The 72,089-nt window shown below is 37.8% G+C and overlaps 3 protein-coding genes and 1 non-coding gene across 10 annotated transcripts; 1 reads left to right on the top strand and 3 right to left on the bottom strand.

Moving 5' to 3' along the window:
- Window positions 1-10,426: 10,426 nt before the first annotated feature.
- RBMXL2 (RBMX like 2) lies at window positions 10,427-12,219 on the bottom strand. Its single transcript, XM_019727894.2, has one exon. It carries the CDS (start codon window positions 11,759-11,761, stop codon window positions 10,580-10,582), a length of 1,182 nt encoding a protein of 393 aa, XP_019583453.2. The 5' UTR covers window positions 11,762-12,219; the 3' UTR covers window positions 10,427-10,579.
- Window positions 12,220-20,160: 7,941 nt separating this feature from the next.
- Window positions 20,161-42,945, bottom strand: NLRP14 (NLR family pyrin domain containing 14). Its single transcript, XM_074335932.1, has 11 exons — window positions 42,654-42,945; window positions 41,768-41,839; window positions 38,107-39,694; window positions 35,249-35,419; window positions 32,431-32,598; window positions 29,015-29,185; window positions 28,417-28,587; window positions 26,755-26,925; window positions 24,611-24,781; window positions 21,174-21,344; window positions 20,161-20,483 (listed from the first exon to the last, which is right to left on the bottom strand). Exons 1-11 carry the CDS (start codon window positions 42,943-42,945, stop codon window positions 20,348-20,350), a joined length of 3,282 nt encoding a protein of 1,093 aa, XP_074192033.1. The 3' UTR covers window positions 20,161-20,347.
- Window positions 42,946-52,409: 9,464 nt separating this feature from the next.
- Window positions 52,410-52,537, bottom strand: LOC141572573 (small nucleolar RNA SNORA32). Its single transcript, XR_012497897.1, has one exon. It is a non-coding gene; the product is annotated as a small nucleolar RNA SNORA32 (small nucleolar RNA).
- A 3,788-nt stretch (window positions 52,538-56,325) lies between these two features.
- On the top strand, window positions 56,326-69,049 carry ZNF214 (zinc finger protein 214). Of its 7 annotated transcripts, none has more exons than XM_074335917.1 (5): window positions 56,373-56,500; window positions 57,037-57,141; window positions 57,598-57,686; window positions 61,572-61,733; window positions 62,826-69,049. In XM_074335917.1, exons 4-5 carry the CDS (start codon window positions 61,607-61,609, stop codon window positions 64,520-64,522), a joined length of 1,824 nt encoding a protein of 607 aa, XP_074192018.1. In that variant the 5' UTR covers window positions 56,373-56,500; window positions 57,037-57,141; window positions 57,598-57,686; window positions 61,572-61,606; the 3' UTR covers window positions 64,523-69,049. The 7 variants fall into 7 exon arrangements, with proteins under 7 accessions (XP_019583674.2, XP_074192018.1, XP_074192019.1 ...); XM_074335918.1 differs by having other exon boundaries at window positions 57,037-57,153; XM_074335920.1 differs by lacking the exon at window positions 57,037-57,141 and adding an exon at window positions 56,977-57,036 and having other exon boundaries at window positions 56,406-56,500.
- The last annotated feature ends 3,040 nt before the right edge of the window (window positions 69,050-72,089 follow it).

Here is a 72,089-nt window from a genome sequence, read left to right as displayed (position 1 = left end):
TATGAAGGTAGCGTGTGCCTCAAAATTCCAACAATGCTGCTCTTGACTCTGGATTTGATACCAAAAATCAATACAAGGTTTTTAAAAAATATATATTATCAATTCCAATTCAAGATTCATTGTGTGATTTCTTAGTTCAAAACAGCTGTTATGATTGAGGGATAAGCTGATAATTATAAAGACGCTGATGATAAAAGTAATTAAGAATACTCAGTAGCTTACAGAATGCCACTAGTTTATCTTTATATTTTTTCTGTGGAGGAAGAGTGAAGTGTGAGTTATAAAAAGATATTACTAACACATTGGGTGAAACTAGGAATTGAGTGGATCCTTATCTTTGTTAAGTAACGTATATACCAATTTTTAACATATTTTTCCTTCTCATTAAATATTTTCTATAATTCTGAAATATAAATATTTATTAAATAGGGAATAGAACATTCCCCATTTTTTCCTAGAACTTCAAGGTGAGAACTGAGCCACCTCGATTGACATCATAGAGACCTGGGTTCTTATGCTATGGCCTGCTTGGCACAGGTGACTTTTTTTCAGGCAGTATAAACTAGGAAGTAAATCCTTGGGCTCTACAGGCCACTTAATTGGATTAAAATTATTACTTTACCAAATTTCTATTGCTGTAACCTTAGGCAAACTACTTACCTGCTCTAGACCTCAGTTTCCTCATCTGTAATATGGGTATAAAAGGCATCTATTTCATAACATCATTGTAAAGACTAAATGAGGTGAATTATTTCAATGCCTGCTCAGGAGAATCACTCAGAAATGTCAGTTATTTCTGTTACTATCCTTAAAGCCAGAAAGGACACTTAGAGATCATCCACGTCAAAATTATCTCAACCTCTATCAACCTCTTATTTATAAATTTGAAGAATATTAGGCTAAGCAGACTAAATGTTTATATAATTTTCACTAATGTTCTGATATTTATCCTAAGTATATAAGACCTCTTTTTCAACTGTATAGTTTCTTTAGAGCAATTAAGTTCCAATATGAATTTAGACTTTAAATTTATTTAAAAATATAGCTGTAATCTATACATTACTTAACAAAGTCCCTATTCTCATCTAATTTTTTAGTATCTTCTTAAAACTCGTATTTCATGTTTCCTCCATGTGATAAACATACATGGAGGGTATTCCCTTTATTAGGTTACATTAAGTGGCAAAGGTGATGGGATGTCACCTCCATGATTATGGAGATGCTACCCAGATGTTATATAAGACTAACGTTCTGTTCTGTTTGGTTGTTGTAAGAGTCTGTATTAGCAGACTGGACACTCTCTCTTGTAGGCTTGGAAGAAATAAGCTGCCATGTTATGAAAGGGCCTGTGAGAACGTCACATGGCAAGGAATTGAGGGGCGGCCACTGGTAGTTGAGAGCAGTCCCTTGCTGACAGCCAGCAAGGAAATGGGCTGTCAGTTTTATAGTTATCTGACAGCCCGGGGACCTCAGTTTTATAGTTATCTATCATATGAATATGAATTCTACCAAGAGAATATTTGGGTATAAATACATATGACAAATTACTAAATTTATTTAGTTAGATGGAAACAAAGTTTTAGTCTTTATGTAATCAAATTAATCAATATATAACTTTTTATACCTCTGCTGCTGGGCCTAGAAAAATCTTTCCCAACTCAAGATTATATATAAACCCACCTATATCTTCTAAGTTTTTGCAGTTTCTATTTTTTACATTTAAAATGTTAATCCACAAGAAGATGAAGAGTTCTGTGGATGGATGGTGATGATGGTAGCACAACAGTGTGAACTGTACACCTGAAAATGGTTAAGATGGTAAATTTTATGTGTATTTCACCACAATTTAAAACTAAAAAAAAAAACCTTACCTAAAAATAAAGTTTATCCATCTGGAACTTCTTTTAAAATAAGTATACATATACATATGTACACATACATACACACACATGTGTGTGGGCGAAGTTTTTAAAAGTATTTAGCTAACTGAATCAGCATTACTTATTGAATTATCCATCTTTTCCTACCAATTTGAATACTTATACACACTTGGATATACTTCTAGTCTTTCCAACTGTACACAATGCTCAGTATCTGATTATATGAAGATTTTCAGTTGCCTCTATTTCATTTCCATCATATCCAGAAAGAATGGCACAAGCACTACCCAGCCATAAATTGCGCACGCCCTGAGCCAAAATTCTAGGTGGCAGGTAGAAGGAAGGAAACATGAAGTCAAAATCCGTAAGCTTTTGGTGCCATCTAGTGGACATTTTCATGGGTAGACCTTTATTCTGAGTAAGGAAACACTCCTCCCCCAGCTTCTTAATTCACTCTGGCAACTATAAATATAAAAAATTTAAGCCTTACCATGTTGTCACGTGGGGTGTCATGCAAGGTCTCTGGTCCCACTCCCTGCATAAGAACGCAGGATATGGCGAGGCCAAAAAGGAACACCCATGGAGCCATAGGTAGGGGAGTCATACCACTATATTCTCCCTGGCAGCTGAGTTGGAGACACAGGAAGCAGGAGCCACAGTATCCCCAACTGGCCGTCCACATGTCTCTGCCAACCAACCTAACTTGCTAACTGCAATCCGCCTCTCTGCAATCTGCAATCCACACTCGGCCATGCCACGCCACGCCACGCCACATCGCCACACCACCACGACACCACACCTTGCTAGCTTAGCCACGACAGTTATATTAGTGGCTAATGGCTAACCGGTAACAGCTGATGGCCAACCGTCACAGCTGATGACCATCTACTACCCGAGCCAGCACCTTTTTATGTGAGGCCGAGAGCCTGGAAACTGCTCTCTGGGGCTTTCTCTGGGGTCCACTTTTAAGATGCCAAGGAGCCAAGGATATAACCGTCAAGTGCAGCTCAGATCACCACACCTGTCTTTCAAAGTTTCAATGACTACTAGTTGGAAATCAAATAAAGTACATGTAAATTAGCAGAGAGGGAAATAAAATCAACAAAGATAAGGACAATCCTAAAATTAACTACAAATAGAAACAAAGGACCTATCTGTACTTAAAATGGGCAACATACACACACCAAAAAGGAGCTTCCTTGATTCAGGGAAAACCTTGAAATTCACATCCTCTGGAAAGACTTCCTCTGATCAGAATTCATTCATTTGTTCCCTTAGCACACTGCCCATGCCCATCTCATAGCATTTATCTCTCCCTGTTTTGCATTTTAGGCAGTTTGATGCAGAACTATCTGTCACCCACACTAGACTGTGAGTGCCTTGAGGATAAAGATAGCATCTGGTTCATCTCAGATTCAAATTGCCTTGACACCTTAAGAAGAGTGACTTTCTCTGTGAAGGTAACTCAGAGACCTCAAAGGAGGTATCAATGCACATGCAGTTCATCCCAGGACATTAATCCAGACAATCCATTTCTGTTTCCCAGTGTCTACAATTTACCTATTCATTTTTCCCTATTAGTCTGACCTTAATCTGATCTCGTAATTTCTGTCTTTCTTATTTATTGATTCACATTTTGGTGTTCCTCATTTCTGTGCTCCTGGTAATCAACCTCAAGGTATACTTTCCTAAATTAGTATGTTAGTGATTAACCTGTGTTCCTTCACCCTTAGCTATATAAATTTCCAGCAAAAACTATATTGTCAAAAAAGAACAGCAATAGAAAACCACAGCCTCTGTTTACAGAGCTATGTGCTACATGCTTTAATATATTGTGGTAATTAATTTTCACAGCAAGCTAGTTCTTACTCATCCTTCACATCTTAATTCAATCATCACTTTCTCAAGGATGCATTCTCTGACGTCATAAACTATACCAAAACTTTATTAATACAGAATCTCATAGTACTACGCATCTCTTTCATGCTTATGATAGTTAAATTGTTACATTTTTAACCAAAATTTAGCTTCCCTTTTGAACACCTATCCCTTTGAGGATTAATAATGTATTAATTAATACTTTTGTTCTCCAAGGTGTCTCCGTTGCTCATCTAAGAGATAAGAATTAACTTGTCCAAAACTAATCGCCAGCAGAGTTGCTTCCAAGTAAAAGATTGGCCTTACACAAAGCTCTGTGGAAACTGGCTAAGGCCCAGTTTTTAAGGCAATCAATCAGCTGCACAACTTGGACCACTGTTGCTCCTACAGCTATGATGTTAGAAAAGGGCTAATGCTTCCCCACATCATGAATGCTGACGCAGCTAATCCTGCCTCTAGTTTGCTATTCCATACAGCTTCAACTGCAAGACTTTGCCCCAGCCCCCACAACATCTGAGAAGTGGTGTTACTCACACTGACATCTTTGCTGCCCCCCATCCCCCAGTATCCCCTACCCCACCCCCATCCCTGCTATTTATATTCTACTGTCTCTGACTTCTCTGGTTCTTGACAGCAGGGCTGGCCAAAAAACTCCACCAGGAGTATTAGTGTCCCGTTTTGAATACGTGAGGTAAGGCAGATAGATTTCATTATCAAGGCCTTAACTTCTTCAAATCCCAACCATGAGCACTGAGTGACAAGAGGGTTAGAGCTAAGGTTCTGCCAGGACATACTGCTATTACACCCTAACCCCTAAGAATTCCAGGATAGGGCTGGCACTTCCTGTATTATGCAACTCAAAGCCCCAGAGCCCAAAAGTAGTAAGTTCTCTTCCAAAGCTGATACCCAATGCTGCATCTCTGCATTCCCCTAGAATGCATGTACCAAGCCACCAACTGCTGCTGCTCTGCCTCTGTGACTCCTTCTTAATGAACGTGAATTCAGCAGCTAAGTATGTGTGCTGCTTTGTTGTTTGCCTGTTGGCATGGTATGATATTAGCACGGGGCTTGACATATAGAGGGTACTCCACAAATATCTGCTCAACATTGAATATAATGAACAGATGGACAAACAACCTCATGAGGTAAGCATCCTTGTGTGTATTTTATAAGTAAGAGAAGCAAAGCAGAGAGTGATCAAGTAACCTGATCAAGATCACATGGTTAGTAAATGGCAGATATAGGATCTGAATTCAGATCTACCCGATTCCATACTATTTATTCTAGATCACTGCACTCTCAGGGACTTCCCTAGGTGTGTCAGGCCCTAGATAAATTGTGAATAACAGTAACAATAGTAATAGCCACACTCTTTAAAATCCAGGCACCATACTAAATGTTTTATTTATGGGGTAAAGTGAAGTCTGAGGCTATTATGCCAGTGAGTAATAATTCTAAACCCTACATGATTTGAAGGATTCCAAGCCTTAATAATAACATCTATCTACCTCACTTTAGACCGGTTAGGAATGGGACACTGTAGAAAGATTGGACCTGCTGGTGGAAAGATTGGGTCACCCTAGCTGTCAAGAAGTAGAGAAGACAAAGGCAGCAGACTACAAATGGGGTCTGTAAAGAGTCAAGTATGTCTCTAAGATTTCAAACTGGAAGAATATTGCTTGAATAAATACAATAAAATGCACAAGATGAACTTTTCTGAAGACTTTTAGTACATAAGCAATTGTACTGTTCATTGGAAAAGATAAATTCCAAAGGGAAGTCTGGGCCTCCTCTGTGTGTGTAATGCTGTGGTACCATTTGACAAACCCACTGCATTCCAGGCACTGTGCTGGACGCTTTATAGGCCTTATCTTATTTTAAACTTTCAAAAATTTCATGAGATGATTTCACCACTTGCACAAGGAAAAACAAAAAACAAAAAACTGAAGGTCAAAAATTTTAAGAAAATTGCCTAAGCCACCTAAATAACAGAATGAAGACTGTTATTTGACCAAAAGATTACCTTTCTAGATTACATATGACTAAAGATTACATACGACCAAAAGATTACCTTTCTAGGGGTGGCCGGTTAGCTCAGTTGGTTAGAGCACAGTGCTCTTTACAACAAGGTTGCCAGTTCGATCCCCACATGGGCCACTGTGAGCTGCGCCCTCCAGAACTAGATTGAAACAACTACTTGACTTGGAGCTGATGGGTCCTGGAAAACACACTTAAAATAAATAAAAAGTTTTTTGTTTTTTTGTTTTTAAAGATTACCTTTCTACTATAACAAGCAGCCTATAAACGTGGGGAAGCCTATTTTTTCCTCAATATTTTTTTCCTAAAAATTTCCTGATACTCAGGTTTTCATTCTCCTTGAGCATTTTAATATAATGAAATACATTTGACAGGGTCATCATTGCTCTGTAGTCCCTCTAGAGTTATTTTTTACACTTAATACTCATGCTCATGTCACCCTCGAAATATTCAGACTCACAATCATTTTTAAAGAGTTCTTCAATGTGCTCCAGTATAAGAGAAATTAGCTTCAGAAGGAAAGTCACCACAAACAGAACATACAGATTCTGAAAGGAATTCCCCAACCACTGGATTCCATGTATGCTCAGCAAAAGCAACAGTCTGAATCTGCTTGGTGAGTTCCAGAGTATGCCCAAAAGAGGAGGACATAGTAACTGTCCCCAAAAAGGACATTTCTGTGGAGGAAGAGACTGAAAGTCACATCACCTTTAAGATAAAGGCTAAAAGGGAGGCACATGGACCCCACATAATCTACAGGTTGAGAAATGAGAGGCCCCAGGTAGGAGGAATTTAGGCAGAAAAGCCTTCCCATCTTACCTGGCCCAAGGCAAGGGAAGAAGGGGAGCTAAAGGAACAGGGGGAATGAAGTCTACCCCCAGCACTCTAAGGGAGCCCAGGACCCACAGAGGATTCAGGTTGCAGTCACAGATGGAAGCTCAGGCTTCACCTGGTGGGGAAATATTTAGTAATGCTGTCTGCTGCCACATGGACAGTTTGGATGCTCCTGGAACGCTGTTTTGGACAGAAGGAATGTAGAGATGGGATCTCAAGAGTAGGATGATTAGGCAAGCTCAAATTGAGAACATTAAGAGTTTTTTGGTTATGAGATGCACACTTCTTAAATTTTACCCAGTGGATAACTCCTGCAAAATACCTGATTTGCTTGCTCTTTCTCCTCCTTTCCCCCCTCATTATTATGAAAGCAAGTATAAACAAGAGCTCTCAAATCACTAGATCGCTTGCATATTTTCCTATGAAGATAGCTTTATTAATATTCAGTAAAAAAAAATATTGGGGCTGTTACACACGTACGAGAAACCCACAGCCTTTGTATGCTATGATCTCGAACTCATCTAAGCTCTGAGTCTTTATTTCCAAATGTTTACACCTCACCTTTTTAAATAAAGTTATTAATAGTTTCAGTATTCAGATTATTCCAGAAATAGCTATTCTGTAAATTGGAAAGTTTTTCATCACTATCGTGCTTCAAAAAGACTGTCAAAGGGAAAAGGTGCACTTTCCTCTAAGATTTGTTCTCAGATATGCAATTTCTAGCCTTGAGGTTATGGTGAGCTAGCTATGAGCAGTGTAGGATAGGAAGGTTCTGGAAACTGAGTCAAATAGAATAAGGCATCACCCATATTGATGCGAGAACAAAGCTGGGAGAATCATTGGAAAGATAAGAGTGCTGCAACTGAAAGTTTCAGAATAATAGATAACATTTTTTAAGAAGCCATTATATGCTGGTGCTGTGCTAAGCTCTATTTTTCATATTAAACTTTGTATTATGAAGGATTCTGAAATTATAGAACGACATGCTGATGTACAGACCACAGAAATTTAAGATTTAACATTGTTATTTTTGCTTACAACCCATCTTTTAGGACATGAAACATTCCAGATTCAGCTAAGGCCCACTACTCATCCTCTCCTTTCTCCTTACACTAAATATCCTTTTTGTGTACCACTCAAAACACATTTTTATCCTTTTGTTAATTATACCTACATTTATGCAATTTGCCTTTTCCCCCAAATATTTCAATATTTACCTATGCTGATGCATGTGGGTCTGGTTGACTTCTACATTGAACTTCGTAACAATAAGCCTCAGTTGATCCACTCCAGGTAGACTCTTGTTTTTTTAAACATTCAAATTGTGCTGTAAGGCCCAATCTTGAGCATATCTCCTGTGTACACATGCAAATTTCTCTGGGTCCTCTCCTTCAAGTGAAATTTTTGGGTCATAAGGCATGCATCCTCCCACATTACTAGGCATTGCCAGAGAATTATTTCCAAAGTGATTGTGTCAATTTATACATCAGAAAGGTATGAGTCTTTTGCTCATTTTTTTCTTTTTTATTTCTAAGCATTGGAAGTTGATTTCAATGCAAATAAATTCTCCCAATCTATGGTTTGATATATCACTATGTTAACAGTGTCTTTTATCATAAAAAATACCTTAATAATAATGCGGAAAATTGTATCATTTTTCTTCTAGGCTTATGCTTTTTATGTCTTAAAAAGGAATTCTCTACCCCAGTATGGTACGTATCTTCTTTATTTTCTTGTATTTAAACTTTTTTCACGTTTGTATCTTCACACCATCTAGGATGTATTTTTGTGTATGCTGTTAGGAAATTTCATTTTATCTTTTTGCAAAGAAATAGCCATTTTTTAAAGTCCATGCTTTCACCAATGACTTTTAAAGCTATCTGTCATATATCATGTTTTCATATACAAGTGGGCCTGTTTCTAGGCTTACTGTTTTAGTCCATTGGTCTACCTATCCTTGGTTTTGTTGATAACATACAGCTTAAACTACTAGAACTTCATAGTAAATCTTGATTATTTGGTAGGGTGAGTCCTTTCTAATCAGTTTTTCAGAATTGTTGTGGCTCTTCTTACTGTGTACTCCATCATGTAACTTTTAGGATTAGCTAAAGCTCCCATAAGTGCTTTTTATTTTTAATTTTTAAACCTGTTTCTTAATTTGTTGATAATGTTTTTTTTATTTCGTGGTTGAATAGCCAAATCTTTTATTTAGTATTCCATCGTTGATCAACACAAATAAGTGGTATTATTAGGAAAGCTAGGAGGGGAGCTGTGTGGGGGAAAAATCATGTTGTAATTTCATTTGAAGTAGTACTGATTTTCCAAGTTAATTTGATGAGGTGGAGAACAATTATAAAAAGTCTTCCCAACCATTTCATGATATGACTCTCCATTTATTTAGTCTTCTTTTATGTCCTTTAATAAAGATTAACAATTTATCCATATAGGTCTTACCCATTTTTGCTAGATTAATTCCAGGAATCTTTTTTTGAGCTATTTCTATTGGTCTTCTGGGCCACTATGCAGCCTCTTGTAACTTCACTATTTTGTTGAAAAACCATGTTGTTAGAGTTGTATATGTGAGTGGGTTACATATTTTTGCTGTTGTGAAGGTGTTCCTCCAGCAATTATTACACTGAACATGGATCCTAGTATTTTAAACTGATCCTTCCTTCCCTGGTCACTAGAGTCCTTTGATTGTACAATTACCTTCTCTCAGATACCCATAAATTCCACAGGTCCTGAATGGAAAAAGTGTTTCTTGCCCTGTGCTTGGGGAAAAGAGACTGTTACACCCCTCCTGAGGCACCCTGGAGGAAACCTCTCTGATTCTTGTCTGCTCAAACCCTTTCCCCAACTTAAGACTATGGAACATTCAACCCATCTTCTTGCTTTTTGTGGACAGAAGACCAGGGTCCCTCATATCAGGTAGAGATTCTCAGATGCTGAACCGCCAAGCTCTCTCAGGGATTCTCAATCTTCTGAAACCTGATACCAGGCTGATCACATTCAAATCCTCCACACCTAGGGGAAGAAACCCAGTTCTCTCCACTGGAGCCAGCAGCTGCCTCTAGAGCCAAGGGCCAAGTAGTTTGGAATTAGGAATAGAAGCCATTATAGTCCCCAAATCCACCACTGGTATTTTTCTACCTGTTTCTTAATAATTTGGTGGTGGTCAAAATAAATGCCATTAGACGTTTTATGGGGTGTTGTTTTGTTTTTGAAGCTTTGTTGTTGATTGGCTAAATCTTTAATTTAGTATTCCATGCCTGCTCAACGCATTATGAATGGTATTTTGGGGAGCAAGGGGACAAGAGATTGTGCAGAAGCCCAAAGAAAAAGTAAAAACGCAAAATATGGCCAGCATTATCCATTTGCTTTTTTGATTTACGAAGTGAATAGAACTTTCTTTAAACACACATCTGATTTAAGTGTTTTTTGTTGTTGCTTGTCTTTGTTTTTTAATACTGGGAACACTGAAATTCAGTTCGAAAGACCCTTGGTATCTTTAGAGTAGCATACACCAATCCCTCCCACTCTCCCCTGCAAAATCTAGTTGGTTTGAATGGACAGAATGATCCATTTTTTATTTTAGTTGAGCAAATATTTGAAAAAGATCTTAGGACTGTTTGCCTCATTTATCAGGAAAATTGAGAAGGGAGGAAGCCTTTAGGAGAATTTCTACTCGGAAATATAAGAAGACTAGTACGCAGATTCGTCTTTTAACATGAGCTTGTTGAAAGAAACGTTAACAATTCCAAAACGAAATTAAACGAGTTTTAACTTTTTCCTCCCAAAAGCACCAAAATTATGGAGAGGAAGTTAACAGGAAATTCTCAAAAGGTAAAATCAACTCTTCCTTGTACTAGTCCTTAGGTAGTTACCACAGAACTGGTTCTTCTTTATGATAGTTTCTTTGAAGACGGATTTTGGTCATAAGCCGGCTGTACTTAATATCTGCTTCGGCCTCGGCCTCTCTCCGAGCGGCTTCCTAAGCGGCTTCCGCTTCTGGGAACCCTGCGGACCGACCGGCTGTAAGAATCGCGCGGCGGAGGGCACTCCCTTTCCATGGACGGGGGTCCCCCACGATTGGCTCTGTCGACCTGGTCACGGCCCCTCGAGTAGCGATCGCTCCGACCACTGCTGTAACTATCGCGCCCGCCGCCGTAGGCGTCGGGCGAGCAGCCCCGGTACTCGTCGTAGCGGCCTCCGCCGCCGTAGGATGGTTGGGGCCCCCGTCCGGAGGCGGTGCTGCGCGGGTCTCCGTAGCTCTCGAAGGGGTCTCGGTAGGAGCCTCCGCCCGGATGATCCACGTAGTCACGGTCGCGACCCCCGTAGCCGTCTCGGTCGCCGTAGCCTCTCGATGGACAGTCGTCACGGGCACTGGAGTGGCCGTAATCCCGGTAGGTGTATTCTCGGGGCGATGGAGCGAAATCCCGAGGGTCGCGGGAGCTCGGGTAGTCTCGGCTCGAGTAGCTGTCCCTGGGCGAGTAGGCCTCTTCCCAGGGGCCCAGGTAGGGATCCCGGCGCGGAGGTGGCGGCTCCCGTCGCGGCGGGCCCGGGTAGCCATCTCGCCCACGCGCGGCCGGAACCCGCCCATGCATTCCACCGCCACCACTGTGAGTGGGGACCGACGACGTGGCCCTCTTGGGGGGCGGGCCCGCCCTGTGTGGCGGCGGCCCGCGCTTCATGGGCATCGGGGCCCTGGAGGACCGCGGATCGAAATAACCCCCGTAGCCGCCATCGGAAGTCCCACCCCGGGAGGGGGATCGACGCGGGCCTCGGCCGCCCCCGCGGTTCCCGCGCAGGCCCCTCAGGCGACCGCGGCTACGCGACAGCGGCAGCGGGCCCCGCCGGCCGCTCTCAAAGGCCGGCTTGGTGGCCTGGGCCACCTTGATGGCCTTACCATCTAGGGACTTGCCGTTCATGTCTCTGGCGGCTGCCTTGGCGTCAGCGGGGTTTTCGAAGGTAATGAACGCGAAGCCTCTAGACTTGCTGGTTTCTCGATCTTTCATCAGGAGCACCTCGGTGATGGGGCCATATTTGCCAAACTCGGCGTCGAGGGCTTTCTCGTTGGTATCGAGGCTGAGCCCGCCAATGAAGAGCTTTCCCGGGCGATCCGCTTCGACCATTTCGGCGGGTCGAGTGATCAGTAGCGGTGGGAGGCGAAGAGGCAACGACCGTCTTGGCCTTGAGTCCACCGCCTGAGGGCCGCTTCTACCGGTCGGCAGGTCGGACGGCGCGTCGGCGCGGAGTCGGAGAACCGCAGTTGCCGCCCCCTGGTGCGCAGGCGGAACGCTCCGGTTTGTACCGCTTGGGTCTGGTTCCCGCCGCCTGGCTGGGCTCTAGTTGTGATTGGTTGGTTGGGCCAGGAAGGCAGTCCCATCCGGGAAGATTGGCAGTTTGGTAACTTTCCAGTCTCTAAACTTAAAAAGACTTATTAACCTGCCTTAAGGTCTTTAATTCACTCCTGAAACCTCTGTTGAGAAATGAAAAGATGCTAGGTTAAAAAAATATTGTTTTTCCCCTATATTACTCCTGATGAGAATCATAATGTATTAAATCCAAGTGACCAAAACCATTTTTAAGAAAAAAAAAAAAAAAGCATTGAAAAATGAAGTATTGAATAACTATAATTGAAAAAAAATTTAAACGAAAAATGAAATAGTGATAACAATTTGAAAGTTTATACATAAAATGTTATTTGCTCTTTCGCACTTGCCAAAGGGGAAGACTTGGTAAGTGGGGGGTTAGTTGGAATAAGGAGGGAGCCGTTCTTTGGATGCACCATTTTCTTCAGTTTTTCGATCTTCAAAGGGCTCAGAGTTAGCATTGAAACGGCCCTTTCAAATAAAGGTATTGCACAGAAAGTCACCTTACAACTAACAGCAAAACGTGAGAGCATTTGGACACTCAGGGAAGTAGCACCTGAGCAAACATTAACTGAAGCCTTCCCCTCTTCCTCTTGAAACAGGAGGTACTCTTTAAGTATTTGGGGCTCATGTACAACAATTAACACAATTCAAATTTGTTCCTTACAATAGTCTCTGAATGAAACACAAGTGTGAAGAATAACTTGGTGAACGTATCTTTGCTAGAGACAGCAATGTCTAAAAACTTTAAAATAATATATTGAGTGTGGTTTGGACTGGGTTTTTTTTTTTTTTTTTTTTTTTGAAGTAGTATAATTTTTGCAAAGGTTTCTAAGATGAAAATTTAACTGAATAATCATGTCTATATGTGTGTATGTACACGTATATATATATGTGTTACACTGGTTTACTGTAATAGCTATATAATATTGAGGCAGTGAAAGCAGACGTTTTTGTGTTTCTGACTTCAATGGGGACACTTCTAAGGTTTTAAGATTTTTTACCATGCATGAATGGCAGTTAAATATATCACATCAGTTCACGTGATGAACTGCGGTTAAGACGTTTATTAAGTCATTATATTTCTAAGTTAAACCTATCTGTGTGAGATGCATTCACTTTTTAATATATTGATTTTTATTTGCTCATACTTCACAAAAATTTTACATTTCTGAGCATAAAAGGTACTGGCCTATAATTTTCTTTCTCATACTGAGCTGGGGAGATTTTTGCTTTGTGACCTAATGTGTGTGCATGTGTGCATGTGTGTTTAATGTTCCATATATACTTGAGAAGTATATTCTCCAAATGTTGGCATAGAATTCTTTCCTTCTATTGTAATATTCAAATCTTCCCTACCCTATTTTTTATTTGATAGGATTGTCAAAAACTGAGAATTGATTTGAAATTTCCCCCAGTTCTGGATTTGTCAATTTCTTTATCTTTGTCCACTTTTACTGCATGTAATTTAATATTATGTTGTAGATACTGTTTAATAAACAGAAATTTGGAGCTCTAGTTGACTTTATTGATTCATGAATCAGGCAGCATTTCATCTAGCAATTACATGCACACTCTGAGGGGTTGTACAAACTGAAGGTTTTTACAGAACGAAAGGTGGGGCAAGGGGGCTATTAGCAAAAGAAAAAAGAAAGGATTGTTTTTAGGTCAGACCCATCTTTAGTAAAAGGTATGAAGCATGGAGATGCATTTTTATGAAGGAAAAAACAAAATGTGTTTTCGGGATAAGGAAAGATATAAAAGACATGAGGGAGTTGGTAAACGAAGAAAAAAAAGTAATTTTGTCCTAAAGTAAAATGATTGTTTCAAAATAAAAAAGGAAAAGATAGGACAAAAGCTGAAAGGCATATGAAAGTTGCAGAAGTTTTATGGGTGAGGCATCTTAAGAATTTTATATATGGTCAAGCTAAGATTTCAATGGAAAACAAGTCAATTTCATTATTTTTACGTGTATGTATGTGAACTCTCATCAGATTTTTAACCATGGACATTTTAAAGTCTTTATCATTTACACTTACTGTTTTACTCTGATGTTTTGGCAAAACAAGACAAAAAAAAGTTCTTATAAACGTATTTCATCTTCAAAGATGTTTTTTAAAAAAACGCTGACAAGTACTCTAAAATGCCGGTTTCTCATCATTTTAAAAACATAACACTAACCTGGGTAAAAATGAACAGAACTCTAAGGAAGACGGCTAACAAAAAGATCAAGATCAACAAAAATGAACAACATGGGACTAAACGAACTGGTAAGAATGGTTATAATTTTTATGACTTTATATAAAATGTTACTGTATTTGATCTTTGTTTTCCAGATACATTTTTTTTCTCCTAAGCTACCTATGACCTGTAGTTATTTGGTAAATTATACCTTTGTAAGCAAAATTAAAACATTTACTTTCCCTTTCTACATGATCCCTCCAAAATTTCAGGTACTCTTAACTAATCCATATATGACCAAATTTAAAGGTGTTTTAACTCTTGAATTCATGTTTCCCATTTAAAGAACTCTATTGCACCTAACTGGACTGGTCAACCAACATAAGATTTAAAATTTAAAACTACTAGAAAGTGAAGCAGACGACATCTATTGTGGACTACTGAACCAAGATTCCAGACCAGGCCATTATTGTATAATCTACACCTTCATTTTCCCATTTTTCCTTACTTCAGTTCCTTCCTATCTCACAAATAATATGAGAGGCCAAGCACTCACTATATTATTGTTTCCTTTTCCCCCTAAATTTCTGACTGGAAAGATAATTCCACATTGGGCATCATCTTTAAACCTACTTCACAGATCAGAATATGCAACTGGTTGCAGAGATAGGCTAGGATGTTGAATGCCTGGTGATGTCAACCCCAGTAAAGGTACCAGATTTGGAAGAATACTTTTTCCTTGGGCAGGTATTACAATGACTGCCACAGCAATAACCAACCAGAAAAATCTTTAAATTCCCTTGCACACTCAGAAAAATCTTTAAATTCCTGTTGTTATATTAGACAACAGAACTGTGACCATATCCTAACTGAACAAGGTGGGGTTTGCTGTGTTGATAATCTCTCTTATTATACTTGGATAAAACACCTCTGGTGAAACGAAGATGAAACTAGATAAAATCCAGGCACAAGCCAAATGATTAGTTACTGACACCTCGTTATTCTTTAGTATCTTTAGTTGACAAGTATTGCCTCCTGGTTCAGCTCTATTCTTCAAATTGGACTTGGCATTTTGTTTTGTTATTATGTATGGAAGTTTTTGCTGTTACAAAACTTTGTTTTGCATAGCTTAATATTAAAAAGACACCACTCTGATAATGGTTGCTCACTGTTTTGAGATAATAAAGCCTATGAGACTTGTTATGAAAAACCTCAAGAAACTACAGAAGATATTTGCTCTTGAACTGTAAAGCCTTCCTCTGTTCTGGTGCTCTTGTTGCTCAAATGTGCCCTAAGGTTCCTAAGGGGGAAAAACAAAGCAAAACCCTTTTCCTTCTATGGGGGACATACCACAAATGAACCTTCCTGGTGATGAGGGACCGACAATATCATGACGTTCCCCCAAATGATTCTTTGAATAACTAATCAATGTTGCTTTCTGATAAATGACTAATGATGCTTTCAAGGAAAGAACTTGATCAAAAAGAAAAAAATACGAAAATATAAATGGGGCCACTTTAAAAATGGAGTCTGAGCTGCCATCCCAGAAGAACTGCTTTGCATGTCTTACTCCTCAAACCTTTGTAATGTTAAAACAGGGCAAAATAACCTTTGGACTGAGCCTAAAGCAGTATTATGTCCCAGAGAACTGTCTACAAAAATAACAAGAAAGCAGATATTGGGGCAGCCAGTTGGCTTAGTTGGTTAGAGCACAGCACTCATAACACCAAGGTCGCCGGTTTGATTCCCACATGGGCCAGTGAGCTGCGCCATCTACAACTGTATTGAGAATGATGACTTCACTTGGAGCTGATGGGTCCTGGAAAAACAGGACCCATTGGGGAGCTATGTTTTATAGTTCCCCAATAAAAAACATCAAAAAAAAAAAAAAAAAAAAAAAAAGGAAAGCAGATATTATGACTACTGGGCTGAAAATTAAAAACATTGTTTAGAATTAGCATCACCACTTTAGTTTATTTGCACCGACAGAAATGCTTTCCTTCTATTGATATAATTGTCCCCCTTCCTTTTCTCATCAAAACCCGTTGCCTTTGCCTCCTAAATTGGAACACCATTTGGGCTTCTATCCAAATAGTGCTTCCCAAATAGATATTGCTTCAATCTCAGATAAATGCTGGTTGCCTCTCACTTTGGCCTTTTATTTTTAGGTTAACACTTTTATGATGGATATATAAACCCTTATTCCTCAAATACCTGCATCTCACTGGTTCCCTTACTACTGAATTGATGACAATGTTTGACAAGTGTTCACTCTGCATATGTATTAGAGCCATGATTTAAAATCCTTGAAAATTATATTTTACTGCATCACGGGATCCAGAATGGTCCAATTATCTTTGGAAGACATTTTCAACCAAAGCAGGGGACCAGAAGACATCTTTTCTCCTTGGTTGCTAAGCTGAAAGCATGCAAGTTCAAAGCTGCCTGTGACATATTTCTACCCTGTTTACCCCAAATAGCCTCAAAATATCTAAAGTAAAAATTTAAAGACTTACAGGAAAAAACAGAAAATTTCTCTATCATATTAGAAGATTTAAAGAAAATGTTCTCAATAATTGATAAACAGCAAATATTAGAAGATTTGAACTGCATAATTTAAAAGCTTGATTTGAGATATATATGTATTTATGCACTTTTATGGAAAAATGCATATTTTTTCAAGCACACATTAGGAAATTGATTATATAGTAGGACATAAAGTCTATTTAAATCAATTTCAAAATATATTTTCATATTGAACACATTATCTGATCATAACTCAGTGAGGTTAAAAATCAATAACAAGAAGGTTAACTTTAAAAATGCCTAAGTTTGTAAACTGACAAGCATGCTTCTATGTCACACATGGGTCACAGGAGAAAAATACTCCAGTGTAAATCAGAAAATATTTGTACATGAATGCAAATGAAAATATTCCACATTCACACATAGGAATTCAGCTAAAATGTATACAGAGGAAAACTTGTAGCCTCAATACTTATGATAAAAGAGAGAAAAGGCTGGTATGTTAATTTAAGAAGTTAGCATACCAACAGAACACATTCAAATATAACAGAAATCCAATGATTTACAAAATTATTTTGAAAAACAGATAAAATGTAAAGAATCAACAAAGCTAAAATTTTTGACCACTCTATTTCATTCCTTGACTATCCTATTTGACTCCTTAACTACACTATTTAAAAATGCAAACACTTCCTATCCCAGGGTCTGTGTTTATGATGAGGGGAGTGATTTGCTTGATGCACAAAATTTAAGGGGATGCCAAAACAAACCAACAAAACCCTCAGTAATCAAGATAAATAATATTTTAGTGGAATATTTCTCAAAATCAAAATTAATGCAAAAATATCCATAACAAATATCACCAATTTAAATAAAGATAGTAACTAACTCTGAGCTGGCACAACCCTGAGAATAGGTGCCTCAGTTGCCTCACCCTAATCCTGGCCCATGGATTATCTGATAGCAGTGATACCAGGCATGGTTTCAAATTTTAAATGGCAATGATGCTAGTATGTTGTTGTTAATTTAGGGTAAATATTCCTTATCATGTTATGGAAGTAACTGACAAAAAAACCTAAATTTTATTAAATCCTTTTTCAGTATATATTAAGGTGATTATTTGGTCTTTATCAACTAACTGATGCCATAAATTTTAACAATATTCCTCCTAATACTTGTCCTCTCTTGCATTTCTGTTATAAATCATAATACTCATGGTATATTTTAATTGAGTGCTGGAATTCATTTTCAAATGTTTATATTTGGTCTTTGCATACACATTCATAAGTGACATTCAACTATATATTTTTCTACAGTGCTATCTCTGTGTGGTTTATTATCAAAGATTTTTTAGCTTCATAAAATGAAATGGGAAAATTATCTTCCTTTGTTATGCTTGGAAGTTGTTTAAAAAACACAAGAATTTTCCTTTATCTGAAAGTTCGGTACAGATCACCTTGATAAGCATTTATCAACAACCTGGAGTTTTACTTGGGCAGCTTGGAAATCCTGTCGTCTTGTGAAAGATGCTCATTGCCATGTGAAAGGAATGCCACTTCTCTGATGCATACAGTAGTCTCCCCATACTCAAAGTATCAAATTCCAAGGTTTCAGTTACCCAAGGTCAATCATGGTCCAAAAATATTACATAGAAAAATTCCAGAAATAAACAATTCGTAAGTCTTAAATTGTGCTGTTCTGAGTGATGAAATCTCACACCATCCTGCTCCATCCTGCCCTGAACATGAATGATCCATTTGTCCACGCTTTGTCCATGCTGTATACACTCTCCACTTTTAGTCACTTAATAGCCCTTTCTTATCAGGTCAACTGTTGTGGTATCACAGAGCTTATGTTCAAGTAACTTATTTTACTTAATAATGGCCCCAAAGGGCAAGTGATGTTGGCAATTCAGTTATGCCAAAGAGAAGCCATAAAGTACTTCCTTTAAGTGAAAAGGTATGTACGCATAAGAAAAAAATATAATATATATAGGGTTCAGTACTATCTGCAGTTTCAAGCATCCACTGGGGGATTTAGAAAGTATCCTTCGTATATAAGGGGGGACTACTGTACTTCCTTTTCTGAGTTTGTTCTGACAGCCTGAGGTAGCTTTCTTTAGCCTGTAGGACTATTATCACTGGGAATCAACCTCAGTAACGACTTCTTTTCCAAGTATTGTCTATGACAAATGTCAGCCATATTCTTGTTCTGTGTAGATATCAGCTCCAGTAACATTACCTATAAATTTTGACGATTACCGTCTGCCCCCTTCTAACTGCCACGGTCCACTCTTGTCTCTATCCCTGCCATATTGACTCAGGAGCTACTACTATACCAGCTAAGAGGCTTTATCATCTCCTTCAGAAAGGAAGAAAAAAATGATAGCATTTGCAGTAGACAAAAGAAGGCCACATATTTTTTGACACTACTCTCATCAAGAAGTGACTGCCCTTGAACCTGGGCTGGCCTGTACTGTTTTGACCAATGGAGTAAAACAGAAGCTACTTTGCCAATTCTGGGACTAGTTTTTACAAGAACTGGCAACTTCCACTTGGCCTCTTCAAACTCTGAACTCTCATCAAAGAACTTTATCTTCTCTGTTGGAGAGACCACATGGAGAGGCTGAGATTAGAGGGAGGAGGGACCCAACCCAAACCAGCCTTCCAGCCATCCTCTCCAAGGCACCAGGCATGTGACTAAAGTCATCTTGGGGCTTCCAGAGCAACCTGGCTGTCAGCTGAATACCACCAAGGGACTCCAGATGATGTCATGTGGAACATAAGAAATGCTTAGATGAGCCTTTTCTGAATTTTAATCTACCAAGTCATGACATATAACAAAGTGGTTGTTTTAAGCCACTAAGTTTTGGGATGGTGTGTTACATAGCAATAAATAATGAAAACGTTCTTTTACAGAAAATTTTACTGTGCGATGTTTCTGTCAAACAGAGGAACCTGTTTTTAGCTCTAACCCTAATAATCTTTGTATCTCCTTATATCTTCACAGTAGACTATAGAAAATAGTTCACTGCAGAAGTAGACTCCCATTTCTATTAAGACTAGTGATTCTAAAATATTAATGTACCAAAGAATAGCCTGGGAAATAATTTAAAATGCCAGTTCCTAAGACCTTCACCCAGATATTCTGATTCATTAAGTCTAGTATGGGGTTCAGGAATCTGCATTTTAAGTAACACCTAAGTGATTTTGACCCTGGGGATCTAAGAATACACACGGAAAAGTATTCAATAAAATGAACCAGAGATGGTGAGGCTGTGAACTAAGCCATGGCAGTGGGAATGAGGGAAAGGAAACAAGACGCTTTAACACAATCTTCCCTGGCCCCACCCTCTGGTCTCATTTCTAGGCTCCTCACATCTGGATTCTTAAGTTCTGCATCCAATTAAAATCACGGTGCAATTTTCACAGAGTTTTGTGTTTTTCATTTTATTTTAGCCTCTCAACTCCTGTGGGAAGTAGAACAAACATTTTACAGAGAAATGATTAACCTATATCTAACAGATATCAAATGCAATATATCTGGGCAAAGAGTATCTAAGCTAAGAGCCCCAGATCACTCTAAGGTCTTTACTTTACTTTTTTTTTTTTTTTTTTAAAGAATATCAAGTTCTTCAAATCAGAAACACTGCCACCAGGAACCATCTTCTTCATTATAATAATTACAATCTTGCTTAATGACTAGGTGAGGATTGCTAACTTGCACAGCTTCCAGCAGCTTCTGGGCTTCCGCATCAAATGCCTCTTTGCACAACCTGAGAAAACAAGGGAACATCTCTTCTTGTACTCAATTTTCCCACAGTACTTTACTTTCTCTGGAGAATTTATTTCAGAAAGAAAAAAACTGTTCTGTTAAAGTAGGGAGAGAATATTAACATGGCTGGGAGTAGGAAAGGAACCTGAGGGATACAGTAAGGGAGATACCATAGTTGAAGGAAAATGGAATATAGAAGAGAAAGAGAGAAACATTAAAAATTACAAGAATCCTCCAAGAGCGTTTTTCTAGTCAAGCGAAACAGTACTACTAATGATACTGATGAAAATAGCTAACACATTGTTTATGTTAGGTACTGTTTTAAAGATTGCCTATACTGATGAAAGTGATCGATTCTTACAATAAACCTGTGTAGATATTATCATTTCATCCATTTTACAGATAACGAAACAAACGCAAGAGACTGGGGACTAGCACAAGTTCAAATATCTAGTAAGTGACAAGGCTGGAAATGAAACTCAGGTAGGCTGGCTCTCGAGTTTGTGGCTCTTAACCACTATTCTGTATTACATCTCTTGAAATTCCGTGTTCTATGGGAGGAAAAAAAAAAGGCCTGGAAAATATCCAAGGGTCCACAATCAGGTTGCTCCTGAGGACTGCAATAAACCAGTGTCTCCCCCGATTCCTCATTCCAGAAAACTTTTCTTCTAAGAAGCCAATGAAGACTTACCCTAGAACTTGTAGTTTACATTCAGGAGACATCAAACCTTCACATAACTTCGTAATTCCTTCACAACCTAAGGTATTCTGTGTCAGGTTTATTTTTATCAATCTTTGGTTGCTGCTAAGAGTAGAGGAGAGATCCTGACAACAGAGAGAGGTCAAACCACAATATGCCAGCCTGCAGGGAAGAGAGACTACAGATAAAGTTAACTTTATACCATGACAGAGAGCAAGCACACAAGAAATCTGTGAGCTGGGAGTGTAGGTTAACTCCAGAAGCTTAAAAAATGAGTACAATTAGGGTATATCCAAGGAATATAAGTATTTATCATATTCATTACTACTAGACATTTATAGACTGAATCTACCCCTTCCAATATCATGAATTACAAGTTCATAATTATAGTCTAAGGGATAAATAAAATATGGTAGCACACTAAGGAAAACTATAAAGCAGTTGAGTCCTTGAACAGCATTAAAAATACAGTAACATAAGTAAATTTTAGAAATATAGTATTGAGTATTTAAATAGCAAGTTATATAATGAGATCTCTAGCACCATGCCATTTATATAAATAAAAATGCATACACCAAAAAACATTACATCTTTTACAAGGATACACACAATTCTATGGCAAATTTCAAACACATTAGGTCAGCTGTCCATGGCTGGGAAGGAGAATGGTTAATGGAGATAAATTAACCAACTAACCAACCATCAATCAATCAGTTGTGGGCCCTTGCATAAACCAATGATAATACAATACAATGAACTAAAGAAGCATGATAAACTCAACCTTCTGCACCTGATGATTCCCCCAACCAATTTAAATTTAATTTTCACCTTATGTTTATCTAGTCATTCAACAATTGAGGGCCTATAGAGGTACTGAGTATACAAAACTTTTTCTTCAGTTGCTGCCCACATGGAACACACATTAACATAATGGAGCAATAGTACCACTAATGATGACACAGGGTACATAAATATCACACAAAATAAACCTTAGGGTGACATAAAAGATTATCAAGAATTCATCAAGAAACAAATCATTCTAAATTTGCAGTCACTAATAAAAGTCTCAAAATACAGAAAACAAAAACAGAACTACAAAATGAAGGACAAATAATTATAAAAAAGACTTTAAACATATTTTACCATAATTAAATTATCTGGATAAAAATCACAAAAATTATAGATGACTTGAAGAGGATTAATAATCTTATTAATACGAAATATGGCAACCAACAGCTCTTCATATTCTTTTCAATTGCACTAGGGAACACATAAAACTGACTTATATACTAGGCCATGAAGCAAATGTCAACATATTTCAAAGAACTGAAATCATGTACTATATGTTCTCAGACCAAAATGCTAGAGTGTAAATATAAAAAGATAACAAGAAACCACTCTTATATTTGAAAATTAAGAAATACACTTTAAGAAATGCACTTTAAAATAATGGTTTGAAGTTAAATATTTTAGACTCAAAAATAACAAAAACATTGTATACAGTATAAAAACTTGTAGGATGAAATTAATGCAATGATTTAAAAGAAAATCATAACCTCAAGTCTGTGTTGGAAAAGAAGAAATATTTATGAACGAAGCATCCAACTCAAGAACTTAGAAAAAGAATGGTAAAATAAATTCAACAAAAGTAGAATAAGATAGAAAGAATAATTAATAAAACATCTCTAGATATCTGAATCACTAGAAATGATACAGAAATGAAGCAGATGATAAAATATTATTAGACACTTGCCAATAAGTTTTAAAATGTAGATGAAAAGATAAAATTATAGGAATACTTTACCAAAAATTACTCAATAAAGAACTGGCTAAAATTTTAAAAATTAAGTCTGACAAAACTGTCAAGAATAGAAAGCAATAGAAACTTTGGAAGTGGCAGAATAAATTGGTACAATCCTTTTGACAATATCTCCCTCCTATTTATTCTAGATAAATGTCTATGCTGGTGACTCAGAATTTATGTATTAAAATATTTATAGCATCACTAAGTCATAAAAGAAAGAAAATGAAAACAACCCCAAGTCTCCACCTACAATAGAATGGTTATAGTTTTTGGTATGGGCATTCGTCGGAATCTTTTACAGCAATAAAAATGAACTACAGTTACATGAAGCAACTAGATGACTCTTATAATCATAACATTAAGCAAAAATAAAAAACCACAACCATAACACAAAAGAATATATAAAGCATGATTCCCTGTATATAAAGTTGGTCAGATTAATCAAGAGGCCAGTGGAGTGTCATGTCCTTGTGAAGATTCACCAGAAGCTAGGACTATATTGTGTAGGAAAAAAAGGGATCGATATCGCTGGGAGACATTCTTCTATGGGTCTTTCTCCCTCCTATATTTTTGCTGACAAAAATGCAAGGTCCTGACAACTTTTTACCTGGGCTGTTTCCTAGAAAGCATTTGCAGTGAGAAACCTTGATGAATGTCTCCCCCTCCAGGACTAAGAGCAGGCTTATTCACTGCTTGCTATAAGATGATGGGTCCCCAAACTCAATGTTCCTCTACTGGGATGCAAGCCACTGCATGTACCGGCATCCATCCAGGCCCTCCACACTGACCTTGTGGGACTTGGGGCACAAAGGAAACTGACACAAATGTGCCTAATGCTGTGCAGTTGGCTATGCTATGAGTAATAAGGTGTCTGTCTCTGGTAGGATTCTATGTCTCCTGCCAGCATTCATGGGACAGTAATAGGCTAACTTATTGGGTGTTAAGTAGGACAAAATTAAATTTCAGACCCAATAGTTACAACATCATTGTTGTGATAAAAACATATAAATGGTCAATGAAAACAGGAAAAGCAGCACTTTCTTGGCAGATTCAGGGAGACATATCATAGTGTCTGGGCTTCTTACGTGTAAAGCAAAATTTTGACTCAGAGGTCAATTATTCATGTTGTATAAGTATAAAGTACTATCCAATATCAATTCAAGATTTTAAAGAGAAAAAAATCTAAACGATATATAACTGAACATAAAAAGTACGCAGAACATAGGATAAGATTAGATTGCAAGTTCCTTGAAAGCATCAATAGCATTTTTCTAGATAGAAGATGATTAGTAAAATCTTTGATTTAATAAGAATAATTAATTCAAGGACAGATGGGCTATCTGAAGGGTGATAGCATGTAAAAGACCTAAATCAAGTACTATTTATTTAATACATACCCTGTCCAACGCACTGAGGAAGACACAAAGAAATGTGAAATACTGCTTCTACACTAAACAACATATAATACACATTGATCCCTATATTTGAACGTAGGATTCTCATTTCTGAGAGTAACTTACCTTCTAGCCCCATTTATTCCCATCCTCTCTCCATATACTAAATTTCTTCTAAGTATACAAGCCACCAAATAGGTATCATTTTCCTAATGAAAAATTGAACTCACCCGAGCTTCTGAATATTACAGTTTGGATGTCTCAAAGCCTCAAACAGAATTTTCACTCCATCATCCTGCAAGTCATTGTTCCCAAGGTCCAGGCTCTGCAGGTTTGGGTTGTTCAAAATAGCAGAAGCCAGATCCTGACAACATGCACTAGTGAGAACACAGCCCATCAATCTGCAAGAAATACAAAAGAAAAGTGAGACCTCTAGTTGTGAGGCTTAATTATGCACAAGTATTTGAGCCTTTTTATTGAGCCTTTTTTATCTACAGTTCAGGACACTCATAAGAAGATCTAACATGACCAGTAGAAACAGATGGGCTTTATTAATGGGCAGGAAAAAATAGTGCATAAAACTGCTTTCTTCCACAAACAGGTTATTATCGATCAAGTTTCCCAAATCAAGGGTATAAACATTTATTTCCAGCAATACTAAAAAAAGTATTGTAAGCTTTCCCAAGGAACCCACAGATCTCAATAATTTCAGTTTCTAATATATTTTTGAAACAAAATTGCTTTCCAGGAATTTGTCTCAAAGTATTACCTCCAAAGAAGAAAAAAGCAAGCTACATATAAAAGACATTTTTCCTGTCCAATCTGGCCTCAAGCATTCTCTTTCCATACTTTGTCCCTACCCTATTCTCCAACTATATACATCTATTTTTTTTCCAAATATAACATATCTATCCTTGTTCCCCTTTTCTCTCTTCTTTCCTTCTGACAGACATCTGCATATAACAAAATCCTCTTCACCTGTCAAGACTACAGCAACTCAGTCTCCTCTGTCCCACTCCTTGCTCCTTGAAACTTCTTTATAACAACATATGGAATATATTAATATTATAGTTGGCTTTATATTATCTCCCTATTAGCATTTTGTGAGTTATCTGAGGACAAGAGCATCACTTTAATAATAACCTTTAGTCCCCTCAGCATCAGGCTCAATTTGCTGTAAACACTTGTTGAGGCAGTGGCACGGCCTGTATAGAGACTATGAAGGTAGCTAAGAAAGCACAATTAGTCTATGTGTTTATAGCAATGCTAAGACAAGTAACTGGGCTAAGCAAACATCTTCTGTGTATAGGTCACTTAGAAATTGTATCTCTGTAGCTGAAATAGAGGTATTGGATTCAATGACAATTTCCATTAAGTAAAATTTTATTTTCCAGTTGAATAATAATCAAGGAAATATCAGAGAATCACACTGTAACACATATCGTATCAGTTTTCCGAAAGTACAGGTGCTTACTGGACCCAAGAGTTCAATCACTTTAGTGTTTATAGATATGACAATCAACTATTAAACTCATTTGGAAATTTGCTTATCATGAGTCAGTGTAGTCAAGCCAAACACTTCTGGGTATACCAACAATCTTGAATTTATAGTTCTTAAAAAAACTATGCTGGGGTTAGACCCTTAATGACTCACCCAGGCTACTAGTCCCAGGGGAGGCCCTAGTGGGGAAAGTAAGCTGAGATCGCTAAGGGACACCTCTATCTTGCATCACTCTAGCCACAACATTTATATAATTAAATAGTAAATATCATGCAACCATTAAGATAATAAGATAACTGTATATAAGTATTTAAATGTGTTTCTGAAATACTATCACGTAAAAAGAAAATTTTAAAGTCATGTCTACACAGTCATCACAATTACATATACACATACCAGGCACCCACTCACAGAGTAAGAAAGAACATAACAGGAATAAAACGGTTGCTGTTTAAGAATGACTGGATTGTTGGATATTTTTAAAAATTCCATTCCCAGTTTCTTTAAAAGTTGACCTATTTATAAACCTGAATTTTAAGAAAGAAAAACTAATAGAGCACAATTTCAGCTTCATGGACATAAGGTAGAGGACACACACTGAGGCACAACCGAGGGAAAAATAAAATGGTTACTGTTCAGCGTGATGGCTCTGGTCCTCCTTACCTGAGGGACGTTAACTGTGATTACTGTACTAATTGTTTTAAAAAAAATTGATGAACAGACTTCTCCAGCTAGTCTAAGGCAGAATGAGAGAGAGGGAATCAGCTGTTTATTCTTTTCTCTGACACTCAGCTCTCAGTACCTTTCTTTCCCTTTCTCTCCTGCCCTCACAGTAGTTAAAGCTACACAAAAGTAAGGTCAAAGAATACCTACTCCAGGTCCTGAAGATTACAGCTTGGATGCTGAAAGACATCACACAGCAGCTTTACTCCATCATCTTGTAGCCAGTTTGACCCCAGATCCAGATGTGTCAGGCTTTTGTTGTGCAGGAGAGAAGATGAGAGATGTTCGCCACTAAGTGAAGTGAAATGGCAACGTCTCAGCCTACAGGAAAGACAGTGAGAGGAAAAGATAGAATCACTGCTCTATGGCCCAGAGATGTATATCTTTGAAAACGTTTCACGTTACGATCCCTTATGTACTTGCCAACACTCCATCTCAGATCAAATACTCTCTTCCCTCATTGCCTCTTTGGCTGTCTCATTTGGGAAACAGATTTACACCAGATTGGGCTAAAAGTGGATTCATGTTCTTTCTATTGCTATAAATGAAATGTTAACCTCTTTACATTGTATACAAATATAGTACTCTGTTGCAGAAGTAGCTACATAGAGCAGAGGAACAGGCATACAGAAAAGAATGGGAGTAATCATAATAAAGTACTTTTTGTACATAATAAAAGTGGCTTTTCCAATCAGTAAGGAAAAGATATATTATATCAAATGATTTGGGGACAACAGACCTGACATATGGGGAGAAATAAGTTTAAGCCTTATAACAAAATTAATTTGGAATGATTTAACATTTAATTATTAAAAACTAAACCTTAAACAGTATGAAAAAGATGACATAAGTGGCATTTTAAAAAATTGTTATTTTCAATTATGAGAAAATTTTTTAAAGTGATAAGGGAGAAGATAATTAGATTTCACAAAAATTTTAAACTTCCATATTCTAAAAATGTCTATAAGGAAGATTAGAACTACAGCAACATTCTAGGTAAATTATTTTTAATATATAAAAGTAATAGTAACAATGTACATGGGATATTAACCATAATATATAACATATATAAAAGCACACATTCAGATGAAAACTAAGCCTATAATGAGGCAATTTCTAGACTACTAAAGGCCAAAAACATCTGAAAAGATGCTCAACATCAAATACTTTACTGTAAAGTTATTTTCAATTAATTAATATTGATCAAAAAGACTGTAGATACCCAGTGAGGATATTAAAATTCAGGCCCCTAGATTGACTGCTGAGGGAATATAAACAATTTATCAGGAGGCAATTTAACCATATTGCCAATAAAAAATTTGGCTCATCAATTTGATATCTAGGACATTACCCAACAGCAACTAACAGAATAATCACAGTGTGATCTAGCCATACCATGGAATGCTACATTTCTGCTCAATGGCATTCCTTACCTGTTCTGACCCCAGAATATGCAGTTGGATATGTGGACTTTAGTTCTAAATTCATCATTTTCTTGTGAGCATTAGGCAAGTTGCATAATCTTTCTAAGCCCCACAATCCTCATCTGTACAACGAGACACTTAGAACTCAGGTGGCCAATTTGACACCAAGTATTTTTGTGCAGATTAAAGAAATATAGCACAGGGTCCAGCACACAGTAAGGACACAATAAATGGCAGTTATTAATATCATCAAGCTCATCATCTTCATTATCATTAAGTATGACAGGGGAAAAACAGGAGACAGAATACATTCATTAATATTTTCCCATTTTAAATGTATTTCAAAATGTGTATTATAATGGGAGGCTGAAAATGGGCAGAAACTTACACAAGGCTCTGTAGAATGCACTGTGGATGTTTCAAGGCATCACTCACAAGCTTTAGTCCATCATCTCCCAAGTCGTTATCCGCCAAGCATAAATGTGTCAGCCTTTTATTGCTGGTAAGAGCCAAAGAGAGATCCTGGCAACCAGCCACTGTGAGTCCACAGCTTTCTAAGCTGAAGGAGAAACAGATGGTAAGGGAGCAGTCAAATTCCCAAGTTCATGCTTCTCTTCTTAGTCTCAGAGAAGTTAGCTGGTACTTACATTTCCTACACCTCAACTATAGACTCAACGTCATCAAAGCTACTAAAAATGATGGATTCCATTGCAGCAATGTATAGGGCATGATGAAACAAAACATAGGAGAGGAGAGGAGAAGCCTGGAAAGAAATGAAAATTAAGAATTCAATCATGAAGAGAAGAAGTGTCTAAAAGTCGGGTAAAAGAAGAAGGGCAGTAGAGGAAGAAAAGGAGGAGCCCATCCAGGGTTGACAAATGACCCAACTCGTGTCAAGACCCAGGCGGTTTGCCCATTCAGATCATAACTAAGCTACACAAGATTAAACAAAATGACTCTACAGAAAACAAAGCAAAAAGACTCACGATAGTCTCTCTAGGTGACACTTTGGATGTCTCAAGGCCTCACACAACAGCTTCACTCCATCATCTAATAGATTATTGGTGGACAGATTCAGAAATACCAGGCTCTGGCTTCTGACGAGAGCCTTAGAGATATTCAGACAACAATGCGTAGTCAGGTCGCAGGATTCCAAACTGGAAAACACAGAAAAATAGAAATGACCACTACTTGGAGAAAAATTATAACCACTGTTCACTCAGACAGAGCATGTGGTGACTTGGATATGGGTCTTTGGGACCTTTTGTGAGAATACAGCTTCCCTGCATAGAATGAGTTATTTAATTCAAGCAGAAGGCTCTAACAGAGAGTTGGGAAGGGAAGGGTGGGAAGCACGTCTTTTCCATCCCCACCTCCCCAATTTCTTATGAAAATCCATATAAAAACATTCAAAAATATTTTTAAATGATCCTCATTTTTTTTTTTTTTAATCTTGGAGGAATATCCTCTAACTACAACGTGGGAGATGGTAGACTGAAGTATGGCTCTAGCCTTGCATTCTTTGACTTCTGAAATAGATGGACGGGAAAGCAGGAGTAAAAGCTGTTACTCCCCTGTCTGCCAAGAGCTCATTTATTCATGGGAGCCAACACACGCTCTCTGAGGAATCCAGTCCTTAAGAGTGAAAACAAGAAGTAAATTGAAAATAAAAGTTTCTAAAAAATAAAGGAAGGGAAGCAGAAGTAGTGCATGTAGAGTCCATAGTTTGAGACTCATATTTAGAGACAACTTGCACTTTGGTTGAGGCTGAACCTGATACCAGCTATTTGTAAGAAGAGTCCTGCGTCAGCAGCATTCCCGGAACGTGAAGTTGCTCTATTCTTTTAATCAAGGACTTATCAACTCGAGTCCCTTGGGAATTGGTTCTCTTTATCAAAATCAGGGTGTACAGAGGTAGAAACAGAAGGTGATCCTGCCTCAGTCCAGAATCAGACCTCAACAGATGACCTAGGACATACGCTCAGGCTGAAAAACCTCACTTGCCCTGAAAAGGTGTTATGGACTGAATAATGCTCCCCAAAATTCATGTTGAAGCCCTAATCCCCAATGTGACTGTATTTGGAGACAGAGCCTTTGAGAAAGTAATTAGGTTTTAAATCAGGTCATGAGAGCAGACCTCCTAATACAATAGGACTGGTGTCATTGTAAGAAGAGACACCAGGAATGCGAATACACAAAAATGGCCATGTGAAGAAACAGCAAGAAGGTGGCCATCTGTAAGCCGAAGAGAGAAGCCTTACCAGAAACCAATCCTGCCAACACCTTGGTTATGTATTTCCAGCCTCCCAAACTGTGAGAAATAAATGTTGTTGTTTAACCTACCCAGTCTGTAATGCTTTCTTATAGCAGCCCAAGGAGACTACCGTGTTTCCCTGAAAATAAGACCTAGCCAGACCATCAGCTCTGATGCGTCTTTTGGAGCAAAAATTAATGTAAGACCGGGTATTATATTATAGTATATTATATAAGACCCGGTATTATATTATATTAATTTTATTAATTATATATTATACATATTATGTTATATTATATATATATTATATTATATATTACATATTATATTACATTATATTATATTATGTTATATATTATACCCAGTCTTATATTATAGTAAAATAAGACCAGGTCTTATATTAACTTTTGTTCCAAAAGACGCATTAGAGCTGATTGTCCAGCTAGGTCTTATTTTTGGGGAAATGCTGTAATACCAAATGGTATTACATCAGCAACCAAGCATACAGGGAAATGAAGGAAATCTTATACACTGTATTTGGATAGAGCCCATCTAGAAACCAAAAGATTCCAATGTTATGGGAACTGTTGACAAATTACTAAAGTTTAACAGAAAAAGAACATTACACTAGAGGGACAGAACATAAGCACATATATTACATGGCCAGTCAACTGTCCATAGCTCTTATAACATGAGGTCTGAAATAAACACACAACTGGAACTTTTCCCACATGAAATGGCAACAGTCTATACAGGCCTCTTGATTACTCCCCACTGGCTACCCACAACAGGAGAATATCCAGTCCTACATAATGCAGTGTTTGGTTATTACAAAGCTTTGATGACTTCTGCCACCCCAATGTTCTGTTCACTGGTGCAAGGAACCTGACTAGTTGGCCCAGAGAGATGTTTTCCTGTCTGAATGCCTAGTAACTGGGTCTACATCAAGGTTTATCAAACCGCAACTGATGAAAGAGATTTTATCAAGTCCTGCTGATCTGTCAAGTGCCAAGGTATTTTGTGTTGGATCCAGGGCTCCCCCTGTAAGAAAACATCTTGCCCTCTATTTAACAGCTGTTTGCTATTAATATGTTTTACTTTTAGAGAGGAACCAATGACCTACTTGTCACCTGGGTTCTAGACCAGAGGCTGCAGGTTACAGAAAATTCCTCAAGATGTCTTAAAACTACCTCATAGATAGTATAACCCATACCCAAACCTGGCCTGCCTGTAACTTAACACATGTTCAAGAATTATCCAACAACTTTCCAGACATGCTGTAAGTGAATTTCATCCTGTAAAAACTGGTGAGATTTAAAATACCCAATGGTAACAGAATTCATAGTCAAAAAGATCTTGTCTCAGATTTCACTTGTTTTTTTCCTACACAGATTATCATGCTTCCCACAAATACAGACCTGTCTTGGCCTTTGTTGCATCAAGGTTCATTCTTGACCACCACCACCGACTCCAGGAATTACAAAAACTTCAAAGGGAAAACCAACTGCAATGATTTTTTGTCAGAAACGGAATTTTCATTGTAAAATAAGATCTTTCTTGAAACCTGACACACAGTGTGGAGACCAAGTATGATTGCTAAGCTCACTTTCACAAAGAAAGAAAATCAGGCCCACCACTAAGATCCAGAGTATATATGACAGCGAGTGAGCACCTTCACAGTTGACAGCTGCTACACTGTTCTTCCTCAACTTTCTGTACTGGTCACGGAGTTGCACTTATAAGATGAGGGCGATTCATTATCAACATTAAATAAAACCAAGCCTGGCACAGCACTGCCCTCAGTTACCATTAGTCCATTCTTCTCTATGAGAATTTAAAGATACAATTATATACATATTCCTGCATTTAAATATGAAAAAAACTTAAATCTTTATAAATTCTGGGTCTGACCCCCCTCCCCAATTTAGGAGATGGAGACACAGAACTGTACAGTGAGGTGTCTTCAGATGGGGGGAATGGAAGGAGTTAAACGTCCTATCAGTAGGAATCAGCCTCAATCTACTGATCCCCACTATTCCATACCATGCAAGTACGAGTAGATTTAAGGTGGTGCTATGAACAGCAATTCCAGGCTGGAAGAGTCTATTTGGACAAAGTATCAATTGTAATAAAAACCTCACAGCTTACCTCAGATTCTGTAGTTTACAGTCTGGGTGTTTCAAGGCTTCACATAATGACTTTACTCCACTGTCCCCTACATCACTCCCTTTCAGGTCGAGATGCATCAGATTCTGGTTGTGAGTCAAAGAACTAGAGATATTCTGACAACCATCAGGGAAAGAAAGAAATCTCAACCTTTAGGAAAAAAATATGCAGGAGGGATTACAAAATCATCTGTCCCTAGTTACAGCACCCTTTTCTTTTCAAACCTAAATAACTCTTAGATGTTTTCTAAATATTCCTGCCATTTCTTATCTTACTTAGGGTTCCTCATATTCCAGGTCAGGTCATAAATTCAAGTTTCAGGATGTTACTTAGAAAAACAATTGGGTTACCACTTAGGTGTCCATTACATTATATCCTGACAACTGATACTCTCAACTTTGTTTGACCATGGAAAAGAAGATGATAACATCAGGAAAAGCAGAAGAGGAGTTTTTAAACTCTTAAATCCCAGAAATGACGACCAAAAATAATTGGGATTATTCCAAATACTGTAATTACAACATTCACAATATTTAATCCATTAAATAAGCCAAGGTGAGTTAACAGTTAACATCAACTGTTTGATACGCATTAGGAAAACACATTATTGCAAAAATGCTGTCATCTCGTGAACTTTGTTAGGTGTACAGAGACAGCCCAAAGCAAAATACGAAGGAAGTTAAATCCTCCCATTTTTCTTTTGATTTTTCCATCTCTAACTCAGTCATTGTTAGCTGTACCTGATTCTTCTGTAGTGCCTCTGCTGGCCCCAAATGCTTAGCATGTTCACACTGCTAACTGTTCAAAACCTCCTTTTTGCCCACTACTTACCTACCCTTCACCCTGACCTCCTTCCAGGCAAGCACAAGAAAATAAAGCTTTTCCCCATTTAGAGCACTAACCACCATCATCTAGTAAAAGTGGCTAAGGCACTCACTAAATGTAAATCAAAAGTACAGTCTCACTTTTTAGGGAAATGGGACTTGAGTCTAAGGCCCCACTAAGGTGGGAAAGGCCAAAAACTACCTTCACAGTACCAGGGTACCCTTGCATTCTAAAAGAGGAAACCATTTAACCCAAAAAAAGACATTAGCTATTGTACTGGTGACATTCAGTGAAGGGACAATGTGTGGGGGAGATATTTGAGGGTGAGCGAAAATGACTTCCAGGAACCCCTGAATTATAACATATATGTAACTGCCTACTACATCTATATGCAAATCCAGACCTAATCTAGTTGCTTGAAATCTAAGGTCAAATTTCACTAAAAACACTGAGATTCTAAGGGAAATATTTAGGGGGAAGCCTGTACCCCCATAAAAGAACATTAATCTTCAGTGCTTATAGGAACCAACATCTATCATTCTTTCAGCATTCAGCACATATTACTGAGCACCAATTAGGCCACGTGTGCATTGAGGGGCACTGAATACAGAAAAAAACAGGATCAGTTTCAGCTCCTAGTAGAGCCAATGGACAAGAGGGAGACATGTAAACAAGCAAATGTAAAAATGTGATACGAGTATCTAGAATCAAATTAAAGACTAAAATAGCAAATGCCTGCAAGAATGAGGAGCAGCTGCACCTTCCGCATGCTGCTGGTAGGACTATGAAATGATAAAACCACTCTGGAGAACTGGGTGGTTATTTCTTAAAAAGTTAAATATATATCTACGAACTAGCAATTCCAATTCCTAGGTATTAGCTCAAGAGAAGAAAACATATGTCACAAAATAAAAAAATAAAAGATTTTCACAAGAATATGCACACCAGCCTTATCCATAATAGCCAAGAATTGGAAACCCAGAGGTCTATTCACAGAGAATGAATGAGCAAGTTGTAGTATATCATACAATGGAATGCTAATCAGAGATTAAAATAAAGGAACAAGAAACAAAAACTAATAGACACAGACAATAGTTTAGTGGTTATCAGAGAGAAATGAGGGAGGGGGTCGTAGAGAAGGGAAAAGGGGACTCAAATATATGGTGATGGAAGAACTGACTCTGGGTGGTGAACACACAATGTGATACATGGATGATGTATTATTGAAATGTACACTTGAAACCCATATAATTTTACTAACCATGGTCACCCCAATAAATTTAAATAATTAACAATTAAAAACAGAAATAAACTATTAAAACATGCAGTAATGGATAAATTTTTATAAACATTTTGTTGAGCAAAAGATGGACACAAAATACACATATTGTTGAATCAATCTAAATGACTTCCAAGTACAGAAAAAGCTAATATATAGTGATAGAGGTTAGAAAGTGGTTGCCTTTGGGACTGGATGGGGTGAGAGGACTGAATAGAAAGGGGTACAAGGAAACTTTCTGAGGTGATAGAATTATTTTCTGTCTTGTTTTGGGTATTGGTTACAGAGGTGTATGCAATTGTCAACACTCAACAAACTGAACACTTAATATCTATGCGTTTTATTGAACATAAATTATTCTTCAATTAAAAAAAGTGTTCCAGAACTTCTTCGAAAATGCTTTGTTGACCTGCCTAGAATTAGAATGCCTTAGCTCTGTGTTCTTTTTCATCTAGAAAATTCCTAATCAAGCCTCAAAAAACCATGTCAACAGCTACTATGTTCTGTGCTATCTTTCCCAGAATAAATCAGTTATGCTTCCAGGTCCTCAGAGGTGTCCACTGGTCACATTCTTGGTTATTGTACTCAGTGGATTTTAAATATTTGTTTACTGTTGCCCCTAAGAAGTAGGAGTGGGAGGTGGGACAAAGAAAGAAACTGGAATAACTCCATTAAATTTTCTCATGTCAGACTTACAATAGTTTCTGTAGTTTACAGTTTGGGTGCCTTAGTTCTTGATAAAAAGTCTTCATTGCTAACTCATCAAGGTTGCTATGACACAGGTCCAATTCTCTCAAGTGTTCATTTGTATGAAGCACAGAGCAGAGATCTTGCCAACAATGAGTAATGCAACCAACATCCCTTTGCCTAAATAATTGGGAAAAGAAAAGACCAATGATCCTAATTCAGCCCAGGCAACTCTCAGAAGTTGGTACAGGGTGGAAGTTAAGTGGGCTTTGGGAATGGCGAGAACACCCAGTGCAGGTCTGGCTGGGCACAGTTCACCGGGAAGCCTTCCTTTTGGCACTCCAGAGGCTTTATTTGCCCAATAGCTTTCCCAACCCCCTGGACACACTCCTTTGATGCACAAGAGCGACTTCATTTAGGAGGAAGAGACTCAGGGAAGATAAGAGAGAAGCCTTCAAAAACCTGAAGAGCCAGTATCAAGAAGAAAAATAACATCCGACCCCAGTGAGTAAGATTAGGAATAATGGGTAGACATTATGGGACTGTGACACAGATTAAGAACCACAGGTATAAGCCCAGTACTACCACTTACTAGCAAAATTACTTTCAGCAAGTCACATCAATTTCATGAACTCTGAATTTTCTTCATCTATAAAATGGAAATGCCATCTCCTTTCACAGGGTTTGAGGATTTAATAGCCAATTTTAGTGGGTACACAAAAGCATTGTGTAAATTTTAAAATGCTGTATAATTTAATTATTAGGCATACTATCAATAGACTCATTATACACAAAAAGGGTGATTTTACAACAGATAGTCTAGCGATTATAAAAGCATGAACTCTACAATAGAATAGTTCTGAGTTCCAACTCTACCACCATTCACTAAACTGCGTGATTCTGGCAACATTACTAACCTATAGGAGCCTCAGCTTTTTCAACATAAAAAGTGATGCTAATAGTATGTTTCTTAGGATTACTGTGAAATTCAGTAAGACAATCTGTAGAAAATGCTGAGCCAGTGTTTCATATTGTAAATGCTCCTGACAATTGGTAGCTGCTGTTATTTAAAGTATGTAAAAGTCTAGCATGTTGCCTTATACATAATAGCTACTGTAGAGCAGGAAAAAAAAATACCGTTTTCCCTCTGCCCTCCTAGGTTTCCTGGCCAGGGCCCTGTAAATTAGATTGATAAAAGACAGATTAACAAGAAAAAAGCATGCAAATTTTATTAGCAGGTTCATCATGGGTACACATAGGGGAAACTCACGTATGAGTAACTCAATGGGGTGGTTAAAATTTGGGATCTAAACACCTAACTCACAGGGTAAAGGCAAAAGAGAAAGGGTGCTTATGGAAAAACAAATGAGTTTTTGGAAAGATAAATGGGATTTAGGAGAACAGATGAGAGAGATGATAGTTTGTGACATTTGTCTGGGTAGTGTCAACTTCTGTCTCAAAAAGAGATTCTCCAAAAAGAGATTAGGGTTGCTCCTAGGAGGGGATTTATGACAGTTGAGTTCTTTTGGAAAGCTCTGCTTCTAGGCAGATAAGGTATTTCAGGAACTCAAATGCTTTCAGCTCAAGATAATTCTTTTGTAAAAGTGGCATATTTTGGAGGGACGTATCCTGATCCCCTTCACTACTCAATAAATATCGGTTTCCTCCCTTATTTCCCCGATACCTTATTTAAATCGGAATGAATGACATTATAGAGCGGTGACCTCTACATCACCTGACGTCTTAGAGAAAACTAGGCAATAAATTATTGACTTAAACATTCAAGTGCTTACTGTGTACAGATACTATGGATAAAATGTGTGACCTCAGTCAAGTTACACAACTTCGTGGTACCTCAGTTTTTTATAAGTAAAAGTAGCATCTACCTTGGATTTTTAGGAGGCTAAATGATTTGGGGCATAGAAGATTGTCAGGTATGTATTAAGCAAATGTTAGCTACTATTTGATGTGTGCTTGAATCAATGACTGTACACTTACTTTCTAGGTGAACTCTGCAGCTCAGTTTTGTAATCTCAAAAGTAAATTGAGATATGGCTTTCATCAGCATTAAATTGGGAATGTTAAATATCCTGTGCACTCTGTAACTGTATACCACATCGTAAGCCCTCAATTAATTTTAGTTTAATATGGAACTAATTCCATAGTTCGATTGTTCCCCCAGACTTAGAGGGGTAGAGTCAGGAAAGGCAATCTGAGGAAGGGAAGAGGGTGTAATAATAAGCAGAAAGTGCTGAAGTTCATTTATTCTTCCAAAACATTCATCTAGCACCTACTATTTCTTACCCACATCTGACTCTCTCCAGTTAGTTGTTAAAGGGCTGAGACTTTTCATACAAAGGCCGGGGATGTCTAGGCAATGGGGAAGGTGAGCTAAATCAGTAGAATACAGTGGAACAGAGCCCACAGAGATGACCTATGTACACTAGGTTTAGCAAGAAATTCCTAGTTCCTATTCTTCTGGAGGGCATGATTTCTAAAAGTTAAACATATGTAAGCTGATGGGTGTAAGTTTGGGCTACGCCATACCCCTCCTTGAGGACTGAAGCACTCATTCCCTAGTTGCTGGGAGTGTTGCCAGCGGACAGTGCTCAGCCAGGTCCCTCTCCTGGGATTACCGTCAGGCCAAGATGGATACTTCAGGCAAGTTTTTGCATATTCCTCACCAGTAGCTGTGACTGGTCAATAAGGGGTTTCAGTGCCTGGCCTCTCTCTCAAGGTGGGAAATCTCTGAAAGGTTATCCTGGCTCTGGGATCTCAGCTAAACAACTCCTCCTTTCCCTCTGAGAAAATCTACTTCCTTCACACCCCCACAGAACACATCCAGGGAACTGACCTAACACACTTACCAAGTTTCAGCTGGGGGGCTTAAGTTTAACATCTTCTCAAATACCACAGACAGTTTAATGGTCTGTAAACCTTGGCAATGCTTAAGGCAGAATGAAGACACAAGCAAATGGATCTTCCCATAAATATTAATGACAACCTTTTGTAAATATCTCATTGCCTGGCTTATAAATGCTTCATCTTGAGTCTCATATAGACAGTGAAACAACTCCAGACATTCCAGCTGTGATGAGAAATGTTCACTCTTTCCTAATATTTTTATCCACTGAAGTATCTTCCATTTTATCTCCAGTGACATTTTACAGTTAAAAGTTTCCTCCAGTTGTTTCACTCGATCTTCATTCAAAAGGCCAAACAAAAAGCATTTCATCTGCATCAGATGGGGGTCTCTATGGCTGTTGCTTTCAAGTAACAGCTTCAAGTCTTCAAAAGACTGAAGGGAACAGTCTGTGATTTCCCAACTGTCTTTCCACATATAGAACATAGCTGCAAAAAACTCCTGAATGTGTAGGTGCGTGAACTCATAGCAGTTTTCATACTCTATGTCCTTTTGAAGAATATTCATGTCCAGGAAAACTGAGACATCAGATTTAGTTAATCCATGCTTTCTGAGATTTTCCCTGTAAAACACATGTGTCATAGTCCATACTCCTTTAGCGGCCAAGTGGCACAGCCTCTTCAGTTGGGTTTGGTTGGGTATATTAGGACAGCTTCCATCTACCTGTGTGAATAAGCTAGAGATATAGCAGGTAAACAGAGCCGTGGTGGTTTTGCAGGTCAACCTGATATCACCACCCTTCTCCATTTGCTGCTCCAGACAAGTACAAATGACCCAGCACACTAGGGGGACTTTGCACATGCTAAAAAGTATCTCGTTGTTTCTTAGTAAATCCAGTACTTGCAAGGCCAACTTCTTGTCTTCAAAAAACTGGTAAATATACTCCTCTCTTGCATCCTCAGACATACCTAGTAGCTCTACAGAATGCTGGCTTTTCAACAGAGGCTTTAGTTTCTTGCAAGCTGTGAGTCTCGTTGTCACCAGTAAGGAGGACTCAGGGAGCATCACTTTCCTCAGCAAACTACTCATGAGGAAGGACACTGGGTGTACCTGGGTCCAGTCTTCGCACAGCGTAAACTCAGGTTCCTCAAATGCGAAGTTCAGCTCATCAAAACTATCAATTATAAAAAGGAGACTATTTGGCTGGGACAAAATCATTTCAATGGGGCCTTCTGTGCTGGGCCAGTCCTTTGATATCATTTGAACAAAGCTTCTTTCTCTCAACTGGTTAATTTCTCTTGCATTGAGATAAAAAATGTAAGTAAATTTCTGGTGATAGAGATTGCCCTGGGCCCAATCTAACAATGCCTTTCTCACCAAGGTGGTTTTTCCAACTCCAGCAGCCCCCTGAAGTACCACTGTCTGCGGCTGTTCACCGGTTTTGACATCCACATCAAACAACTGTTCCAATACTTTTCCGCCTTCCTCAGCAATTTCATGACGGAAATCTTTAGGTTCTCCAAGCAAACACTTTCTATTCCGCATGATGCAGAATTTTTCCTGTATTTGAATTCTGTATTCTGTTCCATCACCTAAGTCAGAATGGAGCAGGAAAAACAAAACAAATATACACGTGATTAAAACAAATTCTATGATTTGCAATGTTAAGAATACTGGAGTTAGAGTTAGGAACAAGAAGTGATACAGGCTGAAATCAAAGTGCAGGCTGGATTAGCTAAGAAAAGAATGTAAATAAAACAAAAATATTCCTGTAGATTTAAAATCTACATTACAAACTGGAAAAATAGAACTGACAATGACAAATGAATTTGTGATGGAAAATAAAAAGTAAATTCATTCTAAAAATATTTTCTCTATTTTGTACTTTTGCTCTACAGAGAAAAAAAGATGATACATGTGTAGAACAGTCATCATCCAGATTAAAAATGAACACAGACAACAATTAACAGTAATAGCCAGAGAGGACCTGAAGACAGATCTGAAGCTACAAAATAATCCACTTTGTACAGGTAAAACGTTAATAGAAATGAACACTGAAAAATAGCGTGAAAAATATTTAAAAGAGAAGAAAAAAATTCCCAAGTGTGCAAATAAAATGAAAAATATGGTTTCATTTTTACTTAAAGTCTGATCCCATCTTCAGATCTCAATTTAAATGTCACTATCTCAGGAAGGAAGTCGTCTCTTAAGCCCCAAAGCTAGAATAATTCTCTCTCTCACATATTCCCATAAAACAGTTTATTTTTCATTCATAGCACTTATCACAAGCTGTAATTGTTCTATTTAATTTTTAAAGTAAACACAGGTTTGAACTGCATGGGACCACTTATAAGTGGATTTTTCTTTCAATATTCAGTCGGCCCTGTGTATCTCTAGGCTTCACATTCACAAATTCAGCCAACCTCAAATAATATTTTTGATCTGAGGCTGGGAATCTGCAGATGAGGAGGGCCAAAACTCCATGCGCGGTTCTACACCATTTTATACAAAGGGCTTCATTCAGCATCCACGGATTCTGGATCAGAGGAGCATCCTGGAACCAATCCCCCTCAGATACTGAGGGACAACTGTGAATAATTCTTTCCTTTGTTTTCCTAGTGCATTCATGACAAACGTCTAACATAGTTCATATTCCACTAAATTATGCTTAGTTCTCCCCCAGGAAAAGTTATGGAATTAGAAGGCAGGTATTCTTCCTTTCTAGGGTGTAATACCTAGTACAGTGCAGTACTTTAAATTGAGATTATAAGGATGATTTTTACTTTTTTCATTACACTTTTATCTAGATTCTAAATTTTCTTACAGAACAATCTCTATGAAGATAGAATGCTGGTTTCTTAAATTTATGGCCAGTTATACCACAAAAATAAACTTCCTTATGTTGGATCAGAAATTGAAGTCAAAGTGGGAAGTCATCTTCAAGATCATTTAATACAATAAGCAAATTATTTATTAGTACTTAGAATGAAATTCCAAGTACTAATAAATACTTAGAATGAAGTTCCAAATACTAATAAGTTCTTAATTATTTCTTGAATGATATAGTGTGGCCTGTTAGAAAGCAACATAGCTGAATTAAGAATAAAGGTTTCTCACCTGGACCAGCTTTCTTTGTACTGTAATTCCTCTTACAGACTGGAAGTCAACTACATAGAAATCAAAACAAAGTAGGGGGAATGGAAATGGTACTGAACTAAGAGTGAGAAAACCTGATTCTAGAAATTATATTTTATATGGAGTAATTGGTCACCACCCCTGGAATTCAATTATCGCATCATTTCTAAAGAAAGGGAATAGATGTGATAAGCCAAATAGCCCCTGCTAACTCAGGGATTCTTTAGTTCATAAAACACAGACATGAATATACCTTTGCTTATTAAGACTGTCATCTTTGATTGGACATTTCCAAATTCAGGGCTCTCTTGAATTGAATTTCCAAATTCAGGCCTCTCATGAATTAACACGGCATTGATGCTGACTTTGGCCAGGGAGCCAGTTTTGTTGACTCTTTTTGAATGAGAATCAGCAAACAGGATAGTAGAGGAAGTTAACATGAGTTGAATAAAAGTCCCCTGGGAGATAAACCCCATCCAGCTTCATAAGCTCATACTCCTCCCAAATCTGACAAAAGCCCATCTACTCACCCAGCACTGTCTCTTCATCATCTTGTGCCTCTCCGGCTCTGGTGTTGTCTGGTCCCATGGTCTGGGCTGCCCCTGCAACAGGTTCCAAAAGGATCATGAGATTTGCCAAAAACAAGGAGAGCTTTGGTAATGGCCAGAACAGGGGCCAGAATTCTCCTCAGTGGTGTAATTTTATGACTACCTGTTTTAAGAAAAGTAGCGCCATCAGAGCCTCAGACACCACCAGTCAGTCTAGCTGAGGAAGAAGTGATGTGGTATGAACAACATGAAATAGGAGACCTCTTGTCATGCCCCCCACCCTGTAACAGGGCCAGTCGTCTAATCTAAGCTCAAATTTCCTTGTCTGTACTGACCTCACAGTGATGCAGTGAGCCCCAAAGGAAATAATAGATATACACTTTGTAATACTTGTGTATGAATAACGAATTTTAGATATCTACCATATTTCATACTTGGGAATGACTAAAAATACTGACTTAGCTTATGTCCCTTAATAATTTTTCCCCAGTCCTATTTCAGCAAAGATTTTAAATCATATTTGAGATTCCTTAAAATTTAGCCTAACCTATGACTTTATCTGTAGTTTAGGCAAAGGAACACTAAATGGGATAATTCTTATCACTCAGTTCCATTAAGCATTGTAATTAGTGCAAAATGGATGAATTACCTCCAATTAAGGAGCCAGGCTGAGTAACAGTACTCAAAACCCTTCTGCCTCTTCCGTGCTACTCAAATGATACAACAAGCTCCCAATGTACTTGAGCACCATGGAGTTTGTGTCTCACAGAGTGGTTTAATCTCATAGAGATTCATAGAATCACCCTAGCGGGCTCCAGGAAGCACTTCCATCTCCCTACCGCCCAGATATGTGCCTAGCATCACTCACAGTTGATCTCTGTCTTTGCTCTCTCATACAGATCCTTCAGGTTCATCTTGCCAAAGAGTTTGAGAGCCACATCCCAGGCCTGCTCTCCTGAATAATGCTTCTTCATTAAGTTAGCCAAATCCTCCCGCTTGGCCTTCTTCACTTCAGCCCAGGGTATCGGGCAGCCCCCAGCTTCCATGACCTCATTCTTTAGGAGTAACTTGAATTTCTTTAATTCCTCTTTGTTTAGCTCCTCCAAATACAACAGGAGCCCAAAATCAGAAAAGAAGGAAGATGACGACAAATCTGTCATCTTGTCCCTGAAAAAATAATTGAAATAAATGAGACCTAGGGAAAAGTAAAATTAGAACATGAAATACCTATAAAAATATGGATTAATTCAACAAAAATGTGTTGAAGCCCACTAAATTCGGCTCAATGCTGACCTACTATCCTCTGTAATACATTTGCTATCCTAAAAAAAACATTCCTTCAATATAGACCACTGCATATTTCTTCCACCTTAAGAGCTACTCCCAGTCCTACCACTTATGAGCTATAAGAAATAAAGACAGACCATTCATCTCTGAGCCTCAGTTTACTCTTCTGCAAAATGAGGTATCAGAGGCAACCTCAGAGGACTGTGGTATGGGTTATATGAGGTAGACTGCATGGATCACCTGGCACAGAACAGGCTCCTACTAAGTACTGGCAACTTTCCTCATCCCTTCTCTCCCCCACCAACACCCAACATATATCTCAGCCTATAAAACACTGTTATTATACCCAACCAAACACTTCATTACGCTTGAAGCACATGTGACTGGAATATTCCACCATCTACCCCTTCATATCATGTCACCTCTGGTCACAAACGCATATGCAGTCACCAAAGGTCTGTGTTCCTAACTCACAAGCTCCTTTCACATCCATTCCCCATCACAATTTTTCTGGGTGAGCTCAAAGTTAATGCCCACACAAAACACCCCCCTCTCACATCCTTGACCCTAACTCCCATGACCTGATTTCACTTCAGCATTTCACTATGATGCTTTCACTCCAGACTTTTATCAGCAACAACTATTCAACCTCTTAAACTCCGAAGTCCCATAATCCATTCTCTACTAATACCTTCCAGTTAATTGAGCAGTTTCATGGCCTCACTCCCATTGTGACAGTTCTTCAAACAGCATGAAATCCTGGTCTTTTGAGACCTGTGTTTTCCTCTTATTTACCACCCATCTTACTCAATTTAGGAGCTTTATTCAATTTCTTATTCAGCATGAGCATCCAGTTAATCACTTAAACCATATCTTCAAGTTTCTCATCTCTTCAGTGATTTGCCTAAAGAGACACAGCCAGTCTGCAGTGCAGCTGATTTTTCTCTAAACCCCTCTCCCCATTACAGTCTTTCATAATGCCTCCCCCTATGTTTGCCAATGAGACTGAAAAGGTAGGATGGGGGAAATAAAAAACGGTACCAAAGGGAGATTTTACTTCTTAAACAGAAAGTGGATCATATAGTATCAAATCACATATAACTGAATTATACAGTAAATAAGGATATTACTCTACAGTAAATGATAAGTTTATCAGCTGTTTTTTGTTTTGTTGTTGTTGTTTTTGTGGGGAGGGTTGGTGTATGTTTTAACTGCACTGCAGATACAGATTAGGATCTAGATTACAGATTAGAAAACAACTTTCAGAGTAATTTAAATTAAAAAAAAGCAAAAGGAGTAAATTTGAGCAAAACTTCAAAGGAACACTGAAATTTCTCCAAGACATACGAATTACAGTAAGTGAGGGAAAATGAGGCATAAAACACAACACCCTCAACTTCCTGCCTAGAAATTTACAGATATCACTAAAGCCTTGTTCTTCTTTCCTGTAACAAAGGAAGGGGGCTCTCTCCCTTTGTGTATAGCTCATCTCTCCACCTGTGATCTGAATCTCATCAGAATCCAATATTAAGGGACTTAATCCATGAATGATCTATCTTCTCTATCTTCAACTTCCCCCTGTCCTCTAAGTCCTTATTAACATTTAAACATGCCCAAGTCTACTTTAGTCTTTTACAAATGTTCCCTTTACTTCACATCCCCGTCATCTTATAGTCAAACTTTAGAATCTTTCATACTTTACCGATCCTCAATCCACTGCAATCTAATTTTTGCAACCCCACTTCTACTGAGATAACTCATACCAATTATCACCCTATTGCAAAACCTGGTAGGCATTTTGGATTCAATTTTCATTATCTGTAAGCAGGAAAAATAACAGTACCTGCAAGGATTCAAAGATAATGCATGCACCTAATTTATAGAGTGCCATATGTATAATACTATTTAACAATTCCTTAATTCTTGATATTCTCTCTCCCCTTGACTGTCATAATCCCCTATTTTCTTCATTATTTTCCCCTTGCTTTTCTGGGTGTCTCTTTGAGCCAATATCTACATGGTTCTGAATCCTACTGGGTTTCTACTACACAGTAGCTACAATTCTGATAGAGAGCACAATATACTCTGTTCTCCTTCCCAAAGGTTTTATGCTGTATTTGAAGGAATTTGCTTTTTGTTTGTGGTCTTTGTTTATATTTTTGGGAAGGGGAAAACAGATGTCTGATGTTGTTCCTCTTATGTGAAGACATTCATAAATTCCAGAATGTTCTAAACTCAAATGGGAACCTATGGTCTAAAAGGATCAATTTCAATTTGCAAAGTTATTGATGTGAATTTTTACCATCTATAATGATTAAAGCATATTTGTTCAAAATAATTTATTCATTCAGTACATGTTAATAATGACCATATTTGTTGAGGATCTACTGTGAAAGGTTCTTCATGAAAATGTTCTCGTCTTAAAAATACTCATGAAAGTTTGGTTTTATCCATACTTTACAGATAGAAGAACTTGAAAATTAAGATACTTGCCCAGGTTACAAAGTTCACAAGTAGCATATCAAACTATAAAGCTCATTCTTTCTATTAGGTACCACCACCTTTTAATTTCAATTTTCCTAGGCACTGGGAATTCAGAGTTAAATGAAATTTATGTGGCCATGCTCTGCGATGCCTGATTTTGTGATGAACACTGGGCTAGGGGAAGAGGAAGCCCTCTAAGCTATATAACGGCAACCTTTTGAGCTCTAGTAGTTCTATAAAGGGTAGAAATGAGAAGGTCTTGGGGAAGTGAAATTTTATCTAGGAAACAGGATATTCCCACCCTTTCACACACTCCTGCCCTATTTCCTTTCTTGGTTGGTCTAACAGAATCTTCTATAGCAGTTTATCAACCTCATCACTACTAACAAGTTTTTTGCCAGATAATTATTTGGGGGACACGGTGTGATGTTTAGCAGCGTTCCTGGCCTCTACCCACTAGATGCCATTAGAACTCTCAATCTCCCATAGTTGTGACAAACAAAATGTCTTCAGACATTGCCAAATGTCCCCAGGGCAGCAAACTGCCCCCAGTTGAAACCACTTCTAAAGCCTTACCCTCTATTGTTAACTGTACAACTCATCAATCCTTCCCTGTGATAGCACCATAATGAACAAATCAAAAAGAGTAGATAGCTTAGAAAAAGCAATTCCGAGAGACTCTAATGTATAATAGAAGAAATGCCATAACTGGGAAAGGAAGCATTCAGTGCAAATTTTTTGGATAATTTGTAAACTATTCAGGTAAAAATTAATTATTGTCCTCGCAGAATAACTCAGATATAATAAATCAGTAAAACACTAATACTTCAAACCAGAGGAGGAAAAATAGCTGACGACATTCATCACGCCATAGGGGAAGACGGACTCATCATCTTGGACACAATAACACAAAGATCAAGAATCAGGATAAATATTAGGAAATATATTATTGACGATATTGAAATTAAAACCACTTGCCCATAAGAATTCAAACACAAAAGATAAACCAAACCCAGCAAAATTTTTTTTGGGAAATTTGACAAAGAGATAAAGTGTAAATTAGTAAAACCACTTTAGAACTGTTGGCATTCACTACTAAAATTGGAGATAGGCCCCCAGACCCAGATCTTGGTTTCTAATACTACTCTCCAATAAGAAGAATCAGGGCTTCTTGGAGAAATTGCTGATTCTAGGGCTGGGGTAGGGAATATACTAGGTGAACCTAGAGCTTCTTGTACTGCCAGAAAGTAAGGAAAAGAAAAGGAGAGGGTATGTCAAAAAGACACAGGAGCCAACCAGAAAGAGCTCCCAATGGCCAAAATAAATAACGTAGTATTGGATTATAACCCAAAGTATAAACCAAATTTCCTTGAGCCATACTGACAGATAACTGACTTACTGACTGACTGAATGAATAAATGTGGGGGGTGGGGAGACAAATCTCTCTTACAGAATAATTACAAATACTTTACGTAGATATAACCTCCTCCAGGAGATAGATTATAACCCCAGCCCATTCCCACCCATGAGTGTGGACTGTGCTTAATGATTTGCTAAGTGGAGAAACTTGATAAACACAGCCTCTGCTTGGGGATTAAGGTTAGTATCACTGGTCAACAGTCACTGTTGATAGTATGTGCCACTGATATGATATGCTGAGAATGGCATGTCACCATTATGATGTTCCTCTCCTAAACCCATAATCCCAGTCCAACCATGAGGAAAACATCAGACAAACCCAAAGTGACAAACTACAATATATCTGACTAGTACTCAAAACTGTCAAGGTCATGAAAAACAAGGAAAGACTGAAAAAATGTTATAGGCCACAGAAGACTAACAAGAAAAGATGACTAAGTGTAATACAGGGTCCTGTAGAGGATCCAAGTACAGGCCTATGTCGGAGATATTGCAGGTTTAGCTCCAGACCACCAAACAAGTATTACAATAAAGTATGTCATTATCTTTTTGCTGTTGGAAGGTCTTGCCTTCAGTTTGTAAAAAATGCAACATATGTGAAGTACAATAAAGTGAAGTGTAATAAAACAAGGTTTGCCTGTATAGAAAAAGAACCAGGATACAACTACCGTGTTTCCCCAAAAATAAGACCTACCCAGACCATCAGCTCTAATGTGTCTTTTGGAGCAAAAATTAATATAAAACCCTAGGTATTATATTATATATTATATAAGACCTGGTCTTATATTTTATTAAAATAAGACTGGGTCTTCTGAATGAAGTGTGACTTGTCTTAATTGACTTAGTTTTTACAAATATACTATAGTAACATAAGCTGTTAAAAATAGGAGAAATGGGGGGAGAAGCATATGAGAACTCTTTCTGCAAAATCCAAAACTATTAAAAAAGAAAATGGTTATTTTTTTAAATTGAAGGTCTGCATACCCTATGGCCTAGCAATTACACTCCTGGGAATATACCCAGCAGAAATGTGTGTGTGGGTACACCACATGACATATGAGTACAAGAATAGTCACTGCAGCATTGTTTGTAATTCCTAAGCCCTGGAAAAGATCCAAGAGTCCACCTATAGTGGAACCGATAAATAAATTGTGGCAAATTCATACAATGAAATCCTATACAGCAATGCAAATATATCATCTGCAGCTACATGCCACTACGCTGTATCTCAAAAACAATCAGTGAAAGCAGCCAAACCCCAAAAGATTATGTGTCACACAATTCTAATTATAAAAAGACCAAAACTAAAATATGGAAAACTATACTATTTATGGACACATGTGTGTTAAAGCTGTATTTTTTATAATGGGCTGGGGGGAAGGTAGTAACTTACTCCTAAAAGTTGGTTTAGTGTTACCTCTGCAGGGAAGGAGACATTTGTGATCAGGGAGGTACCCCTGGGGCTCTTGAGCTCTGGTGATGTGTTCCTTGACCTCGTGATCGTTTACATGGATGATTAGTTACTTGGTAATCATTCTCTAAGCTGCACGTTTATGTTTAATGAACCCTTTTTTTATTGGGGAATATTGGTGAACAGTGTGTTTTTCCAGGACCCATCATTTCGATGTCAAGTCATTTTTTAAAATCTAGTCGTGGAGGACACAGCTCACTGACCCATGTGGGAAACCAACCAACAACCTTGGTGTTACGAGCACTGCGCTCTAACTGCTGTAACAACCAGCCGCAGCAATGAACTCTTTTATACGAATCATAGTTCACACTAAAATATGGTTTTAAAAAGATTCATATCACCAGAAAGACATAACACACAAAAAGATAAGCAAAGCACTAAAAGCAAATTATTGCAAGAATTTCATACAGAAAAAAAGGTTAATGGCTAACAAGTACTTCAGAAAACACTCGAAGTTAAGCAGATACAAAAACTAATACAAACCAAGTGATATCACTTCACAATGATCAAAATGGCAAAAATAAGCTTTTAAAAAATAATACTGTATGACAATGAGAACGGAATGGAGCAGATATTGTTAGTATAAATGTTAACTGATACACCTTTGGAAAGCTGCATATCCACAACTATGTAGAGATTTAAAAGTATGCATGACTTTCCAATCGGTAACTTCTTCTCTGGGAAATTATCCAATGGAAATAATCCCAAATGCAGAAAAAAGTTTTGTGAGTAGGGGTGTCAACAAATTAAAATTCAATTATGATTAATGAAATAAATGCATAAAAATACGGCACACGCTTGATTTTTTTCTATCATTAAAATGACCTCTTCATGCAGCAATATGCAAATACATGCAGGGTTAAAAGCGTATGGTAGGAATATGATTACAACCACGGAATTAAAACCAAACCTCCACATAAAAAACAGATAACGAAAATATACCAAAATATTAACCATGGCTGTGTTTTGGGTTTAGGGCAATTTGTGACTTTTTAAAACCACAATACGTTCTTTAAATAAGTGGAACGATAAAAGGAAGGCGATAGCAAGTTGTTAAACCCCAAAGGAAATACAGAAATGAATGCTTGTCAACTGCACTCGAATTTGGCGGGTGGGAACTCATGGTAACCTCTGTAGAGTGATAAAATCTCACCACTATGGGTAGAGGATGACCTCACGCAGGGAACGAACAAGGGCATTCTTTTCAAAACTTTGCTAGGAAGTAGAGAAACTGGTAGCGCAGCACAGGGGATGTAAAGTGTTAGGCTGTTGTCTCCAATGGAGCGAGAGGGGCTCAGAGGAGGCATCACACGGAGCGCGGTTGGGGGAAATCAGCGCGGAGCACAGGTGGCGGGAATATTCCCGGAGTGAATGACCGACACCTGCTTCCTGCCGAGAGGAGAGAGGGGTGCCTGAATTCATCAGTACTGGTGAAAGTGGGTATAATAACACCACCTGAATTCAGGCCACTCTAGGTCCCCACCCGAAGTGGACTTCTTATCCACGTGCGCACCTTAGTCCTGGGCTCCCCGCCACGCAAGGTGACCGCCGCCTCTCCCCGGGAAAGTGGTCTCTCCCGCCGGGTCTCCGCCCGTGCCCACGCCCGCAAATCGGCTGCATTCTCCACCCTGGGGGTCCTGGCAGCTCTCACTCTTGGGCCTCCCTCCTAGGTCCGCATCCCCTTCCATGTCTGCCACATACAATGTGCGCGCCACAAACACTCCTACTGACTCTAACTTCCTATTTGGGGACCGGCAAAACACACCCAGAGGAGAGTCATTCCATACCTGTGGTCACAGTGTGAGTAGGTGCGAAGGTTAAATCTCTGCTCTGAAAACCATGAGCGAACGCAAGAGAGAAAAAGTGAAAACAACGGCTCAACAGGCAACTGTCGGCTGACGCTAAAGGTAAACCCGCTCTTTGGTTCTCTCTGCCTACTCTCCCTCCTCCGCCGCGAGCTGAACAAACACGCAAAAAGCCCTGCGTGGGTCGGGAATGCGGTGGATCCTGCCCACCCGCCCAGCGAGGCTCTCTTCCCATTGGCTGGCCAGGGAAGGGGCTGCTCCCACGCTCCCCGCCCGGCCTGAGCCTCGGACTCTCTCTACCACGCAATCTTCCTGGGAGAAGATACATTGTTGTATATAGGTTGTTCTGCGTGCAGCACACCTGCGGGTGCTCAGCGTCCTTCCTTTCCTGATAACCAATAACATGTGGGAGACAGGGCTGGGGGTGTGGAGCGGGAGGGAGGGGGTCTGGGAATTGGACCCCAGGTTGGGTTGACCTCCCAATAATCCATATAATTATTGAGCACCTGCTTCGTGCCTGGCAGTTTTCTGAGCCCTCTCTAGCAGTGAAGGAAACATCCAAAGTTTCGCTTCCTCCCTCCCCCACCCACCTCCCATGGAGCTTGCAGTGTATTGAAGTAACACAGATAATGAGGTAGTATATCAGATAGTGATCATTGCTATGAAGAAAACAGACCTTGTACAGGGGCTGGGGGCTACCTTTGGGTAGAAAGGGAAGACACTTTGTTAACGTGACATTTGCAGAAAGCAAGAGCATGAGCCATGAGATATCTGGGAGATGGAGCAATCCAGAAGGAAATAGCTACTGCAAAGGCCCTCAGACAAGAGCCTGCTTGATATATTTGAGGAACATTTGAGTCAAATCAAACATCAAGGTCACCATGACTCTATGTTGATATGTGTTGATATGTAGATAGTGCAATTTCATACAAATGCTACATGACTAGAACTACTCTGGTGTAAATTTATGGCCCTGGTCCCTGAAGACAGGGATCTCAAAATTGGCGTAGACCTTAATAGGTCCAGCAGCTTCAGGAATGAGAATTGTCTCTCAGATGAGAGCACTCTAGATCAAAAAGGCAAATGTGTGTTCTCATAGGACAGCTTCCTTTTTCTCCAGGTTATCCATTCTAAAGACCTTTTCCAATTGACATAGCTGCAAGATTTGGGAGATTCTAGAGTTGTCCATAACCTTGTTTAAAGTATCATTTCTCCAGCTGGAATCTCCATGGAGAGCTTTTAACCTTATTGACAAAGTAGGAGCCAGTGTTTGTTGGCATTAAACAACTGTACCCTGTAGGCAACTGATACTAAGGGCAAGGTGGAGCCAATAACCTCAATCCCAGTCAGAAATCAGAGCCCTAGATTATAAGATTCATATAAAAACTAACCCAAAAGAATAACCAACACTATAGAGGTGAGAGAAAAACAAGGTAAACTCTCTTGGTTTGGGCTCCAACCTACTATGTTCATTGATTATGTAACAGCCACTCAGGTAATATGCTGAATGTTATATTCACAAGTACGTACATCTTAAGAAAGCTATGAATGTTACAGGTTTGGGTTCTAAAACCATTTCTAACATGCTTGTAAAAACATAAAATAGAACACATTTAGTCCATGAAAAATAAAAAACTGAGGAGACCGTTCAAGTAAAACTTTAGAAGCACAAAGTCCTAAACTGTACCTAATAAAAATGAATGAAAACTTTTCCATTTCACTTTACATATACCTGACCATATTTAATTTTACATAAACACTTAAGTTTTACATTCATACATTTTAGTGCAATTTTTTGTTTTTCCCTTTTTATTTAGCTCTCACCTGGAAAGCAACCCTTGTGACGATTGCTTGCTCCTTTTTGCATTATTATTAAAGAACGTTCTGTTTTGTCTCCATTACTTTTGCAAAAAGTTAACTTTTTTTGCTCAAAATGCTATATAATAAAATTGAAAATGCAAGTCTCTTTAATTAACAGTTACTAGCAAAAAAGTATCTTGAAAGAATTTAAAGATGTCTCTTCATAAAACTAAACTAATAGGGTGCAAAGTTAATAAGGGCAATTAAAACCACATTCATCAGCTGAGAATGAGGATGGCAACTCATGATTAGTTTTCCTTTTTAACTTTTTTTTTAATTTTTAAAAATATTTTTAATAAAATGTTCCCAATAGGCTGAATGCTAGCAACATACTAGTAGCAGGAAAGAAACCTAGTAGGAAAAATGTTTTGTGGTCATGGCCACCTCAAATGAGAAACGGCATTCTAAAAGCCTTGGTAATGACCATCTCATGCTTAGTTTTTGTTAATTTTATACGGACACAAAAACATGTTTCCTATTCTCAGGATATAAGTTTCTATGTATCTTTTAAATCAAAATTTTTAATTATACTTAATCACATTTAATTAAGATTTTTAATTATTTGATTTCTGTATGGTTTTATTTTTTGTCTGCTAGATCTAATTCTGACACAAATGTATTGAATTTTCCCACAGAACTGAATTTTTTTTATAGTTCTCAAATTTGTACATTTTTGCTCTATGCATTTAGTAGGTTTGATACTCTTATACGTCTTCAGAAATTGTCTTTTATCAACATGTAAAGTTCATCTTTCTTTGATTCTTAAATTAACTTTCACTTTGTTTTCTGCAATGTTGAAATTTCTGCTCTTTTGTTTGCCTGGTAGCTTTCTGACAAAGCTCACAGGTGTTCTCCTAAACAGCATATGGCGGGATTTTGCTGTTTGGCCCATCTCTGCCTTTATATAAGAAAATTCAGTCCATTCACCTTTAGCACAATGACTGATAATTTATTGCATTCTTTACATATGACTTTAGTTTCATTATTTATTTCACACCTTGGTTTCCTTTTCCATAATTTTTCTGTTAGTTTATTTGTCATTTGTTTAGAGTCCTTTCTTGAATTGTTCCTTCAGATGGGGGAGACCTGAGTGATACAGACTGAATTTTTACAAATCCTCAAATATTTACTTCACCAGGACAGGTGACTATATTTTGGCTGATGGAGTGCCACCCCTTTATTTCAGTCTGTAGCTGCTATCTAACCATTTTCTAGCTTCCAACATTACAAATGAGAAGTCTAATGTCATTTTCTTTTTAGATAACTTGCCATTTCTGCCTAAAACCTTGAGTTCTTTCTTCTTTAGTTTGTAGAAACTATATCTGTATATGCGTATGCATACTGTGAGTCTTTATTTATTAATCCAAACTGAAATGTAGTGAGTTCTTTATATCTGCAGATTCAGGCCTTAAAAATTTTCAGCCTACAGAAATTTTCTATTTTTTTGTTATTCATTAATTTTTTTACTCCACTTTTTTTTTCTTCTGGAATTTTTATGTCTGCATATTAGGTCTCATAGGTCTATCCTTTAAGTTGTATCTCCTTTTTCTTCATGATTTCCATCTGTCTTTTTTCCTCTGTGCTTTGGGGTATGTCTTTAAATCATCTAGTTCTTGGGTCTCAAAAGGGACCATCTCCAATTAAATTGCTAAATTTCTTAATTAGGAAACTACATATAGATAGATATAAATATAGGTCTCTTTTTAAATTAAAAATTTTAAAAGCATATATATTAATTTCAACAAGCATTTATGCTGTACTTGATACTCTTTTTGTTATTAATACCGTCATCTGCTGTTCTAGCAGTTACATATCCCTAGATGCACATTTTGTTTGTTTCTACTCATCATTCTCTGTCTTAGTTTTGTTTTGTTTTTGTCAGTTTGAGGTTCAGGTCTGGTTAATGGAATATTTTAAGTGGCAGCAGTCCCACAGTTAGGGGAAGGGGCCTTTACCGCTGCTGGCTATTGAATAGAAGCATGAAGCCTGCCATTCTCCTACTGAGGCACCTGGATAAAACCTTCTTGCTTCCTAGTCTCCTTATAATCTCTTGAATTCAGCACAGGGGACTGCCCGCCTACCCGTTCATCTGTTTGGTTTCTTGGGAGTCAAAGAACCCCAGCAAATTTATACAGGTCTCCTACGGGGGTCCACAGACCTGAAGTCCAGGATCTTTTCAAGAAATGCCACTTTCAAGTACTCAGCACCTAGGCACTGATGCCGTTCTCCACATTCTTATCAACCCAGAAGGCTGAAGGGAGGTCCAACATCAAGTCTCGATACCTCTAAAGCAGTGCTCTAAACTCAACATTTCTCTCCATAAGCCCCATTTCTCTTAGAAGCAGGCAGCTAGAGCAGGAAAAAGAAGAGCTCATTAGGCAGCCCTTTCTAAGAATCTCCCGCATGATCCATATCTAACAGAGAGCTACTGCCCTGTTCTGTGAATGACCTTATGAAATGGGAGACCCACTCACTTTCTTTTATATGAAAAGCCCCAATTTTTCCCAGTATACTCCAACTTTGGCAAGGAGAAGACATTATCAGTGTGTCTGGGGTGAAAAGCCTTAAGGAGTAGTGTTATTAATTAATTAACTTGCAAACAATCAGTTGCTTAAAACAAAACCCTGTGTTCCACTTCCATCTCAAAATAAGTTCACAACAACTCCAAGTTCAGGAGATTCTGTTACACCTGTGAGATCCTCTGATTGAACAGTACTTTAGTTTCAAACCACACTTTAAAAATGAGACTATAAGTTAAATAAAGGCATCAACAACTAACATTTGACGTTTTTATGTGCCAGAAATGTCAAAAAAACAAATTACATAGATTATCCCACTTATTCTTTAACAATCAGGACTGATACATTACAGTCAGGACTGACAGGTTGGAAGAAGCCTGGCAGAGCAGCCCACCTCCAGTGCTTGTTTTTACTGGTCAACGTTTGTGCACTCAGGATTTTAGATTTTATCAACTATAACTTTTTAACCACATTACAATCTTCATTTTACAGATGAGACAAAAAATTAAAGAACTTGCCTAACACCATTTAATGAATAACAATTTTAAAGTCAGTTTTGTCAAACAGCAAAGCCTAAGCAAGCTCCTAAACGATATGCCATTTTGTCTCTGAATGTTTAAGCCCGGGATGGGTCCACACAATGATTTTCAAAATGTGGTGTTGGGAATCCTAAGTAACTCAGAGGCTCATTTCCTAGTAGGGGCAAGAGGGGTAGGCCCTGGACTATCCACCCCTGGTAGACATTTAACTGTAGATACATAGTTAACATTTATAGAATACTTCCTATATGCCAGGGACTAGATTAAGCATTTTAGTAACTGCCCTCATTATAATTCTAACAAGTCTCTGAAATGGTTACTACAGTTATGCTTATTTTAAAGGTGGGGACGCTGACACAAAAAAGGTCATTCAGCCAAAGTCACATCACCAGTAAGTAGTGTAGTCAGATTGGAATCCAAGGAGTCCCTTGCTTTCAAAGACTGTCCTAACAAAGGTTTCTTGCCTACTAAATTGAAAATTACGGATTCAACTCAAGTTTGAGGGAAAGTGCTTAAGGAAATGAAAACATTTTCCCAAGATAACACACTCAACTACATGATAGAAGATCAAGTACTAGGATCTCTTTCTGCTCTTCCCAGGATACCATGACGATGGTCCTGCCCACGGCTCCACCTCGGTCCCATCTTGCCTTTCCTGTGTCTGCCAGGAGCCACCAGAGGAGCCCAAGAATTGGCAGGAAGAGAGGAGGAAAGCCAGATTCCACCAACGAATGAGCAGGAGCGAAGCGGTCCAGGCAACCATGAACGGAAATTGGAAAGATCTTCTGCGTGACTCCAACCTCGAGTTTAGGGAGGATGCTAGGGCCAGAGCTAATGGGGGTGCCCATTTCATCGAGGGCGCGAGACAGCAGGGGCAACCACCCCTCGTCCTCAAAGGGGACCTGACAGCAAAGGTTTCCCCAGGTTCCTGTTGTGGGGGTTCCGCACTCGCGGGTTGTGAGGGTCCCAGAATTCTCCAAGGCCGGCCGCTCATTTCCTCGAATCCCCAGCCCCGCCCCCTTCCCAGGGGCCCTAGAAGCAGTCCTATTTCGTTAGCATGGGTCGGGGGTGGTTAGTTCGGCCCCATCCCCTGCTCAGAGTGAGCGAGCGCACAAACCTCCGCCCCTGGAACGCTTGGCACAGCGCCGGACTGGCCAATCAGGAGCGACGTTCTCCGGCGCTCTCCTTTCCTGCCGGCCCCCTCCCGTCTCCATGGAAACACTCCGAGTGTGTATACCAGGCCTTGCGGCTTCGGTTCGGTGCTGCGGGGCTGCGGCCATTGTTTGTGTAGACGGAGTGATTTGGTCGTCTCCGTACCCATCAGAGGCTCCGTAAGTGACGCGGACTCTTGGGAGCACTGAGCCAGAAACGGACAAGGGCGGGAAAAGCTGTGACTGAAGAAAGAGTGGCAGAACAGGGAGGGTCCGGGGCGGAGAAATAGCTGCGGCTTAGAAATCCCGGAGACACCAGTGTAGGTGGGTTCTTCACAGCCGCCCTGCCCATGTTAAAACAGTAAGGGGAAGGAGAGAGAAGGGCAACTTGGGCCCTGGGGCCGAGGTGCTCGGGGTTGGGAGGTGTTGGGGCGCCGCTCGGGTCTACGGTCTGGGCAGCGGAACGGAGGCCGCGCAGATCGTGGCCCTGAGACAGGGAGATCCCGCTCCTTCAGAACCGTTTGTAGTCTGAAACCGGACACCCGGGCAGCCCGTTGCTCGTTGGGGGAGCCCAAACCTGCCCTGCTCTTAGGACACCCATGAATCATTTTTCTCCCTAGAGAAAGAGGGCTCTTACTGTTTATCATTTTCCCCAGGGACCTGTGATCAGCAAGGCAGTACCTGGGTGGCAAACGCTCATGCACCCCATTTTACAGGTGAGGGAAGTCGCAAGTCTAGAAGCCTGGTCCTTTTCAAAGCTCCACAAGTGGTTGGTGGTGGAGTTGAGACTATGATCAGGATCTAAGACTCTACGTACTCTGGTAATAAATCTGGTAATAAATTTCTGTTGTTAACAGTAGGGGAGAGCAGTGGAATTATCTTTCTACTTAACTGATGAACAAAATAAAAAAATAAATATAAACTAACTACCCTATTATTTCTATTATTTTTATTGTTCTTAATAATAAACTAGAAAAGCCTTGAGGGTCAGAGAGATTAAATAACATAGAGAACATCTGCATCCTTGGAGGGATTAAACTGAGATCAAATTCTGTGTTTTCATGCTCAAAGTAGAATAGTACTTTTGAAGTTTCTAGAGGGTCAGAAATAAAGTCCTGGTGCCAGTCCTAATAAGTCTCCTGGTTCTTGAAGGGGAACAGAAATGTTCTTGGGTTTTTTCTGACCTCTTCGTTGGGGATTTGGGTTCATGCCCCATTAGTATGTGGAGAATGTACTGGGTTTGGGAATTTCAAGTCATGCCGTCTTTCATTCCTCAGCTCAGCCTTCTCAACACTCCACCCTTACCCACAAGAGAAGCACAAAGTTAGAAGGAATATTTACTATTTTCCTCATTATCTGATCCCAGGTGAGTAGGAGGTGTGGTAAAAAAAATATAGTGAATGTTTAAATTAAAAAAAAATTATTACAGAAAAGACATATTGCCATTAATCCCCCTCACTTTGAACACAGTTATCTCATTGTTCTTGCCACTTTCGGAAGCAGTTCTAGAAATCCTCTTTCGTGTCTTTATTTCATCCTCCATCATGACAATGCTCCATGTCACACATCACTTCTGGTATGGCAATTCCTGCCGAATAAAAACATTATGGTGTGTCCTCACTCATCTTATTCACTGGATCTGGCACCGTGCAACTTCTGGCTCTTCCCTAAAGTCAGAATGACCACGAAAGGAAAACATTTTGAATCGATTCAGGACATTGAGGCAGCCATGACAGCACAACTGAAAATACTCACGAAAGAGGACTTCCAGAACATCTTCAGAAAGTGGCAAGAACGATGGGATAAATGTGTTCGAAGCAAGGGGGAGTATTTTGAGGGGAATTAATAATAATGTATCTTTCACTGTAATAAATTATTTGATCATAGCTCGTAGGATTGTCTTTTCTCATTTATAAAATACCCGTGAATTCTCCTAGTAGTTGAAGTGGCCATGGGAATACCTATACCAGACAGAACAGAATATGTTCCTCCCTTGCCTGGACAGCTTCCTATACAGCAAGTCCCTGCCTCCCACCCAGTGTCTTTTCCCAACATTTACTCAGTCATTCAAGTCTACTATACAATTCATGTTTTCCTTAGAGCTCTGAGATAAATACAAGATTGGGTAAATAAACCATATGAAGTTAATAATAATTTCTAAAGTTACTGCACATTAAACAGTGCCAGTATGAGCCGCACTTAAAAGACAGGAACAGAAACTCAGATTTGAATAATCATTATGTATAGGAAGATAATCATTCCAGATAGGAAGGCCATCCTTTAATCTCAGGCAGAATTTGAAGGAAGAAATAGGAAATTGGGTAGTTGCAGTAGAGTGTAAATATGAATGCATAAGGTGAGACCATTTGTGGAGGGCTGGTAATATTTAATGGGTTACTTATTCTCGTGAACTACTCTAGAGTCCCCTGCACATCAGCCAGAGGCAGCCATTATTGACTTACAATCTTTTATCTAATACTTTATATACATACTAATCTGTATAAACAATATGTATGCATACATATACATACACATATGTACAAATATACACACATGGATTTATCTAAGATACATTATATAGAGAAATTACATAAAAAAGTTCTGAAATTTTAAAAATTTGCGTGAAGTGAAATCTTATTTCTTTTTAATATATAGGTTTATGCTCTGAAAGTTCTTCATTCTCAAATATTTCATTTTTTCAATTGTATTTTATAGTTTCAAGTATTTTAAAAATTTAACTCTGAAACTTAAACATTCTTTTTTCTTACTTATTTTTCTAGTAACATTTCCTTTCTCCACTGATTGTGGTACTACCTTTTCTTATCCAAATCACAAAATTCTTTACACACACATTCACATACACAAATGTAACACAGCTCACTTCTGGGGCTATCCTGTTTCACAGACTCATTTCTCAATTCTTAATTCTGGTATCATAATGTATTTAATCTTGTTCCTTTATACACAGTGGATTTAATGGGCAATAAAGAGGAATTTAGCCTTTCCTTTTTACCCAGTGAGGATAAAGAAAAGGAAGATAGCTTACATACTGGGAATATTCCACAGAATACCATTATGATTTCTATTTTGGAAAAAGGAAGTAAAAGTAACATATAATAACTTTTAGATATTGAATATATTGACCTTTCAGTGTGTTTTATTAGTATAGCATATTGGACAAAATACAGGCTCTGGACTTACTACCTAAACTTGTTTCATGCCTCCACAACTTCTTGGTTATGTGAACTAGATTCAGTTACTTAACCAGTTTCTCAACTGAAGTGGGAAAATAGAACCTACTATATAGAGTTGTTAAGAAGGTTAAATAAGATCACACATGTAAAAGACTTAGTACAGTGCTTGACAATTAGAACTCATTAACAATTGGGTGCCATTATGTTAGTTAATATTTGAAATATAATGCATACCATGTTTCCCCGAAAATAAGACCTAGCCGGACCATCAGCTGTGCATCTTTTGGAGCAAAAATTAATATAAGACCTGGTCTTATTTTACTATATCTTATACTGTATCTTATAGTAAATGTCTTATGGTAAAATAAGACTGGGTTTTATATAATAAAATATGAGACCAGGTCTTATATTAATTTTTGCTCCAAAAGATGCATTAGAGCTGATGGTCCAGCTACGTCTTATTTTCGGGGAAACACGGTATCTGATAACTCTCTAGTCACTAAGATACAAGAATTTAGGCAGGGAATCTAGCTTTTTTTTTTTCTTTGCCAGATGGCTAGTCACTTGTCCCAGCATCAATTAAATTAGCCATCTTCGCCCCACTAATTTGGTATCACCTTTATCATGTTTAGAATTAATTGCTATATTTGAGTCCATTTCTGGATTTCTAGTCTTTCCATTAATCTCTATTCCTGTGTCAACCCCATGGTGGTATAATTAGAGGCCTCATTAAAGTTTTTATATACCATTGGGTTAGTCTCCCTTATTCTTTTTCACAATTTTTCTTTTTCTCATGGAAGCACTTGAAAATCAGTTTGTCAGATACCTTCTTCTCCCTTCCCCCAAACCTTGTTAGTATCTTGATTGGGAGCCCATTAAAAATATAGGTAAGTTTAGTGAGAACAAAATTACATTTATTTCTCCTGCCTAAGATTGTGGAGTATTTTGAAATTCTAAAGCTATCTTTATATAGGTTTCAAGTGTTTTTGTTAAACTAATTTTTAAGAATTTATATTTTAAAATTACTGTTGTTAAATATTATTTTAAAAATAACTTTCAAAGATTATTTGTGTCCAAACTTTTTCTAAATTATGTTATTGTACTTTATGTTAATTTGAACTTTTATTGTGATGTATTACATAATGCAAAAAATATATTAAAAGAAATATGTACAATTTAAAATACAATAACATGGACACCCACCATCTAGACCAGCAAAAACTTTTAAAAGCCCCCTGATGACTCCACAATTTCATTCCCTCCCTCTCCTAGAGAGGCAATGGCTACGTTAAATCTTGTGTTTATTATTCCTAAGCTTTTTTTTTTTTTTTTTTGCAGTTTTAACTACCTATGTCTGCATCTCTAGACAAAATTGTTTAGTTTGCCAATTTTGAACAGTATATACATGGAATCACTATGTATATATTTCTGCCAATGGCTTCTTTAGCATGTTAAATTTTTATTTTTCTGTACTTTTTACAAAATGAAGGACCAGTGAGTTCATTTATTTTCCACACTTTTCAGTCCTGTAGTCTGGGTTTCTGAGCATCCCAGTTGTCTTTTCTTATTTATATATTCATTTATATTAAACATTATTTTTCAATTTTTTAACTTTTATTTTATAAACATATAAAAATAAAGATCACTGAATTTCCTCATTTTTGATTTATTTGTGTCTAATGTTTCATTGTTGATTAATTCAACATTCAAGATTCATGTTTGAATCTTGGGAATTCACTTAATCTTTTGCAATCAGTGCTTATTAATTTGTAAAGAATAGGTAATAGTAATATGCACAAGATGGGATTGCTGTGAGGATTACTTGAAATATATGTGAAGTAGTTAGCCCAGTGGTTAGCAGACAAATGCTATATAAATGTTTCTTATAATAGTGATGGGGTTGAATGACTAGATACATTATTTAGCCATTTGACTATTAGTGTGTCTCCTCTTGCCTTTCTTGTTTTCATCATTATTGAAGTTCTTTCTTTTTCTATTTGATTTGCCATTTATGTTACCTGATGAATGTCTTTTTCCTTTTCCATCTTCTTATGTAGATTTCTTCTTCCCGGAAAGGTTGATCTTTGACCCGATGGCAGTAACATTTGAAGATGTGACAGTTATTTTTACCTGGGAGGAGTGGAAATTCCTGGACTTTTCTCAAAAAAAGCTCTACAGAGAGGTCATGTGGGAGAACTACACAAATGTCATGTCAGTAGGTAAAGTTATCCCAGTTCTTAGGGAACCGTTTCTTCTGGGACCAATTGTGTAGAGTAGTTTGGTTCTTTATCTTGGTGTTGTAGTGAGGTGGAAGAAACAAGTGTCAGAAATGGGTCTTAAATCAGATGACAAATAGAAGATATGTAAAGCAAGACATCTTCCAAGACTATGTAATTAATAGGTATTTGTGATTGTTATTCTTATTTTCTGTATTACATTTAAAGCACAGATCATACACAATCAGTTTTGTGTGGTCCTAAAATTGTTCTCCGTACTATTTGTGCAAGTTTGCTTTTGCTGTATAACCCCATACTTAATGATATAAAACAAACTATTGTTTTTTATGATTCTAATTGGTTACATGGATCTTCTATCATGGAGTCACTTGGTTGGGGCTGGAGAGCCTGACTCACATTTCTGGCAGTTGGTAAATATCAGTGGGGAGAATGGGAATGGGTTAACTATAGGTCCCTCTTCAAGCAGGCTATTCAGGTTCGTTTACATGGTGGGGGTCACAGAATTTTCAAAATGAGCAAGAGCGAGGCAAAGCCCCAATGCACAAGCAATTTTCAAGTCTCTGCTTATATCACTTTTGCTATTGTCCCAGTGACCAAAGAAAATTGTACAGCCAAGCCTACAGTCAGTGTGGAAGGGAAACACCAAAAGATATAGATTAAAATAGAGAGTTAATACAGCCATGTTTTTATACATAATCTATGACACTATTCTAAAACAAAAATTCTAGAAGTAGTATTTTATTTCTTATAATAGTGCCCCAAATAGAGTAATCTAATTAAATCTTGGTCTTCAAAGACTATTTCCATGAAGCAGTCAGTCAGCCTTACTCTTTTATTTCTAAGAGTACATAGTAGATGCTCAAGATACGTTTGTGGAATGAGTAAGTGAGTGAATGAATACATATATGAATAAACAAACAAACAAATTTCAGACCCAAATACGGAGCAGCCTAAGGCATAACCTTCTTTCCCACTCCAACCTACATATATATTCCTATAATTCTGGAATGTATACTTGGAAATTTTTAAACACAGACTTAATATCACTACTGGATTATCTGTTTATACTTCTAGGAAACTGGAAAAAGAGCTACAAACCCCAAAAAGAAAGATTCAGATATTTAGAACATGAAAATCTTTCCTGCTGGCGAGGTTGGAGGACTGCGAGCACTCAGATATATGAGAACCGAAACTATGTGAAAACCATTCAAGGGACAGATTCCAAAGACCAAAAGCAACAAGACTTTTCTCATTATCAAGAATGGTTAATACTCTCCACAGAAGTACCAGGCTATGGGGACTATGAACTGGCTTTTGAAGGCAAAAATCCCAGGAACTTAAAATATACGAAGTTTATACCTTGGCAGCCCTTAGAAACAAAACACTCTCAAGACTATGGTAGAGAAATCTACATGAGTGATTCACATGGTTTTCAAGGAAACAGATACCATCTTGGCATATCTAGGAAAAATCTCTCCATGGAAAAAGAACAGAAGCTCATAGTTCAGCATTCCTATTTCCCAATAGAGGACGCCCTTCCAGAGTACATTGAGGAGATATGCCGAAATGACCTACTGAAAGACTCTATGGAAGATAAATACTGTGGATGTAGTAAATGTAAAGAAATTTATTATTGGAACTCGCAGTGTGTTCTCCACAAGAAAAATCAACTTGGAGAAAAGTTCTATCAATGCTCCATCAGCACAGCATGTTTCTCTCAGGGGTCAGCCTTATACAGACATCCAAGATTCCACATAGGTAAGAAGCTGCACGGATGTGATAAAGTTGACAGTAACTTTAGTCAGAGCTTAGGTGTTCACTTTCATCAGAGAGTCCACAGAGGGAAGGTTCCTCCTTATATATGTAATATATGTGGTAAGGGCTTCAGTCAGATCTCTAGTTTTCACAATCATCAAAGAATCCATACAGAAGAGAAACTCTATGAACTTGAGTGTATTAAGGACCTCAGTAGAAACCCATTACTTCACATTCACCAGAGACTTCACGTAGGAGAGAAGCCTTTTAAGTGTGATCAGTGTGGTAAGAGTTTTAGTCGGAGTTCAGTACTTCATGTTCATCAGCGAGTCCACACAGGAGAGAAACCATATAAATGTGATGAGTGTGGTAAAGGCTTCAGTCAGAGCTCAAATCTTCGAATTCATCAGCTAGTCCACACAGGAGAGAAGTCTTATAAATGTGATAACTGTGGTAAGGGCTTTACCCAGCGCTCAAATCTTCAAATTCATCAGAGAGTGCATACAGGAGAGAAGCCTTATAAATGTGACAACTGTGGGAAGGACTTCAGTCACAGCTCAGATCTTCGCATTCATCAGAGGGTACATACAGGGGAGAAACCCTATACTTGTCATGAATGTGGGAAGGGCTTCAGCAAGAGTTCAAAGCTTCACACTCATCAAAGAGTACATACTGGAGAGAAACCGTATAAATGTGAACAGTGTGGTAAGGGATTCAGTCAGCGTTCACACCTTCTCATTCATCAGAGAGTCCATACAGGAGAAAAGCCCTATAAATGCGATGATTGTGGAAAGGGCTTCAGTCACAGCTCTAATCTTCACATTCATCAGAGGGTCCACACAGGAGAGAAGCCTTATCAATGTGCTAAGTGTGGTAAGGGTTTCAGTCATAGCTCAGCTCTTCGAATTCACCAGAGAGTCCACACAGGAGAGAAACCCCATAAATGCCATGAGTATTATAGGAGATTTGATCAGAATTCACATCTTCACAATAATCACAGAAGAGAAACCTTATAATTCTGTGCATTTAGTTAACAGAAGCTTTAATCAAAGCTTAACCTTAAGCCCAATAAATGCTGCTGGGAAGAAAATTCTATAAATAACCCAAGTAATCCCAAGCAACATTTACAGTTTCCCCTAATACCCACTAAGAATAATTTACTTCAACGTGAGATTCTTAGGATTCCTGTGTATTTAAAAAATTAAAGTTTTTTTTCTATAAATATTATAGTCATTATAAACTATGTAGAAGATTTGAGAAAACTCTTCCTCCTCTTTCATTCTAGTCTTTATTTCTGTGCTTTTTTATGTGCATGAAATCATACTGTATGTTCACCTTTATATTTCCACTTCAAAACATTTATCTGTACTTACATTTTGGTTTGAACTGAAAATAGCTGGCTATCTATGGAATAAAATCTTGACTCTCCTATAAAGTCCCTAGGAAGCCACAGAAAAAAAAGGAAAACACACTAGACTTGAAATTGAAGCTGGCAGACAACCTGTTAGTCAAATGTGGAAGAATTAATTCTAGGGCCAATAGAATTCAATTGCTTATGACAACAGATAGGAAAACACTGTGTGACCCTTTATCGGAGATAGGACAGCTTAGAGATCCTAAGTCAACTAAAATCTTTGTCACCCAGAAAACTCAAGAACCATCTTTTTGTTGCAGAGGTGCTGTACTTTCAGGTTACCACAATGCACTCTAATCCATCCTCCTCCCCAGCTTTCCACATTTACTCATAAGTTCAGAAAAGTAATAAGAAGCACAAGATTTAGTTTATCTAAGGTGTGAAAGATGTTGACAAAATCTGATAGAAGTGAATGCTAGAAACTGAAGATACTCCATAGGTTCACAGTTAGAAATCCAAGCAGTAGAATTTGATTTAATCTCAGTAGAAGAGAGTGGTAATAGAGAAATATCTGGTAGAAACAGAAATGAACTCACAGCTATGTGCAAAAATGAATTCAAGCTAATTATGTAAGAAGAGAGAATCTGGCCATTATAAAAATGGAGTAGAAACAGTAATGCACAAGTCCTAATTATTGATATATAAATATGTTTGGGTATCACGACCCAAGAAAAAATAAGTAGACCTGTTTAGGGAAATAAGAAGAAGTTGCAATCCAAAGAAAGGAATATCATTGTAAAGACTCAGAATCCTATAGCCCTAAAAATGAACTATTTTGGTCTCCAGAAGAATTTTCAAAACAATTGGTGTCCTCGGTAGCATGACAGAAAACCTGAATTCAATAAAACTAGAGTAGAAATCCATAAGTACAGAAGAAACTCTAAGATAAGAAAGAAAAATATATAAAATGAAGAAGGACTACAGGGAACTTTAAAATACTGTATCATAGTGAAAGGCAACAAAGAGCAAAACTGACACTGCAGAACATCAAATACTGTAACGAATAAACTTGAGATGATCTTAAATGTGTAAGTAGAGGATAATGAGATGAGAACAATGACAGGAAAGACGTGAAGTGCAGAGAATGGCGATTCCAATGTAAGAATGGTGTTTCTAAGGAAGATAAAAGAACATTTGGAATATGTGTAGAATCAATGATTAAAGAAATTAAATTGTTTCTAAGCTAAAAGTATATGCTCACTAGATTTTAGGGAAAACAAGTATAAAAACCACGCTTAGAAACAACTTAGGACAAAAAGAACAATGCAGAAAGAAAAATTCTAGTTGTCCACAGAACCAAAAAGGGAGGATGGAGAAAGACCTAGGCAACAATAAAATGTCAAAAGACAACGGAACAACACCTTTGGAATTGTGAGGTTAAAAATTCTGTTATCACCTACAGGATTTTTTTTTTTAAATCAACTAAATTGTCTTTTATGCGTGCAGATAAATTAGATAAGCAAGAAACAAAACGTGCCTTTTTAAAAAAGAACCCAAGAATGTGGAAGTCATGGTATAAAAGGACGGGTTATGAGCACTTAGATAAAACATGCCATTAAGTCTGAATAATTGTTAATTTGTTTACAAAACTTCAAAAATTTTAAATAGTTGTGCAAGAAAATATTTAATATACAAATGCTGGGTATAAAAGCAGAGTATATATAAAAGTTTGACTGGGGAAGTAGAGTTGTCAGATTAAATACATGACACCCAGTTAAGTTTGAATTTCAGATATACATGAATAATTTTTTAGTATAAGTATGTTCCGAATATTGCATGGGACTTATACTAAGACATTATTTGTTTATATGAAATTCAAATTTACCTAGGCATCCTGTGTTTTTCATTTGCTAAATCCAGCAACACTATGAGGAAAACAGCAAAAGAAAGTGTACTACATTTCTGATCTTAAGTAGTATAGACTATTACATTTTCTTCTTGACTTTAAAAATTCAAGAAGTAAAATTCTAATATATATTTTTTACATTAGAAATTGCAACTAAGAGAACTAAAAACATATATCTTTCAAAACAGGAGAAAAAGCGAAGATAAAATAAAAGTTCAGTCGCTATAGCCAAAGACAGACAAAAAACCAAGAAGATATCCTAAAAAATTTGAGAACATGTATCAAGATGAGAAAAAAACAAGTTTACCAAAATAGGTTAAATTCTCCATTAAAAAATTTTGAAAACCCTTGATTTTTAAAATTTTTACTTATATGCTATTACAAATAAAAACATTAAGCAAAATGATATTGAATAATTGATCAATTGCTCAACATTGCCATTAATTTTACTGATGTAAAAGAACAGGCTAAGTTTATTAGGCAAACATAAAGGGAGTGTCTACAATATGTTTTTATAAATTAAAAAAATCAACTAATTATCCCCATTAAGATGGGTAAAAATATAAAAACCAACATTTTCTTAAACTCTTGTAATAATCAGAAAATAAAATGGGTGGAAAAAACATGATTTGTAATAAAACTAAAATGTCTTAACAAGGAACAAATAAAAATGTAGAATGAAAATAATGAAAAACAAAACATTTAATTGAAAATAAAAATAGACTTGAATAGAGAGGAGTCTTATTTACGTTTAGAGGGAATGTTCCTAAGTAAATTTATAGATTTATTTAAAATTTCATCAAAATCCCAATGACATCTGAAATTTAAAAAATGAGATTCTAAAATATTTTAAGAAAAACATTAGAGAAGGACAGAGAATTATGAGAAAGATTAAGATTGCTAACAGATAATGCTATATTGAAGTTAAAATAATGGAGAACTTGGTTATATATTTGAAAAATGTTCAGAATACTCAGTCACTAGCTTAGAAGTAGACCAGTGTATGGAGTGTGTGTGTGTGTGTGTGTGTGTGTGTGTGTGTGTGTGTGTTACTGGGGGTGCCAAAAAAATGTATGCAACTGGACAGTTTGGTCAACATTGCTCAAGCAATAGTTCGCCATAATCAGACGTATCTGGAAGCTGATGGTAACCATTTTGAGAACCTCTTGTAATTGCAGAAGTCAAATGAGACTTGTATTCATCTTTTGTTACCAGTATATATTGCATATTACAATTTTAATAAAGTTTTCCTTTCTTAAAATGTGTATACATTTTTTTGGCACCCTCTGTATATACATATCATGTAGTACATATGCTAACATACTTTACATATGATAAAAATTAATGACTAGGCGAAGGTTTATTCAGTAAATAGTGCTGAGAAAATTATTTCTTTGGTGAAAAATAAAATTAGGCTTTCATCTCATGACTTACATCATATATATGCATATATGTGTATATATGCCAATTAAAGCACAAGTTTTCAAGTTGTGTTCTAAGAACCTACGTATGGTTTCATGAAGGCTGGTTTAACAGAAACAAAAGAATCACAAATTTAACCCCATTTTTATATGAGTCATATTCAAAATTAGCACAAAATTTCCTCTTTTAAAAGGAGGTTCCACCACTTGAAACATAAACTTTTAAAATTCAATAAAGCGGGTTTTTATATTGAAAACACACATGCATTTTTTGAGAGTTAAATGAAATGGAAGAACCCAGAAAAAATACCTAGAATTTTGACCACATAATTTTTTTTTAAATTTATTGGGGTGACAATTGTTAGTAAAATTACATAGATTTCAGGTGTACAATTCTGTATTACATCATCTATAAATCCCATTGTGTGTTCACCACCCAGAGTTAGTTCTCCTAAAATTTTTTAAACTGTAGGTTAAGAACATATGGAAGTCAGGCAACAATAGGAAAAATATTTGTTTTGATTATGACAGTTACGAACTTTTATAATTTGGCAAAGGACAACAGATTAAAGCAATAAAATACCACTTTATTAAAAATTATAATAGCAATTTTTAGTGAGTACAGAGTGGTGGATACTTATATACTACTTATGTTGAGGGCAAATTGATACATGTTTTTTTGAAAAGCTTCTTGGCAAAATCCTACTCTTTCCTACAGTGATTTCATATCTAGGCATGTATCCTAGAGTTACACACTATTCAGGAATTTCTATTTGCAAAGAACAGAGATCCACTTAGGTTATCTCATTTAAATATGGAGTTATATAATGTATTTTAAAATCTCATCAAAAAAAATCCGGGGACAGAAGCTTCAGTATGGGAACTTGCTCTACAAAGACATTATTCAATGAGGCTACTCTTTCAAGAGCTTGTTTCTCTTTGGGTATCCTCTTTTCTCTCTACAGATCGACTTGTTTACTCTATGTATGCTTATAATTGCCGTCACATCCCTGAATATTTTTTCAATTTTGTTGCCTGCCACTCATTTGTAACTTCCTTCTGGATCTCTATTCAGATTTCTGAGTGGGGTAAGATGATTGACTCAACGTGTAATTACTACCTCTGAACAAGCCTTTGAATCCAGGCCAAACTATAGACTACTGGTAAGCCTTTGGAATGGCTAACTTTGTATCAGATGGTCACTCTCATCCCTTCAGACATGCCCAGGGATACCCTGCTAAGGCATATGACATGCTCATTAAGGGCTGATGTTCAAATAGGTTTCCCCAGAAAGTGGTTGGTTTGGCCAGGCAATCTAAACTTCATTAGAACACACACAAAGATAAATATTCAAGATATTTATTGCAGTATTTTTTATGTTGCCCTCTCCACAAAATAGGGAAAAGGTCAAATAAATAAATAAATTATGATGCATCTATATGATGAAATGTTATGCAGTCATTAAAACGTTTTCCAAGAATATTGTAATGATAAGAATATACTTAGGGTGTTAAGTGAAAAGTACAAAATATAGAACTGCACATGGGTTAAGATTCCATTTATACATATTTATATGGATATTTCCATGGGAAAATATTGGATACATTTAAAACTGTTATTAGTGGGTACCTTTGACAGGATGGCTTGTGGTTATCTTTATGTTCTTCAAACTTTTCTGTATTTTTTATATTTTATTGATGTCTTATTTTCATAAAAAATAAAAATCACTTTTACATACAACTTATTTAAAATGTTACATGATATTCCATTGTGTGGCTATACTTTAATAATTATCTATATTATCAGGGACATAGACTGTTTGCATTTTTATATCGTGAACTGAACTGCTATGTCATTATGTATGAAGTTTTCTATTAGGTAATTTTTATAATAATTGTCTGTATTCAGTTATTGGTTTAAAAGATAGGAGAAGATATAACTTGTGCAAAGAACTGGAATAATGAAATTACATGATGTATACAGCTAACTACAAGTAGCTTGACATTGTTGGGGTATAAAGTGTATAAGTGGAAGGAGAGGTTAGAGTAGAGGATGGCCAGATCATGAAAGACTTCCTATGCCAAGCTAAAAAAATGGAGAAACATTAAAGAAGTTTAAACAAAAGAACAGCACTCATTTTGAAAAGGTGACTTTAACACTGCAGAGATTAGATATGTTGTAGAGTGTGAGGGGAAGAGAATGAGAAAGAATGGAAGTCCCAAGACTATTTAGTAGACAAGACAACTAGGTGGTGTCAATGAGTTTGGACAGGGGGCAATTTCCTTTTTAATTGTTGGTTTTATTTTTCCCTTTGTTAGTGTGGTCACCATAGTAAATTTGGAAGTCATATTTACTTAAAAAAACAACAAAAAACGAGGTTAAAGGTAGTATGAAAAGCCATTGGAGGTTTTAAGTGACATGATCTAACTTTAAATTTTAACAGGCTGACTCTGAATGCTGTATTAAGAATTGACTAAAGGTAGAGGCTAGAGCCAAAGCCGGGATTCTAATGAGAAGGTACTGCATAACACCTAAGAGAGAGGAGGTGTTAACATAGTGTTAACAGTGGAGATGAGAGAAATCAAATTTTGAATATATTTTGAGTATGATGAATATATCAGAAGGTAGTTCTAAAACTGGACTTTAGATAGTATTTTAATAGATAAAAAGGTGAAAATGTTTAAGACAAGAGGAATTGTTTGTAGTAACTTGTAGTTGAGCAGTGTTTTAGAAACAGTGAAATCAGTCTGTCCAGAGTAATGATTTCATGCTGGGGTTTGAGCTACTTCTAAATGTCTAGGGTTTTTTTTAATCTGGATAATCTAAAGCTCAGATTCTGCCATGGGAATAGTCAAATACAACCTTGGGGAGGAGTCAGGGGAGGCTTTCCAGAATGGTTTTAATCTTAGTCCAGAATAAATTGAAATAAGGTGTGTGTGTGTGTGTGTGTGTGTGTGTGTGTGTGTGTGTGTGTATGTGTGAAAGGGGGGTAAAAGTGTTTCAGGTACTCCAGTCCAAAAAGTAACGCAATAGCGTGTTTTTGTTCATTTCAGTCCCTAAAATTTAGTATAGAGTCATGTGCAAGTGTCTTTCACCAAACATTAAAATTAATTGGCAAATTAACAGTCTGAAAGTTTCCTAGTGAAGTGAAAAACACAGTGGCTGAAATAGGTTAAGAATTTGCTGGCCTTTGATCCAGGATCTGATGGCATAGGATTAGGCTAATCATTTGACCTCTCTGAGCTTAAGTATCCTTCGCTGTAAATTAATGGGATTGAAATAACAGTTCTTAAGGTCTTTTAACTGAATTTTTCTTTTATCTCTAAACTAAAAAAGTGTCTACTACATAATGTATTAATTTCCACAGCACACCGATTCTGGGAGGTCTTCTCAAAAGTCATTCTAATTTCTAAGCTCACTTCATAGTTCAGAGAACTTGTGGCTCAGCAAGGTTGACGATTAGCCCCAAGACACCAAGTGGAACGGCCCAGAGGGAAACGTCACCACATCTTCAAGCGTTTTCATGGGACTGGGGACTGGAAGTCATGGTACACTTCAATAGCAATTAAAGAGAGAAGCGCAAAAGATGTTACCAGGTTTTCATGAGAAAGCTTGTGGATTCTGGGGTCCGCACAGAGGACAGGAACGTCGGGTCCGAGAACCTACCCTGCTGGCGGAACGCCACCGTACTTCCGCAGGCTCCCAGCGACTCCACTTCCGGTCACCAGGGCCCCGCCCCGCGGGGGAGGAGCCTACCGGCTGGGATGAGTTCCTGAGGGTAAATGGTGAGCGAGTTCCTTAAGCATTGGCTGGAGTATTCCTGCCATGGCAGACAGTTCGAGCCTTCCAGCCTGTCCTACCTTGTCAGATTGAAGGGGCTCGCGAGGGCGAGCAGAGGGTTA

Source organism: Rhinolophus sinicus, linkage group LG06 (genome assembly GCF_036562045.2).
Source record: "Rhinolophus sinicus isolate RSC01 linkage group LG06, ASM3656204v1, whole genome shotgun sequence".
Taxonomy (NCBI): domain Eukaryota; kingdom Metazoa; phylum Chordata; class Mammalia; order Chiroptera; family Rhinolophidae; genus Rhinolophus; species Rhinolophus sinicus.
Note: the sequence above shows the minus strand (reverse complement) of the source record. Positions and strands in the feature narration are given on the sequence as shown.

Bases quoted from the DNA above. Each gene is read 5' to 3' on its own strand.
- RBMXL2 (XM_019727894.2), bottom strand. From the start codon at position 11,761: ATGGTCGAAGCGGATCGCCCGGGAAAGCTCTTCATTGGCGGGCTCAGC.
- NLRP14 (XM_074335932.1), bottom strand. From the start codon at position 42,945: ATGACAGATTTGTCGTCATCTTCCTTCTTTTCTGATTTTGGGCTCCTG. The intron at 41,840-42,653 runs GTGAGTGATGCT...AACCTGTTGCAG, and splicing joins AGCAAAGACAGAGATCAACT to GGGCAGCCCAGACCATGGGA. The intron at 20,484-21,173 runs GTAAGTCTTCAT...TTGTTTTCTCAG, and splicing joins TGTAAACTACAAGTTCTAGG to GTTGTGCAAAGAGGCATTTG.
- ZNF214 (XM_019728115.2), top strand. From the start codon at position 56,382: ATGGAAACACTCCGAGTGTGTATACCAGGCCTTGCGGCTTCGGTTCGG. The intron at 56,501-57,597 runs GTAAGTGACGCG...TTCATTCCTCAG, and splicing joins CCGTACCCATCAGAGGCTCC to CTCAGCCTTCTCAACACTCC. The intron at 61,734-62,825 runs GTAAAGTTATCC...TTATACTTCTAG, and splicing joins CACAAATGTCATGTCAGTAG to GAAACTGGAAAAAGAGCTAC.